General features: G+C 39.2%; 1 protein-coding gene across 1 annotated transcript; it reads left to right on the top strand.

Annotated features, from left to right (window-relative positions):
- Positions 1 to 25,319: 25,319 nt before the first annotated feature.
- On the top strand, positions 25,320 to 67,432 carry TMEM123 (transmembrane protein 123). The gene is made up of 4 exons (XM_066371463.1): positions 25,320 to 25,647; positions 61,182 to 61,523; positions 62,662 to 62,815; positions 64,998 to 67,432. The coding sequence occupies exons 1-4, from the start codon at positions 25,548 to 25,550 to the stop codon at positions 65,020 to 65,022; spliced, it is 621 nt and encodes a 206-aa protein (XP_066227560.1). The 5' UTR covers positions 25,320 to 25,547; the 3' UTR covers positions 65,023 to 67,432.
- The last annotated feature ends 4,657 nt before the right edge of the window (positions 67,433 to 72,089 follow it).

Raw genomic sequence — 72,089 nt, 5'->3', positions numbered from 1 at the left:
TGCTCTCTATCATGGAGAGAATTTGGTTTTATTTATTTTTTCTCCCTCAGGTCTAAGCTCTAAGAGAATATTAAGTTTTTTGTCTTTAGCCTAGTACTTAATTGTGGAATAGTTGTAGATATTTATTTAGTTATTGTTACACTAACAATTCTAAAATTAAGGCTTTCAAAAAATCTTTGAGCCTAACTGTGGTGGCACAGTAAATAAAGCATCAACCTGGAATGCAGAGGTTGCTGGTTTGAAAACCTAGGCTTGCCTGGCCAAGTCATATATGAAAGTTGATGCTTTCTGTGACTCTCCCTTTCTCTTCCCTCTCTCCTCTCTCTAAAATTAATAAATAAAATCTGAAAAAAATCCTTGAAAGGCAATAAATATTCATTCAACTGGAAACTTCAGAAAGGTTGAAAGAATAAAGGAAATTAGATCACCTACAAAACTATAAACAAGAAAACTAACCATTAACCTTTCAGTGTGTTTTTCCTAGGCTTTTCTCTCCTAAGAATTGTTTTTTGTGTGTGTGGTTTTATTTTTGTTTGTTTTGGGAAGGGTGTTTTTGGTTTTTTTGGTTTTTGGTATACATGGTTGGAATTATAAGAATCTTTTTTTTTTCCCTGAAGTTGGAAACGAGGAGGCAGTCAGACAGACTCCCGCATGCGCCCAACCAGGATCCACCTGGCACGACCACCAGGGGGCAATGCTCTGCCCATCTTGGGGCGTCATTCTGCTGCAATCAGAGCCATTCTAGTGCCTGAGGCAGAGGCCACAGAGCCATCCTCAGCGCCTGGGCAAACTTTGCTCCAATGGAGCCTTGGCTGCAGGAGGGGAAGAGAGAGACAGAGAGGAAGGAGAGGGGGAAGGGGGAAGAAGCAGATGGGTGCTTCTCCTGTGTGCCCTGGCCGGAAATCGAAGCCAGGACTCCTGCACACCAGGCCGATGCTCTGCCACTGAGCCAACTGGCCAGGGCCAAATTATAAGAATCTTAGAGCTTAAGAAAATTATTACAATTTGGGGGCAGGGAAAGCTTAAGAAATAGTGTAAGGAAAATACCAATATTAAGTTCTTGCCTGACCAGGCGGTGGCGCAGTGGATAGAGCGTCGGACTAGGATGTGAAAGGACCCAGGTTCGAGACCCCGAGGTTGCCAGCTTGAGCGTGGGCTCATCTGGTTTGAGCAAAAAGCTCACCAGCTTGGAACTAAGGTCACTGGCTCGAGCGGGGGGGGGGGGGTGTTACTCAGTCTGCTGAAGGCCCGCGGTCATGGCACATATGAGAAAGCAATCAATGAACAACTATGGTGTCGCAACGAAAAACTGATGATTGATGCTTCTCATCTCTCTCCATTCCTGTCTGTCTGTCCCTGACTATCCCTCTATCTGACTCTCTCTCTGTCCTATAAAAAAATTAAAAAAAAAATATTAAGTTCTAGAAAAGCCCCTAACATAAGTTAGTGCTCCTTCCTACCAACTTACAGCCCACATGGTCTTTTCACATCCCTTTTGGTAGTATGTTATTATTTTTTTTTTAATTTAGTGAGAGGAGAGGAGGCAGAGACAGACTCCCACATGCACCTAAATCAGGATCCACCCGGCAAGCCCACTAGGGGGCGATATTCTGCCCATCTGGGGCCCTTGCTCAGTTCCAACCAAAGCCATATTTTAGCACCTGAGATGGAGGCCATGGAGACTCTGCAGGGGAGGAGAAGAGAGAGAGGGAGGACTGGAGAATCAGATGGGCACTTCTCCTGTGTGCCCTGACAGCAAATCAAACCCAGGACATCCATACACCTGGCAAATGCTCTACCACTGAGCCAACCAGCCAGGGCCCATGTGGTATTTTATTTATTACTCACCTGTAGCATGGAAATATTTGCTTATATAAGAGCTTCAGTGGCTTGGCCACATATTATATTATTTGCTTTCTTCCTCCATGCCTCATAGGTTGCTACAAACATAATAGGCACTTCGTAAAGAACTTCTGTATGATTTTTACTAGTTTCATATCATCTTTAGGGTAAACACTCCTCTGAGTCTCCATAAGGCGTAACCCAACTCAGGCACTGCAGGGTTGTCTGGGCAGGTCTTCACAGTCTAAAAAATTGACTCGGTAATCAAAGGTAATTTAAAAGTCATTCGCAGCCAGATTCCAAGATGGCAACATAGTAGGCAGATGTTACAACAGCTACCTCCCAGGACCAAATTGGATTACAACTTAATTTGAGAACAACTATCATAAAAAACCAACTTTGGATGAAACAAAGAGGACTCTATAACCAAGGATCACAAAAGAAGTCACACAGAGTCTGGTAGGAAGTGCGGAGATGTGGTGGGGGCTGCCCCACTCCCAGAAGTGAGGGGTGGTGAAGTGACCAGAGGGACTCTAACAGCAGGGAGAGGGACCCTGAGAGGTGGGGGGGGGGCTCAGCTCCAGGCCTGGAGCCCCAGTAACTGGAAGAGGCAACGAAACAGCATTGAGTGGTGAAAAGAGCAGGGTTTCTGTCTGAGGGTTGGGGGGAGTCAGCTCCAGAGAGGCAGACTAACTGTTAAGGAGCCCAAGCAGAAAATCACACTCATGGCCACTTGCCTGGGGCTCCAGGGGAGGGAGAGCTCAGAGGACCAGAGTTGCATAAGGAAAGTGTAAGTTGGAGGCACAGGGAGAGACACAGTGACAGTGACCGGAACAATTGCACTGAGTCATCCTCCAGGGCTAAAGTGGACATTTACATGGGAGAAGCAATCCTTTTGTCCTGCACCAGTCTGGGGAAAGGCAGCTGCCCCACCCCCGGAAATCTCTCCATATCCAGCCAGGGGAAAGGGTCCTTCTGAAAGGCAAAGCAGGGGGCAAATCAGTGACTCAGGTTTCCAATGAAACCTGCCCCCTCCACTGCTGAGAACATGCCCTGCCCCAGTGAGCTGGTGGGAAGGCCATACCTCTGGAACTCAGAGGTCATACCCACCACCCTGCTGGGCCCAGCAAGTAGCCAGCAGTTAGAGGCAGCAGAAAAAGAAACTCAGAGGAATTCAGACTTTCCTGCAGCTCACCTTGTTGGGGAGAAATAAAATTTGAATATTCAGCAGAGACTGAGGAATTAGGCCCTGGAGCAGGGGCCACATTCCCTGCACTGAGCTACTGCCCAAGAGACCCCTGAAGTAGAGGGTCCCACTAACATTGTATTCCCAACTTTAGCTGCCCTAACACAATAAGTTTGCAATCTGCACAGGGGTAGGTTAGATGAGGCCAGTCAGGCCCACACTACAGTCTTTCAGCAGAGGACTCTGGAAAGATGAGGCAGCTGAAACAAGAGGTGGAACAGCTAAAAAGCATAGGCAAATCTTTCAGAGCTTGCAGCTTGTACGGAGCTGCTGACAGCTCTAAGCAGGAGGAAGCTGATCCTTATAGACAGGTTGGCCCCTCCCATACAACCTAGGCACAGAAACCACCCACACAAACAGCAAAAAAAGCAGTAGCTGATGACAAATAGCCCACAGAAGATTACAAACAACAGATGAAGCCAACCCAAGAAGATCTAGAACCAGCACAACTGCTAACTGGAAGCAGACAACTTAAACCCTAGACTCAGCTAGGTATTCAAACAGCACATCCAAAGGAGGAGTCTATACACAGAAAAATGAGAAGACAGAGAAATGCAATCCAAATGAATCAACAAGAGAAATCCCCAGAAAAAGGAATGAGATGGAAGTAAGCAATTACTGGATGCAGCATTTAAAATAATTGTTTTTAGGATGCTCAAAGATCTTAGAGCAACAATGGATGTATATAATGAGCACCTAAATATAGAGATAGCAAGCATCAAAAAGGAAATTGAAATCATAAAAAAGAATCAGTCAGACATGACAAATATAATATCAGAAATTAAGACTACACTGGAAGAAATTAACAGCAGGCTGGATGAAGCAGAGAATCAAATCAGTGATTTAGAGGACAAGATAAATGAAAGCACAGAAGCAGAGCAGCAAAAAGAAAAGAGGATCAAAAAGTCTGAGAAAACTCTGAGAGCTCTGTGACAACATGAAGAGAAAACAACATCTGCATCATAGGGGTTCCAGAAGGAGAAGAGAAAGAACAAGGGATAGAGAACCTGATTGAAGAAATCATAGCTGAAAACCTCCCTAACTGATGAAGGAAAAAGTCATCCAAGTTCAAGAAGCACAGACAGTCCCATTAAAGAGGAACCCAAAGAGGCCTACACCAAGACACATCATAATTAAAATACCAAAATTAAGAGATAAAAAAAAGAACACTAAAAACTGCAAGAGAAAAGCAGTCAATTACCTACAGAGGAGTCCCCATAAGGATGACATCCAACTTTTCAACAGAAATACTTGAGGCCAGAAGGGAAAAGCAAGAAATATTCAAAGTGATGCAAAATAAGAGCTTACAACCAAGATTTTTTTATCCAGCAAGGTTATCATTTAAAATTGAAGGAGAGATAGACCAAGATAGCAGCAGAGTAGGCAGATGCACAGATTCCCAGGTCACGCCATCAAACTGGATTACAAATTAATTTAGGAACAGTCAGCATGAAAAACCAACTTCAGACTGAAAGAACAGGTCTCAAAAACCAAGGAGCAAGGAAAAAGCCACACCAAGCTTGGTAGGGAGTGCAGTGGCATGCTGGGGGCTCCTCTGCTTCCAAGAGCAAAGAGGAGGGGTGAGGCTGAGAGCCAGAAGGGCTCTCATTACAAAGAGAAGAGCAGGAAATATCGCTCACAGCCACTTGCCTGGGGACCTGGGAATGAGGTGGGTTGAGAGGACCGGCTTGTCTTCCAAAAGGAAAGGGGGGAGAGAGAGACAGACGGTGATGGGCAAAGGAATGCATGGGATGACCTGAGAAGCTGACTAATTCAATGCAGAGGCAGCCATAGCTGGGGGAGGGGATGATCCCTGCACACAGCACAAACCTAAAATGGTTCTGGGTGACCCACCTTCAGAAAGCTCTCCAGCTCCAATCAGCACAAAAAGACACAGCTGAAAACAGGAAGTGGGGAGGAGGGGCAGTAACTCAGGTCTCCATTGAGATCTGAGATACACCTTCCCCTACTGAAGCTGACAAAGCACTTCACCCCCAGAGAGAACCTGGCAGAGTCTAAGAGGTTACATCCACAGCATTCCTGGATACACTTTCAAATAAGCCCCCTGCTGAGATCAGTAAACAAGATTACCACTGAGTTAAGAAAACTGAGAAGGGCCCTGGCCGGTTGGCTCAGCGGTAGAGCGTCGGCTGGCGTGCAGGGGACCTGGGTTCGATTCCCGGCCAGGGCACATGGAGAAGCGCCCATTGGCTTCTCCACCCCCCCTCCTTCCTCTCTGTCTCTATCTTCCCCTCCTGCAGCCAAGGCTCCATTGGAGCAAAGATGGCCCGGGCGCTGGGGATGGCTCCTTGGCCTCTGCCCCAGGTGCTAGAGTGGCTCTAGTCACGGCAGAGCGACGCCCCGGAGGGGCAGAGCGTCACCCCTGGTGGACGTGCCGGGTGGATCCCGGTCAGGCGCATGCGGGAGTCTGTCTGACTGTCTCTCCCCATTTCCAGCTTCAGAAAAATACAAAAAAAAAAAAAACTGAGAAAAAAACAAATCAGGACTTCAAAGTGGCTCTACTAGGCAAGGAGACCACAACTGGAAACAGAGAAAAATGAGAAGGCAGAGAAGCATAAGTCATAAACTTCAACAAGATAAATCCTCAGAAAAAGTCTTGGATGAATCTGAAGTAATAAAATGACCGGATGCAGAGTATAAAATAATGATCATTAGGATGCTTAAGCATCTCAAAGCTACAATGGATGGACTTAATGAACATCTCAATAAAGAAGTAGTAAGCATCAAAAAGGACAGAAATCATAAAGAAGAACCAGACAGAAATGACAAACACAATATCAGAAATGAAGAATACACTAGAAGGAATTAAAAGCAGGCTGGATGAAGCAGAGAATTGAATCAGAGACTTAGAGGACAAGATAAGCAAAAGCAGAAAAGCAAAAATAAAAGAAGATTAAAAAGTCTGAGGAAACTCTAAGAGAGCTCTGTGACAACATGAAGAGAAACAATATCTATATAATAGGGGTCCCTGAAGGAGAAGAGAAAGAACCAGGACTAGAGAAGCTCTTTGAAAAAATTTTAGCTAAAAATTTCCCTAAATTGATGCAGGAAAGAGTCAAATAAGTTCAAGAAGCAGAGAGAACCCCATTTAAAAGAGCCCAAAGAGACCCACACCAAGACATATCATAATCAAAATACCAAAGTTAAGAGATAAAGAAAGAATATTAAAAGCTGTAAGAGAAAAACAGTCAATCATCTACAAAGGAACATTCATAAGGATGACATCTGACTTCTTAACAGAAACACTTGAGGCCGGAAGGGATTGGCAAGAAATATTCAAAGTAATGTACAACAAGAACTTACAACCAACACTGCTTTATCCAGCAAGACTATCGTTTAAAATTGAAGGAGAAATAAAAAGCTTCTCAGACAAAAAAACTCAAGGAATTAATTCATCACAACCAAACCAAGGCTTCAAGAAATGTTAAGGGGCCTGCTATAGACAGAACAAAGTGGGGGGGGGGGGAATAAATATATATATTAAAAGAGGAATATAGATTTAAATAAAAAGTGGCAATAAATAACTACATATCAATAATAACTTAAATGTAAATGGATTAAATGTTCCAATCAAAACACATAGGGTAGCTGAATGGATAAGAAAAGAAGACTTGTACATATGCAGTCTACAGGAGACCACCGAAAGACAAAAGATACACATAAACTGACAGTAAAAGGATGAAAAAACTATTTCATGCAAATGGAAATGAAAAAAAAGCTTAGGTAGCAATACTTATATCTGACAAAATAGACTTTAATACAAAGGCTATATTAAGGGATAAGAAGGTCACTACATAATGATAAAGAAAGCAGTCAAATAGGAAGAAATAACCATTATAAATATCTATGCACCTACTATAGGAGCACCTAAATATACAAAACAGATTTTGATGGACATAAAGGGAAGGATCAACAGCAATACTATAATAGTAGGGGATTTCAATACCCCACTAACATCAATGGATAGATCCTCAAGAAAGAAAATGGAAAAAGAAAAAGCAGAATTAAAAGACACACTAGATCAAATGGATTTAATAGATATCTTCAGAACCTTTCAACCTAAAGCAGAAGAATATACATTCCTTTCAAGTGCACATGGTACATTCTCTAGTATAGACCACATATTAGGACACAAAACGAGTCTCATAAAATTTAAGAAGATTGAAACTATATCAAGCATCTTCTGTAACCAGAATGGCATGAAACTAGAAATCAACTACAATAGAAAAACTCACACATTTGGAATACTATAATATATACTATATATTGTATAATGTATACTATATATTGTATGATGTATATAATGTATACAATATATAGTATATATTGAGTGTTTACAATAAAGAAACACTCAAACACTGAAAACTGAACAGCATGTTATTAAATAACGAATGGATCAACAATGAGATCAAGGAAGAAATAAAAAATTTCCTTGAAACAAATGAAAATGAGCATACAACAACTCAAAATCTGTGGGACAAAGCAAAAGCAGTCCTGAGAGGGAAGATCATAGCATTACAGGCAAACCATAAAAAGCTAGAAAAAACTCATATAAACAACTTAATCTTGCAATTAAAAGAACTAGAAAAAGAACAGCAAGTAAAGCCTAGAGAAAGTAGAAGGAAGGAAATAATAAAGATTAAAGTGGAAATAAATGACATAGAGACTAAAAAAAATACAGAGGATCAATAAAACCAAGAGCTGGTTCTTTGAAAAACTAAACAAGATCAATGAACCTTTAGCCAAGCTCACCAAGAAAAAATGAGAAAGGACAAATAAATAAAATTAGAAATGAGGGTGGAGAAGTAACAATGAACACAACAGAAATACAAAGGATTGTAAGAAAATACTATGAAGAAATACATGCCAAAAAAAATAGACAACCTAGATGAAATGGACAAATTTCTTGAAAGATATAATCTTTCAAAAATCAATCTGGAAGAATCAGAAAACCTAAATAGACCAATTACAACAAATGAAATTGAAACAGTTATCAAAACACTCCCAACAAACAAAAGCCCTGGGCCAGATGGCTTCACAGGCAAATTCTACCAAATATTCAAAAAAGAAACTAACTCCTATCCTTCTCAAGCTATTTCAAAATATTCAAGAAGAAGGAAAAAAATTCAAGAGGAGGTAAACTTTCAAGCTCCTTTTATGAGGCGAGCATAATTCTGATTCCAAAACCAGGCAAAGACAACACAAAGAAAGAAAAGGCCAATATCTCTGATGAATTTAGATACTAAAATTTTCAACAAAGTATTAGCAAACAGGATCCAGCAACACATGAAAAAAATCATACATCATGATCAAGTGGGATTTATTCTGGAGAGGCAAAACTGGTACAATATTCACAAATCAATCAATATGATTCATCACATAAACAAAAGGAAAGACATAAACTAAATAATAATATCAATAGATACAAAAAATTCGATAAAATTCAGCACCCACTTATGATCAAAACTCTCAGCAAAGTGGGAATACAGGGAACATACCTCAACATGATAAAGGCCATCTATGACAGGCCCACAACCAACATCATACTCAATGGGCAAAAGTTAAATGCAATCCCCTTAAGATCAGGAACAAGGCAGGGTTGCCCCTTTTATCACTCTTATTCAACATAGTTCTGGAATTCCTAGCCACAGCAATCAGACAACAAGAAGAAATAAAAGGAATCCAAATTGGAAAAGAAGAAGTAAAGCTATCATTATTTGCTGATGATATGATACTGTACATAGAAAACCCTAAAGTCTCAGTCAAAAAACTACTGGACCTGATAAATGAATTTAGCAATGTGGCAGGTTATAAAATTAATACTCAGAAATCAGGCATTTTTATATACCAACAATGATCTGTCTGAAAGAGAAATTAAGAAAACAATCCCCTTCACTATTGCAACAGAAAAAATAAAATACCTAGGAGTAAATTTAACCAAGGAGGTTAAAGACCTGTACTCAGAAAATTATAAAACATTGAAAAAAGAAATCAAGGAAGATACAAACAAGTGGAAGCATATACCATGTTCATGGCTAGGAAGAAAAAACATCATTAAAATGTTCATATTACCCAAAGCAATTTATAAATTCAATGCAATTCCTATTAAAATACCAATGACATACTTCAAAGATATAGAACAAATATCCCAAAAATTCATATGGAACCAAAAAAGAACACGAATAGCCTCAGCAATCTTGAAAAAGAAGAATAAAGTGGGTGGTATCACACTTCCTGATATCAAGTTATACTACAAGGCCATTGTATTCAAAACAACTTGGTACTGGCATAAGAACAGGCATATAGATCAATGGAACAGAACAGAAAACCCAGAAATAAACCCGCACCTTTATAAACAATTGATATTTGACAAGGGTGGTAATAGCATACATACAATGGAGTAAAGACAGTCTCTTTTGACAAATGATGTTGGGAAAATGGGACAGCTACCTGCAAAGAAATGAAACTAGACCACCAACTTACACCATTCACAAAAATAAACTTAAAATGGATAAAAGACTTAAGCGTAAGTCCTGAAACCATAAGCATCCTAGAGGAACACATAAGCAATAAGCTCTCCGACATCACTCGCAGCAATATATTTGCTGATTTATCTCCACATGCAGGAAAAATAATGGACAGTATAGACAAATGGGACTATATCAAACTAAAAAAGTTTTGCACAGCTAAAGACAATATGAACAAAATAAAAAGGCAAACCACACAATGGGAGAATATATTCAATAATACATCTGATAAGGGGTTAATAACCAAAATTTATAAAGAACTTGTAAAACTCAACACCAGGAAGATAAACAATCCAATCAAAAAATGGCAAAAGAAATGAATAGACACTTCTCCAAAGAGGACCTACAGATGGCCAATAGGCATATAAAAAAAAATGCTCAAGCCCTGGCCGGTTGGCTCAGCGGTAGAGCGTCGGCCTGGCGTGCAGGGGACCCGGGTCCGATTCCCGGCCAGGGCACATAGGAGAAGTGCCCATTTGCTTCTCCACCCCCCCTCCTTCCTCTCTGTCTCTCTGTTCCCCTCCCGCAGCCAAGGCTCCATTGGAACAAAGATGGCCTGGGCACTGGGGATGGTTCCTTGGCCTCTGCCCCAGGCGCTAGAGTGGCTCTGGTCGCGGCAGAGCGACGCCCCGGAGGGGCAGAGCATCGCCCCCTGGTGGGCAGAGCATCGCCCCTGGTGGGTGTGCCAGGTGGATCCCGGTTGGGTGCATGTGGGAGTCTGTCTGACTGTCTCTCCCCGTTTCCAGCTTCAGAAAAATACAAAAAAAAAAATGCTCAACATCACTAATCACTAGAGAAATGCAAATTAAAACCACAATGAATTATCACATCACACCAGTCAGAATAGAACTAGTCAACAGAACAATACAGAATAAGTACTGGCAAGGATGCGGAGAAAAGGGAACCCTCCTGCACTGCTGGTAGGAATGCAGATTGGTGCAGCCACTGTGGAAAACAGTATGGAGATTCCTCAAAAAATTAAAAATGGAACTGCTTTTTGATCCAGCCATCCCACTTTTAGGAATATAATCCAAGAACACCAGATCAATGATTCAAAAGGAGAAATGCACCCCCGTGTTTATGGTAGCATTATTTACAATAGCCATGATATGGAAACAGCCCAAGTGTCCATCAGTGGACAGGTAGATTTAAAAGCAGTGGTACATATATGCAATGGAATACTATTGGGCCATGAAAAAGAAGGAAATATTACATTTTGCGACAACATGGATGGACCTGGAAACTTTTATGTTAAGTGAAATAAGCCAAGCAGAAAAAAAAATATCATATGACCTCACTCATTTGAGGCATCCAACAAACAATATGCACTGAAGAGCGGAATGGAGACAGAGGTGGGATCAAAGGATCCAGAAGGAAAGCAGACCGAGATAAAGGTGATGATAGAGTAGAGTGATAGGATGGGATGAGAGCAAAAAAGCAAATCCTGTAGGGAAGGGTGAGGGCGTTATAGGGATGGGGGTAGGGAGGATGTACTGGGGAATACAGGGGAGGGGAGGATATATTCGGGGGGACACTAGAATCTATGTAAACCCAATAAATTAATTTAAAAAATTGAAAGAGAAATAAAAAGCTTCCCAGACCAAAAAAAAAAAAAAATCCCCAAAAATAAAGAAATTCATTATAGCTAAACCAATGTTGCAAGAAATGTTAAGGGGCCTGCTGTAAACAGAGCAAAGAAAAGAAAAATAAATCTAGAAAAGGGGATCTTAGATTTAAAGAATAAAATGGCAATAAACAACTACATATCAATAATAACCTTAAGTTTACATGGATTAAATGCTCCAATCAAAAAACATAGAGTAGCTGAATGGATAAGAAAACATGATCTGTTCATATGCTGCCTACAAGAGTCTCACCTCAGAACAAAAGATACACATAGACTGAGAGTGAAGGAATGGAAAAAAGTATTTCATTCAAACAAAAAAGAAAAGAAAGCTGGGGTAGCAATACTTATATCTGACAAAATAGACTTTAATACAAAGGCTATAGTAAGGGTTAAAGAAGGTCACTACATAATGATAAAGGAAGCAATCCAACAGGAAGATATAACCACTAGAAATATCTATGCACCTAATATAACAGCACCTGAATATATAAAGCTGATTTTGATAGACATAAAGGGTGAGATCAGCAGCAATACTATATTAACAGGGGATTTTAATACCCCACTAACCTCAATGGATAGATCATCAAAACAGAAAATTAACAAAAAAAAACCCAGCAGCCTTAAATGACACATTAGATCAACTGGATTTAATAAATACCTTCAGAACCTTTCATTCTAACGCAGCAGAATATATATTCTTTTTCAAGTGCTCATGGTACATTCTCTAGGGTAGACCACATGTTAGGACACAAAATGAGTCTCAATAAATTTAAGAAGACTGAAATCATACCAAGCATCTTCTCTGATCACAATGCCATGAAACTAGAAATCAACTACAATAGAAAAACTGAAAAACATGCAAACACTTGGAGACTAAATAACATGTTATTAAATAATAAATGGGTTAACAAGAAGATCAAGGAAGAAATAAAAAATTTTCTTGAAACAAATGAAAATGAACATACAACAACTCAAAATTTATGGGACACAGCAAAAGCAGTCCTGATTGGGAAGTTCACAGCATTACAGGCATACCTTAAGAAGCAAGAAAATGCTCACATAACATAAACAACTTAACCCGGCATTGAAAAGAACTACAAAAAGAACAGCAAGTAAAGCCCAGAGGTAGTAGAAGGAAGGAAATAATAAAGATCAGAGTAGAAATAAATGACATGGAGGCTAAAAAAACAATACAGAAGATCAATGAAACCAAGAGCTGGTTTTTTTAAAGGGTAAACATGATTGATGAACCTTTAAGCAGACTCACCAAGAAAAAAAGAGAGACGACTCAAATAAATAAAACTAAAAATAAGAGTGGAACAGTAACAACTGACAACAGCAGAAATAAAAAAGATTGTAAGAAAATACTATGAAGAACTGCATACCAAAAAATTGTACAACCTAGGTGAAATGGACAAATTCCTTGAAACATATATTCTTTCAAAAATCAACCTGGAAGATTCAGAAAACCAAACAGACTGATTACAACAAATGAGATTGAAATAGTTATCAAAAAACTCCAGACAAATAAAAGTCCTGGGCCAGACAGCTTCACAAGTGAATTTTACCAAATATTCAAAGCACACTAACTCCTATCCTTCTCAAGCTATTTCAAAAAATTCAAGAGGAGGAAAGACTTCCAAGTTCCTTTTATGAGGCAAGCATAATTCTGATTCCAAAACCAGGCAAACTATAGGCCTATAACCCTGATGAACTTAGATGCTAAAATTCTCAACAAAATACTAGCAAATCAGATCCAACAATACATGAAAAAAATCATACATCTTGATCAAGTGGGATTTATTCTGGGGAAGCAAGGCTGGTACAATATTCACAAATCAATCAATGTGATTAACACATAAACAAAAGGAAGGACAAAAACCACATGATAATAACAATAGATGCAAAAAAGGATTGGATAAAATCCAGCACCCATTTATGATCAAAACTCTCAGCAAAGTGGGAATATAGGAAATATACATCAACATGATAAAGGCCATCTATGACAGGCCCACAGCCAACATCATACTCAATAGGCAAAAGTTAAATGCAATCCCCTTAAGATCAGGAACAAGGCAGGGGTGCTCCCTTTCACCACTCTATTCAACATAGTTCTGGAAGTCCTAGCCCAGCAATCAGACAACAAGAAGAAATAAAAGGAATACAGATTGGAAAAGAAGAAGAAAAATTATCATTATTTGCCAATGACATGATACTGTACATAGATAACCCTAAAGTCTCAGTCATAAAACTACTGGACCTGATAAATGAATTTAGCAATGTGGCAGGATATAAAATCAATATTCAGGAATCAGTGGCATTTTTATACACCAACTATGAACAGTCTGAAAGAGAAATTAAAGTAACAATCCCCTTCACTACTGCAACAAAAAATATAAAGTACCTAGAAGTCAATTTAACCAAGGAGGTAAAAGACTTGTACTTGGAAAATTATAAAACAATAATAAAAGAAATCAAGGAAGATACAAACAAGTGGAAGCATATATCGTGTTCATGGATAGGAAAAATAAACATCATTAAAATCTCTATATTACACAAAGCAATTTAAAAATTCAATGCAATTCCTATTAAAAAATCAATGACATATTTCAAAGATATAGAACAAATATTCCAAACATTTATATGGAATCAAAAAGGAACACAAATAGCCTCAGCAACCTTGAAAATGAAGAATAAAGTTGGAGGTATCACACTTCCTGATTCCAAGTTATACTACAAGGCCATTGTACTCAAAACAGCTTGGTACTGGTATAAGAACAAACATATAGATCAATGAAACAGAACAGAAAACCCAGAAATAAACCCACACCTTTATGGTAAATTGATATTTGACAAAGGAGGTAAGAGCATACAATGGAGTAAAGATCGTCTCTTTAACAAATGGTGTTGGGAAAATTGGACAAGTATGTGCAAAAAATGAAAGTAGACCACCAACTTACACCATTCACAAAAATAAACTTAAAATGGATAAAAGACTTAAATGTAAGCCATGAAACCATAAACATCTTGGAAGATATCATAGGCAGTAAGCTCTCCAACATCTCTCGCAGCATTATATTTGCTAATTTATTTCCAAGGGCAAGTGAAATAAAGGACAGATGAACAAATGGGACTATATCAAACTATAAAGCTTTTGCACAGCTAAAGACACTATGAACAGAATAAAAAGATAAACCACAAAATGGGAGAACATATTCGACAATACATCTGATATGGGGTTAATAACCAAAATTTATAAAGAACTTGTAAAACTTAACATCAGGAAGGTAAACAATCCAATCAAAATATGGGCAGAAGAACTGAATAGACACTTCTCCAAAGAGGACATACAGATGTCCAATAGGCATATAAAAAAATATTCAATATTACTAATCATCAGAGAAATGCAAATTAAAACCACAATGAGAACCTCACATTGAAAACCTCAAATTAAAACCTCACACCTGTCAGAATGGTGTTCATTAGCAAATCAATACACATTAAATGCTGTTGAGGGTGTGGAGAAAAGGGAACCTTCCTGCACTGCTGGTGGTGGGAATGCAGACTGGTACAGCCACTGTGGAGAATAGTATGGAGTTTCATCAAAAAATTAAAAATGGATCTGCCGTTTGAGCCAGCTATCCCTCTTTTAGGAATATATCCTAAAAATACCAAATCACTGATTCTAAAGAAGACATGCATCCCCATGTTTATGGCAGCACTGTTTACAATAGCCAAGATTTGGAAACAGTCCAAGTGCCCATCAGTGGATGAGTGGATTAAAAAGCGGTGCTACATATACACAATAAAATACTACATGGCCGTAAAAAAAGGAAATCTTACCTTTTTTGACAACATGGATGAATCTGAAGACTATTATGCTAAGTGAAATAAGCCAGGCAGAGAAAGAAAAATATCATATGACCTCACTCATATGAGTAATCTAATGAACAGTGCTAACTAAGGAATGGAATAGAGGCAGATGCGGTGTCAAAGGGAACAGAGGGAATGGGGAAGAGAGGGTGGGATCAGAGAGAAGAAAGGGATTAGTGAAATTATGTATACATAACACAGAGACAAAGTAAGCAGGACAGCAAATCCTGGAAGGAAAGGGGGAGGACGTTGAGGGAAGCGGGCAAAGGGGTGATCAAGGGGAACACAGGGGTGCGGGGAGAAGGAGATATATTCGATGGGTCACTTGAATCTATGTAAACACAATAAATTAAAACCAATTAAAAATAAATAAAAATAATTTGCATCTTTATTTTCATTACTTGAAGAATATGAAAGGAAATTCAACTTGTAGTCCATTACAGCACTTCTTAAAATACCCCATTCTTTTCACTTCAATATGTCTCAGGTCTGCAGCTGACTCAATGCTCCAGTATCAAAATCATCACCAAAAATTCTCCCTAAACTTTGTTCTATAGTTCTCAATTTTGCTTTTTGTCCACTTCTCTTGCTTTTGCTTCTGTAGTCCTTTTTCCTTCCAGCCAATAAATTGCAGCCCTTCACATCATTTTGGCATTCATTCTTATTTCTTCAGCTCACTCCCTCTCTCCTCAGTCTCTGATTCCGCATCATTTTCATTGATGAATGATGAATGCTAAATTGACACACTTAGCACCTCTCTTGGAAGGAGATACAGGAGTTAAGACTGAAGGGCGAAGGAAAGATAGAAGGTAGGAGAAATCACAAATGTTTATAATGCATGGTTCTTTCTTTTGTTCTCATTACATGATAAAATTCTCTTGTGGTTGGGCTACATGGAAGGTCTTTCAGAAAAAAATATATGTGACAAGTTGTAAAGATGAAAGAATGAAATGTTCTTTCAGGAAGGAAACCACTGCCTCTCCACTCTCTCCTCTTTAAGGTGTCACCTTGAAGACATAATAGACCTGATATACATGGTCTGACCTTTTGACCTCTCAAAATCATGGGTATTCTGCCCCTTGAAACTGTACACGTTTAATTCTAGATTTAGCTCAGACATCTCTCATGGTTATAATAAGACAATCACAAGACACATCCTCTTGTCTCTTATAGAGACAAGTTTTCATTTATGACTTCTACCTTCTTGTATAAATTTGGGTGAAAACCTCTCCAGACTTTGTCACTTTTTTTGTTATCTTGCATGCATGTTATCACTGATAATGCTTACCCAATATTAAAATTATGTTCTTTCTCTCTTCTGTATTGGTACAAACAGAACTTTTGTTGGAGTCTTTCTGCTTTATGTCCCTACACTAGGATTGTCCTTCAAAGTCCATTTAAATACCTCTCCTCCCTCAGTCCATTTAAATACAGAAAGTGAACTACTGCTGGGTGACAGTAGACTTAGGTAACACCTAGTCCCGCTTAGTGAATCCTCTTGGCCCATGTAGGTTCCTACAGATGATTATTGAAAGTTTTTGTTCTACTTTGGCTATCTCTGGATGCCTTCTTGGTAGAGGCTGCTGGAAGAGTCTCAGAAATGACAGAGAACAGTGGGACAGAATTCAAAATGTGTGTGAGTACCCCAGGAGATGGGATGTGGAGCTACCACTCACCCAGTTACTCAAGGCATAGACCTAGGAGTCAGCCTTCATTTCCCTTTCCTTCAGCTATCACATCCAACTGGCTGCACATTCAATCTATATCCCAAATCCATTCACTTCTTCCATTTCACTACTTCTACCTTAGTTCAAGCCACCTTACAACAGCCTACTAATTGGACTCCTTGTTTCTATTCTTGTTCCTCTCTATAGCCACTAGTGTAATCTTTTAAAAATATTGTATACAAATCATAACATGCCACTCGCCAACTCTTGAATAGCTTTCAGTCATACTTAAATTAAAATCAAAACTCCCCACCTGAAAAGCCCTAAACCTCATTTTGTAGTTCACTGCCTTTATTGACTAAGCCTCAGCCACATTGGCTTTCTTTCTGTTCCTCCAATAAACCGAGCTTGGTTGAAATGTACTTTCCCCTGGTTTTTACATGGCTCCTTTTTAAATTTTATTTATTTATTTTTAAGACCGAGAAAGAGAGAGAGAGAGAGAGAGAGAGAGAGAGAGGAGAGTGGGGGGGAGAGAGTGAGAAACATCAACTCATAGTTGCTTCACTTTAGAAATTCATTGATTGCTTAGCATACATGACTTGGGGAGGAGACTCAAGCTGAGCCAGTAACCCCTTGCTCAAGCCAACAACCTTGGGCTCAAGCCAGCAACTTTGGGAACATATTAATCATTCCATGCTCAAGCTAAGGATCCCACACTCAAGCTGAAGAGCCCACACTCAAGTCAGTGACCATGCAGTTTTGAACCAGGGACCTCAGCATTTCAGTTCGACACTCTATTCACTGCAACATCACTGGTCAAGCTACATGGCTCCTTTTAAGGACTCAGTCTAATTGTTACCTTTTTAGAGAGGACTTTCCTGACTAGTTATGCTAAAGTAACCCCTCAGTTTTTCTCCATTACATTGCTGTTTTCTCCATAAAACACTTCTTTATTATTTATTTATTTATTTTTAGCAAGAGAGAGAGACGGGAAGGAAGGAAGGAAGGAAGGAAGGAAAGAAGGAAGGAAGGAAGGAAGAAAGGAAAGGAAAGGAAAGGAAAGGAAAGGAAAGGAAAGGAAAGGAAAGGAAAGGAAAGGAAAGGAAAGGAAAGGAAAGATTCAAGCATCAATTCTTCATTGCGCATCTTAATTGTTCATTGATTGCTTTTTTTTAAGTGAGAGGTGGGGAGGCAGAGACAGACTCTTACATGCGCCCAGACCAGGATCCACCCGCCAAGCCCACTACGGGGTGAGGCTCTGCCCATCTGGAGCCACTGCTCCATTGCTCAGCAACTGAGCCTTTTTAGTACCCGGGGCCAACTTGCTCAAACTGTTTAAGCCATGGCTGCAGAAGAGGGAGAGGGGGTGGGGGCAAAGCAGATGGTAGCTTCTCCTGTATGCCCTGACTAGGAATCAAACCCAGGACATCCACATGCTGGACTGATGCTTTACCACTGAGCCAACAAGCCAGGGCCTGATTACTTTCTCATATGTACCTTGACTGGGGGTTCCAGCAGAGCAACTGACCCCTTGCTCAAGCCAATGACCTTTGGGCTCAAGCCAGCAATCATGGAGGTCATGTCTATGAGTCCACACTCAAGCCAGTGACCCCACTCTCAAGCTGGTGAGCCCACGTTCAAGCCGGCGACTTTGGGGTTTCCAACCTGGGTCCTCAGCATCCCAGGCCAACATTCTATCCACTGCATCACCTCCTGGTCAGGCTACAAAACACTTATTTCTAATTATTTTATGTGTATGTGTGCATTTTCAATTGCTCAAAATTTTACTGAATGAATAAATGATAAGCCCTACCTCTTCATTTCCTAGATAGAAGAAATACTGAATAGTAAGCCCTGGCTGGTGGTGCATTGAATAGAGTGTCCTCCCAGAGCGCCGAGGTCACCAGCTCAATCCCAGGGCTGCCAGTTCCAGCCCTGGTCAAGGCACATATGAGAAACAATCAGTGGCACAACTAAATGGAACAATGAGTTGTGCTCCTCTCTCTCTCTCTCTGCCTCCCTTACTTTCTCTCAGGAGAAAGAAAAAGAAAGAAAGAGAGAGAAAGAAAGAAAAGAAACAACAGTAAACAACATTCTGAGAACTTTATTTCAGATTATATTTTAACTTCCTCACAATAGCTATTTTATCTTTTTTCAGTTTGTCTATCATGATTAGCAATAAAACTCTTTCTATAGAAAGTACAATGTTCTGGAACAGCTAGGAAAAATGGCCTGGGCACTTGCAACTTAGTTATATGAAGGCTTGAAGAAATACCATAACAGCAAAGGATGGGATCAGTGGCAATGACTTTGAACAGGAAAGGAAGTAGGCTGAATCTTTTTGTTTCTCCTACAGAAAAGAAACTAAAAGTCAAAGCAGGAACTGATAAACAAGCTGGGACTTAACAATGGAAAGGCCCATGGAGCTGCCCTATGCCCACCCCCAAAGCCTCTGAACTCATATCCCATCTTAATGTCCTGTAGCAGAACATACTGCAAAAACTCATACGGAAAACTCACCATCACTACCTCTCTCCCAAGCAGATCCTTCAGATTCAAGCACAGCTTCTCACTCCCTTTTTGAGAAGTTATTCCTTAAAAACTTTACCCAGAACCCTTTCTTCTCTGACCTCTTTGTTTCAAGAGAAAAATCCAGTTGTTGTAGGACTTCATTGTTCTGTTTATTTTTGTTTGTTTATCCTTCACAATTACTTGTTTTATTTTTACTTTTGCTCTTGTCTTTTTTTTTTTTTTACTAAATATTTGGTTTTTGTATAAATAAAGGTCATAACGACCATACCATTGACAAATTATATGTTATAATACAGCAGTTAAACTTGTGAGTCTACAACAGAAGTTGTTGGTTAAAACAGGAAACAAAATTGAAAAGATTATTATTGAGGAAAGCCCCAAAAGTCTAAATTAAGGATTGATTCTGATGAACTGACATGTAGCCTTATCTAAATTCTTAAGAGCTTTAATAAAAAAAAAAATTTACATACACGGGCAAAGCAGCTGCTTCCTGTGGTGGCAGGCTGGGCAAAATCCACACCCCTCCCAGAACAGGATCCCTTTTTATAAGGGGTTAATAGCATAAAAGGGGTAATAGCAAAACCATATTTTGGGTAGTTACATAGCCCACCAGAAAGAGCAATGCATTTTTAAGTTAAAAGATAACATCAGGCAGATATTACACTCTATACATTCATTAACCTCCTTGCTGGGACATGAAGTTTATCTTTGGGTGGCAGCATTCTGGCTTTCTGAGCAGTCAGCCCAGTGTGAGGTTGCAGAGAGTCACAGAGAGCACTCACTGAAAGCGCCACACTTCCCAGATGCCTTTGCTGCTGGAGCCATATTGCATCTCTATAGTGAGTTCCCCTACAATCATGTTAAAACAAAACTACTGGGACTAATGAGACTAATAGTTCATAATTGTAAGCAGCAAAAAAATGTATTCACTCAGCTCCTGAGTATGTCAAGTTTTACAGTACACATTTAAAATGATTTCTTTCATCAACACCATAAATTCAAACTGTCAGCTGTTTATGCATTTTGCAAGTTACACTGATTGAATGCTAATATGAGAATGAAGGTCAGAACATTTCCCAAGTTGAAGTTTACTTTTGCTTTTGTCTTTTTTTTTTTGTATTTTTCCGTAGTGAGAAGTGGGTGGGGGGGCAGGCAGACAGACTCCCTCATGCGCACAACCAGGATCCACCCAGCATGCCCACCAGGGGGCAATACTCGGTTCCTCTGGGGCATTGCTCCATTGCAATCGGAGCCATTCTAGAGCCTGAGGCAGAGGCCAACTTTGCTCCAATGAAGCCTTGGCTGTGGGAGGGGAAGACAGAGATAGAGAGAAAAGAGAGGGGCGCTTCTCCTGTGTGCCCTGGCCAGGAATCGAACCCAGGACTTCCACATGTCAGGTCGATGCTCTACTGCTAAGCCAACCAGCCAGGGCCTTGTGTTTGTCTTAATATGAGAATCCTATATAGCATTCAACACAAAATAGATACCCCATAAAATTTTTTGGCTTAATTAAATAGATTCACACTCTGAGGGGAAAACCAAGAAGTAAAAACTAAAAGGAGAGAGAAGTAGGTGCAAGCAAAACAGGGAATCTAGCAGATAGGGGAAAGGAAGCAGAAGTTGGAAGAAGGATTGGGAAGAAACCCAATAAATCAACTTCCATTGATAAGACATAATCACAGTTTATAACACATTGTCAATCTGCTAAAATGAAACTTGACAGGAAATTGGCAGAAACAGGTAAATGGCTACAGGCCAACTTAAACTCTTTTGCTAAATATTTCCATTGTCTTGCCTTATTTGCAGCTACCTCACAGGCTCAAAATCAGGCAGATTATGATTCATTCTTCATGCAAATATTGATTTATCAACGGACTGATTTATAAACAGCTGTGAACATCAAGCCAGATGAGCCTTCCTCTGTCACTTCTTGCTTTTTAAATGAATAAAAATTTACTATAGGATATAAGTGTGTTTCAGTGGGAAAACATAAAATCTCTGTATCTTTTGTACAGTCACAACAGAAGCAGCTTCTGCCATGCTTCTCTAGAAATCAACTCACTTTTAAAACACTCACTGGGGGCCTGTCATTTTATGAGGCAGGTAGATCTGTATTACTCACTGCTATTTCCCAGCAACTAGCATAATATTTGGTACGTTTTGTGTGTTTAATAAATTTTTGGATATTGACTGATTGAATGAATGAATGAATGAATGAATCATGATTCCAACCTCTGGCCTACTCTCAGGTGACCTTAAGTTAAAGACACAAACATATGGGAAAGACAAGATGGATGAAAAAAAAAGAACATCATTAAGGCAGTAGGATACCAGAGTTTTGCTGTTCTGTTTATCTCCATCCAAAATTTATAGAAAATGCATTCTATATGATGGGAAATATGTTAGACCCTTAAATACAAACATGAAGACACAGCCCCGGACTCAAATGTGTGTGTTTCCATGGTCACATCTGAACATCTACCACACTCTACTTGTAAGTATCTATGTATCTGTCTTGCCACTAGACAGGGAGCTCTGTGAGGACATTGTCCACCACATAGTAAGCACTCAATAAATAATTGGTAAATCACATAATGGAAACTGAAGCCTCCTTGGGGGGAGAGACATAATCAGCTGTATAATGTCAGGATCTTGTGAGAAAGAAAAGCTGACTCTTGCTGGTGTAGTAGAAAAGGAATATGTTGAGATACAGGATAGTTCCAAGAATTGTTGGAGGGAGAATCATGACTAAAGCTAAGCCTCCAAGAATAATGCAAGAACAAAAACATTGCAGAACTAGTCCAGTGAAGAAACTGTCTGCATCAGCAACTCCATCTTGCAACCACAGAGAAACTGATGGTGCTACCAACAATGCCAGCCACCTCGGCTGCTGTTCATTTTAGCAAAACTAGAAGTGCCATACAGAGCCTGGTTGGTCATACCTGAATTTGTTTTACATGAATGAGCCTAACTGGCAGATCCTCAGTCACATTGTTATGCCCAACTGCAAGGGAGGCTAGGGATTTGAGTTGCAAATAAAGAAAAGCTATTAAGATATGATGGTTATCCATAAATATGACAGATGTCCACTGCCCCATAGCAATATGTGATAGGAGCTAAAGCTAGAGTTATGAATTCAGGCATAAACTCTTGTTCTCATCCTTGCAGGGATATAAACACACAATATATAAATGTCTTATAAACATATAACGAGCATAATGATGGATAGCACTAGATGCTACAAAGACAAAGAAAGCTGTGAGGTAGTATATTTAAGATAAGCTTTTTTGAGATGAGCAGACACCTACATGATTCAAGCAAGCAGCAAACACAAAGGCTCTGGGATGGCCACTGATTAGCAGCCCAGGATCATATCACATAGGCCCTTGCAGGCTATGAAGACACAGACCCAGGCTTTGGACTCAGAAAGGTAGCAGGGAAATGACATGATCTGACATTTGTAGAAGGATCACACTGGCTGCTGTGTGAAAAACAGATTAGAGGGAAAGAAAGTAGAAGCAAGGAGATCAAACTGATCTAAGTATGGGCAGAAGGATTAAAGCACCAAAATCTGTCCAGATGGCTGGGGAGAAGGCCATATAAGAAGGGAATCTTTTTTTTTTTTTCTTTTTTTTACAGAGACAGAGAGTGAGACAGAGAGAGGGATAGACAGGGACAGACAGACAGGAACGGAGAGAGATGAGAAACATCAATCATTAGTTTTTCATTGCACATTGCAATACCTTAATTGTTCATTGATTGCTTTCTCATATGTGCCTTGACTGCGGGCCTTCAGCAGACCGAGTAACCCCTTGCTGGAGCCAGCGACCTTGTGTTCAAGCTGGTGGGCTTTTTTTTTTTTTTTTTTTTCTCAAACCAGATGAGCCCGCGCTCAAGCTGGCGACCTCGGGATCTCGAACCTGTGTCCTCTGCATCCCAGTCCGACGCTCTATCCACTGTGCCACCACCTGGTCAGTCTAAGAAGGGAATCTTGAGAGATGAAATAAAATGGCCCAGGAGAAGAGGTCAGAAGGCACCTGGAGCAAAGATATGGGGGGGGGGGGCATAGAAGGCCCTGGTGTATTAGCAGAACTTTGAGTAGCTGGTGAGGTCATAGAGAGGGGTCCAGTCACAAGGATGGAAAGATAGGGGAAAGCTGGACTGCCAAGGGCTTCCATGCTGGTTTCTTTAACATTTTATGTCACCAAAGTAACATGTTGCTGTAGCAATGGGTACAGAGCCTGAGATAAAACGGGGGCTAGATTTCTCCCCAGGGAGACCAGACTTCTCACAAGAGATTCTAAGAGGGCGGAAAGGGTTCTTTGCCCTTTTTGCCTCTCCTCAGACTACATGACCAACCCAGTTCTGTGCTATTACTATCAAAGCAAAGCTGGACACACCACACATATGTGAGGTACAGAAACTGGACAGCAGAGAAGAGTTAAGTGCTTCTCCATCAAGGTCAGTCCCAGCAGAAATTGTCAAGTAAACATTTTGTCTTCCATACTTCCTCATTTCACTTCTGCAGTCATCTCACATTCCACCTCAGATTCCCAGACAGGTATGCACTGAACCATAAAGGAAGTATTAGATGGGGGTTGGCAAAGAGAATGGAAGGGAAGAACGGCATTTCGGAAGGAGAGAACAACATATGCAAATACCAAGAATCAGAAAGCACCGTTGTGCATGGGCAGCTAAACCAAGGCTGGAGAGACTGGTTGAGCCTGGATTGTGAAATGCTTGGACAAAGAGGTAAGCAGTCACCAGACCAATTTATTCCTAAACCAGATTCCCAATTAAATAGAGTAATCAAAAGTTAAATGCGCAGTGCTTGCTTTTTGCCCATGGTGGATGCACGGTAGTATTTACAGGTTTGCTTGAACCAACTGATGGAAATCTATAAATTTAGGACAGATTGTCCAAGTTAATCTCTATGAGGAATCTCCTATTGATAGATTTACCTGAGATCAGAAAGTACTATTTCTCACAACACATTTTTGAGTATTTAAATGCAATGTGGCCTTTATTTCACAAAATCTAGATCAGATGCCAAAGACCTGCAACATTTAGAGCTTTGCAGGTGGGGAATTCCCCATGATTTTAAGTGCCCTGGATCCTTCTGTCCTCCATCTCAGCTGAGGGTTTCCCACCCAAATCAAGATTCAGTCTTAGTCTTTCTCCTGCATCAGCCACGAGTTGCTACAGGTCACGTCACAGTTCTTAAGCGGAAACAAGATGGATGCAGATGTCAGAAGCATTGCAAGTCAAGACAGGTGAATAGAATGGGCTCCAGGCGCTTAAGGCCTTAGCCAGAAACTATTCAAAACACGTTATTCTATCTGAACTGGATCAGCAAACACCAAAGGAGAAAAGAGATTAGGTTAGATTGTGCAACCTCAGCTTTGGTGGCTACACTTGCCTGTGAAAAGCTACCAACTCTTCCGTTCCACTCTATCCTGCCCATTCCACTAACCTTTTTGTATAGAATGTATCTTTACCCAGGGAACCCGTGGAAGAGAATGAGGTACAATTTGGGGTATAGAGATCGTGGACTTTTATATATGAATTTACGCAAGTAATTTGTCGATCATCGCCGACTCCCTTCCCCACCCAAATTAGGCTGGGTCAAGAAAGGAAAGCGCTGACGCCCCAGGACCCCTCCGAGGGAATCCCATCCACTCTTGAGTTTCTTCCCCGCTTCGCTGCCCTCGCCTTCAACTTTCCCCACTCGCTCTTCGCCGCCCTCACCCCGGCGCACCACCCGAAAGCTACATCCTTCCGGGCCCAGCGAAGCCCGGCGTGCTCAGCATCCGGAGAGGCAACGTTGCTCGCTTTTACTGGAGAAAACAAAACTGCCATTTCAGAAGAGACAGGAAACTACTCGAGCGTTCTGGGCAGTCAGGCGCACATCATTGGGGAGGCCTGGGGAAGAGTGGGGCGCCGAGTCGCAAGCCCCGCCCCCGCACGCCGGCCCCGCCCCGCCCCGCGCCGCCGGCCCCTGCCCGGTCCCACTGCCAGGCTCGGCGTGCGACGCTCGCTCAGGCCCGCTCCCGCGCCCGGCGTGGTCGTTGCGGGGCAGGTAGTGGGAGGGGAGGCGTGCGCGGCGCGAGGGGACCCGGAGCAGCCTCGGTGTGCAGCGCAGCCGCTCTCGCTAGCGCCTCCATCACCTCGGTTGCGGACCCACGAGGCCGCCGTGTCCTGCCCTGAGAACAATGGGACTCGGCGCGCGAGGTAGCTGGGCCATGTTCATCGTGGGGGCGCTGCTGGTGCTGGCGATACTGAGGGTCGCCGTGGACGGTGAAGACTCGGCGGGTAAGTGGCTGCGGGGGTCGCCAGGCCGCGTCCTAGAGGAGGCGCGCTACTCAGCGGTAGTTTCCAAGTCGGGATCTGGTTGGGAGGAAAGTTTTGTGCCTTATGCCGAACGCACGGGGACATCCTGGAGGCATCTGGAGGGCGCTGGGGGAAACTGAGGCTCCGACCGGTCGCGCACTTGTCCCGGGTCCGCCTACTGATGATCGTCTGGCCCTTCCCCGCGGCTTTCCCGCCGGCGGCACCGCGAACCTGGAGGAGTGCCTCAACCTGTTGCTCCAGCCTCAGGACGGGCCTGCGGCGGAGGGCTCCAGTTAGTTTCAGCCTTTCTCGGGAGTTCAGTCAATTGTTCCAGCCTTACTCTTTCTTTATCTAACGCTTCCTTTTGCACACAAGAGTAGGTGAACTGAAAATATGTCTACCAGTTCCTGCGGAAACGTGTCTACCCGTTCGGTGGGGAACGTTTCGGGAGTCTCCCCAGCGTTTTACCGTCTAATTGTGTAGTAACAGAAAGACGATTTACAGTCTCAAGGTTCCCACACGCTTCAGGTTAAGATTTTGGGGCTAATGAGACTGGTTGGGAGCTTTTGGGAAAGGCTTATGCCCCCGTGGAAAGGGTGCCTCCTGCTCCTCGTGTGCCGTAAACCAGCAGGGGCGCGTATCAGCTGTGCGGCCATATCACACCACGGCTGATGATCGTCGGGAGCCCACGACGTCGTCAGTAAGGTCAAAAAATAATTTTGACTTTTCTTGAGGAAATGGGGTTTTCCTTTAGGTGCTTGGTCCTTTGGGGATTTTAAAACGCCCTGTTTGGATGAGGCCAGGAAATTGGGATTTGCTGTGCAAATTACATTTTACTTGTAAACTATTTTAGAAGTCAGGGTTATGGTCAGTAAACTAGGATAAGGTGCTTTAAAGAACTCCGGTCTTTAATGGATTTATATTCTATCCACCTGCTGTATATATAGCCTTAGATTCGTTTTATGCAGATTAAGAGGGCATTTTGAAACTGGCTTTGCAGCTCTAATTTTGAGATTATTTAAGAAAAGGGTCAGTATTCATGTTCATCATATTTTCAGTATTATGACATTCTGTAAAAGTGAACAATCTGGAATGAAACAGTATATCTTGGTGCTAATTTGATACCAATATTTATATTTCTTACTTTGTGAGAGCAAACCTTTTAATTGTTTCTCTGATGGGCTACCAGTTAGAGAAATTGAATGTCCTTGCTTTTTTTCCTATTGCCATCATAACAGATTTTTTTGCCCTATTTTAATATTTACTGCTTGTTCTGCTTATTATTTAACGTCTCACTAGAGGTTAGTACTATATATTTGGAAAAATTGGGATGAATTCCCTACCATATGAAAAAGCCTTTTTACATGAACTAGTTCAACCATCATTAACTGGAATCCATTTCTACAGACAATAATGTCACCTTGAAACTAAGGTAAAGGAAGACAATATAGAGGATTTCTCCAAAAAGCAAGCAGACATTGTCCTAGTCTTCATATACAGTCTACTCTGTACAGATTTTTGTAAATGTTTTTCCTAGGTGCCTCACACTATGCTAATTGAGGTTCATACTACATCCCATCAAATCCTCACAGTATCATCCCCATTTTATAGATGTAACTGAGACGTAGAAGTTACCTAACTTCTTCTAAGTAAAACAGCCAGTACATGTTTGATTTCAAAGACCAGAATCCAAACTCTTGGTTAGCCATTTTGCCACATTAGTTGGTATTGGCTCTTCAAGCAGATAATGCTTAAATCCACAATACAGCCATTGCACAGACTATTGTGGGAGAAGATAAAAACATTATTGAAATTCTTCTTTTAAAATATCCTTCACAGTCTGTTGCATAGTTTCATAAATATTCTTGGAGGAATGGGGGGGAGAGTATGAACAAGTTAGCAAACAGGATAGATTATGGTAGTGCAATGAACGACATAAGGGAGGGGAGGAGGGAGAGGCTATTACTGAGGACTCTGGCAAGTGACAGAAATCTACTTTGAACAACCTTAGGGGAAGGAAGGGACTTGATTGACTCGTTAATGGAAAAGTCCAGGGATTAAGGTGGCTTCCAAAATGCTGTATTTAAGAGTTCAAATAGGTAGCCAGGAAATGGAGATTTCATCTCTTTTGATTAGATCTGTCAAATCTCAGGCAAGCCATAGTTAAACTATTCTCAGACAGCTGAGAATTGGGGAGGTGTTGGGGGGACAGGACACTCCAAATAAAAGGGACTTTCTAAAGTGAGTCACAGGCTTTGAAAGCCACTATAATAGGTACCCAATTAGGATATGGAATAAATCCATAGTGAGTTTATGCCACTTCATGAATTTAACTTTTTTTTTTTTCCATTTAGTGCTTTATTCAATTAAATATTTGGTATATCAAGTAAGGCATGAGTTAGCCTTCTTGATTTAATGTTGTCCATGACATTGTCTCTTATGACACAGAAACAGTGTGCCTACCCACAGCAGGTACTTTATACTTGTTCATTGAAAAAAGGAGAAAAATTGGTAAAGCTGGAAAGATTCTTCTTTCTCAAGCAAAAATATTTTTAAAAATAGGTTACCAGAAAATTAATCCTCATAAGAGTGACAATAGCCAGAACACACAAAAAGGAGATTCTTGCAAGAATCCAGACAAATGAATAGGGCATGTGATAGTGGAGATGGATTCACATGATAGGGATGGATTCTAGATCTATTCAGAGGGTAGAACTGGAGTCACTTACTAATGGATTGGATGGTGGAGTGAGGAACAGGGAGGAATCAAAGGATGGCCTTGTGGTTTAGGGTTTGAACATCTGTTAATGCACCAGCTGAGAAGACTGGGGAGAGCAGGTTTATAGTAGAAAATCAACAGTTCCATTTTGGCACACATGCGTACAGGCTTTGGAATTAAACAGCCTGGTCCAAATCCAGACTCTGTCACTTACTAGCTAGGTGGCCTTCTCCAGGCTTCAGTTCCTGTCACTACAAAACAATATTCCTATCTCAGACTTGTCGGGAGGTCAGATAAGCGAATTTAAGTTACATGCTCCCCAGCAGAGTTGGCGTGTATTGAGCTTTTCATAACCCTGGAATTTGTTTGATACCTACTGTAGATATAGCTGGATAGTCTACTGACCTTGATCTTTTTCATGTTTAATCTGCACACCTGATCCTTTTATAGATTATAATTCCATTAAAAGGAAGGAATTTGCACATGCAGTAAAACATAGGTCCTTTAAACTTTATTGCTTACCTTTCTTTATACTCTGAGAGTTATCTGTGGAGGTTGGCTATCTTTGTGAAAAGTATACAATAATATACTTGCTCTCTTCCCATGTGGTATATATATTTACTCTTCTGTTGTACTAAGACCCAGGGTGAATAAACCAACTGAAAAATTGCTTAGCTGGGCTATAGAGTTCTTCTAAACCTTTTCCAAATCTTTAAGGTGAAAGTGAACAATTATGAGTTATACTGAAAAGGCTTCCAGTTAAAAGTGAATTTATCTTCTCTACATTGTATGAAGTTAGGGATGTTGGTGGCAAGACCTAGGGTAGTGATCGACAAACCGCGGCTCACAAGCCACATGCGGCTTTTTGGCTCCTTGAGTGTGGCTCTTCCACAAAATACCACTTGCGGGCACTACCTCGATAAGGAATGTACCTACCTATATAGTTTAAGTTTTAAAAATTTGGCTCTCAGAAGAAATTTCAATCGTTGTACTGTTGATATTTGACTCTGTTGACTAATGAGTTTGCCGACCACTGACTAGGGACACCTATGAATAGAAAGGGCCCCTAGGCTTGATCTGTGGTGGTGCAGTGGATAAAGCATTGACCTGGAACGCTGAGACTGCCAGTTCAAAACCCTGGGCTTGCCTAGTCAAGACATATATGAGAAGCAAGTATGAGTTGATGCCTCCCCGTCCTCTCCCTGCCTTTCTCTCTCTTGCCCCTCTCTCTAAAATCAATAAATAAAATCTAAAAGGGGGGCTAGCCTGACCTGTGGTGGTGCAGTGGGTCAAGCATCCACCTGGAACGCTGAGGCAGCAGGTTCAAAACCCTGGGCTTGCCCGGTCAGGGCACATATGGGAGTTGATACTTCCTGCTCCTCCCCACCCCCTCTCTCTGTCTCCTCTAAAATGAAAAATAAATTTTTAAAAATTTTTTAAAGGGAGCAGGGCTAGCATAATGGTTCACTCCATTGAGAAGAGCAGGGTTATAGTAGCAGAAATCAGTTTCTCTCTCATCAGTCACTATGTCCTCGTGGGTGAAAAACTTTGGCAAAGTTGTTATATAATTAGTCAGTGCCTGGCACATAGTAAGTACTACATGTTTGTTACATAAACTGTATGTTTTCTTCATGAAAAACCAATACTACAGTTCCAGATTTACTGACAGTGTGTTTCATAGCAACAATGGCAAAAGAGGAAGTTAGAACTAATATGAAATAATCTACCCTGCTCACAGCACCATCACAATATATTGCCAGTCTTCTTAGTTAAATATTAAATGTCTGTTCTTCTGTCTGGAATATGTAAAGTAATGTCATACAGGGAAGTACATGAAAGCTGGTATACTGACATGTTTTAATGATCATTTATTTGTCAATCCCTAAATCCTACCTCAAGGGCTGCCTTTAGTAGAAATCAATAAGTGATAGTCTACTGGGTGAATAGTCTGTCTCAGTCTAGCAAAGATGTGAATGAATTCTAAACACTGAAAGCATATTATGATTTCATACTGTGTTTTGAGTCACATATTTAGGTATGAAGGTTTTTGCACTCTGCCTGTAGATATGAAATGTAAACATGCAGTAAGTCTCCTGGTCTTGCTGGTGAAACAAGTCACTTTAATCTGGTCAGGCTTAATTTTAATTTGCCTTGGCAGACTTAAGTAGACCCTGTTTACATTTCAACCATCAAAACTCACCCAGCCCTGGCCAGTTGGCTCAGTGGTAGAGCGTTGGCCCAGCGTGTGGATGTCCCGGGTTTGATTCCCGGTCAGGGCACACAGGAGAGGTGTCCATTTTCTCCACCCCTTCCCCCCTCACTTTTTTCTCTCTCTGCTCCCCTCCTGCAGCCATGGCTCAATTATAGCAACTTGACCTCGGGCCCTGAGGATGGCTCCATGGCCTTGGCCTTAGGAGCTAAAAAATGGCTCTGGTTTCAACGGAGCAACGCTCCAGATGGACAGAGAGAGCATCGGCCCTTAGTGGGCTTGCCAGGTGGATCCCGTAGGGGCACATGCGGGAGTCTGTCTCAGCCTCCCCTCCTCTCCCTAAAAAACAAAACAAAACACCCCCTTGCCTGAGTCTCACTTCTCTTTTGAAACTGTTGTTGAGACATTTTCCCTTTGCTTTTAGTTTGGTACTAATAAATTTCTTCCTTAGAATTCTGAGTTCACTAGCATGGAAAGATATAGGAACCAGGTTGATGTTGTAAATATCACAGGTTAATCATCATGGCGTATCTCTCCCCCCCCCCCCCATTGATTTGAGAGAGAGGAAGAGAAAGAGAGGGAGAGAAGCATTAATTTGTTCCACTTGGTTGTGCACCTATTGCTTGCCTCTCTTACATGCCCTGATTGGGGCTCAAACTAGTGCCCTTGAGATGGAGCCAGCAACCCCGGGATTGAACCATGACCTGGGTGCTCCAGGAGGATTCTCTGTCCACTACACTACCAGCCAGGACCAGGGTGTGTTTCTTGTAAATATTTAGGTTATTTTTTTTTATTATCCTTATTCTTCAGAGTTGACTGAGGTAGAAACTAGAAAAAAGGTACATGAATCCTACCACTAGGCCCATTTTCTCACATTAATTCAGTAAATATTTTTTGAGTGTCTCTAATGTGCTGACATGTTCTAGATACTGAGGATACAAAGTGGACCAAGCCCTCTGGCTTCTTGAAGTTTGTTTGGAGGGGGGGTTGTTATTTTATTTTGTTTTTATATATAACATAATATTTATAATCTTTTTTTTTTTCTTTTTAGTGACAGAGAGAGAGGGACAGACAAGCAGGAAGGGAGAGAGATGAGAAGCATCAATTCCTTGTTGCGGCACCTTTGTTGTTCATTGATTGCTTTTTCATATGTGCCTTGACTGAGGGGGGGGGGTACTCCAGCAGAATGAGCTCCCCTTGCTCAAGCCAGGGACCCTTGGGCTAAAGCTAGTGACCATGAGGTCGTGTCTGTGACCCCACACTGAAGCTGAATGAGCGTGTGTGCACTCAAGCTGGCAACCTGGGTCTTCTGCATCCCGGCCAGTGTTCCATCCATGGCTCCACCACCTGATCAGGCTATAAAAGTCTTTTTTTTTCTTTTTTTGTATTTTTCTGAAGTGAGAAGCAAGGAAGCAGAGAAATAGACTCCTGCATGCATCTGACCGGGATCCACGCGGCAAGTCCATTAGGGGACAATGCTCTGCCCATCTGAAGTGTTGCTCCATTGCAACTGAAGCCATTCTAGCACCTGAGGCAGAGACCATGGAGCCATCCTTAGAGCCTGGGCCACCTTTGCTCCAATGGAGCCTTGGCTGCGGGAGGGGAAGAGAGAGAGAGAAAGGGAGGGTAAAGGGTGGAGAAGCAGATGGGCACTTCTCCTTGTGTGCCCTGGCCAGGAATTGAACTCAGGATTTCCACACACCAGGCCGACACTCTACCGCTGAGCTAACTGGCCAGGACCTATAATAGTCATTTTTAAGTGTAAAATTCAGTGGCATTAGGTACATTCACACTATTATGCAGCTTTTGGAGTTTCGGTTTTCATGGATATCACAGCACTCCACATGGTTCATATTCTTAGTTTACCTCTGTGCTTCTCATTATCTAGGTCTTTTTCATACTGGTTGCTGGCTGAACAAAGTCAGGATATACTTTTATTTTAGTTTTAGTAGTTCTGCAGAAAAATTTTTATTGGGGGGAAGACTAGATAGATTACCAAGTGTAATAATGATCATTGTTGGGCAATGTGGGAGGGTTTTCTTAAAATATTTTATTAAATTTTTAGGTGTCTCTTCCTGTTGACTTTTATTAAGTCTAATTCTGTACTGCTGAACATCCTGAAACTGTGGTATGGCCTTACACTTTTCAGCCAAGATACACCACTGCTGACATTAGCTGTGAACAAGTTTTAAAGATCAACGCAGTACTTTGAGAACAGCTCCGGAGTCAGTGGGATGATTTCAAATGCCCTTTCCAGTGCAGGGAAATTTATTGAGCAAAAAAGAAAACACTGCCTCCATTTTTTCCCCCTAAAGAGACCAGATAATATAGATATTATAAATAATTCTTACTGTTCCATATGTAACACTTCTCATAACTGTTATATTTCTCTTATCCTTTTTGAAAACCCTTATGTAACATGTTGAGTTTTTATAGGACATGATGCTTAATATTGTCTTTTTTAGTAACATGGCTGCTTCTAATTGTTGAAACATTGTCTTTTTGAACATACTGTTTACCAATTTATTGGGTATTATTTGTTTAGCCCTATTTATTTGACACCAATCCCAAAAGGATAGCATCTTTGTCAAACTCCTGTATGATGTGTATTCCAGGAAAAAGTGGAGACTGCTAGCGATATTACTGACCACATCAGGTGCCTGTCACTTTTTTAAGGCGCACCACATTGAGTTCAATAAACCTTTTCTTGAATAAAATATTTTGTATGTTTTTTAGTCTCCATCTAAGTTCCTTGACAGTGGCGTCTATGATTTGTTCATCCTAGCCCCTCACTCTTGCCGGGTACATAGCAGATATGCACACATGTTGGTTGAACTGAATTAGAGAACCAAACACATATTTTGTAATTGCTGACTTAACAAGGAACCATTGTATACATTTTGCAGACCTGACTGGTCCATGCTCTACTTTTATTCATTATGATAGCTGAGGTATTTTTGTTTCTTTCTCTATGTTTTAGTGTTAGATAAATATTTGAGGTCAAAGAAACAGGAATTAAGGTTACTTCCCAATTGTACCACTGAATTATATGTAATGGTTCTTTTATTTTTCAAATGCCCTAATCGGTATTTGATGACAGTCTTACTTTTTGACATTCTCTTCTGCAGGAACATGTTGATGTTTTCAGATTATGGAGAAAATAATTTTTTGTTTCATGTGTAGTTAGAGGGTTTATAGTTTAGGGTTTGTCAAAGGATGAATTTATTCTTTGTCGTGCAAGGAAGACACATACTTAGATGATTTTTAGTAACAAGAGTTTGGGCAAGGATACAAGGGAATGTGACATGGTTCAGGATGGACAGCAGGTCTCATCACGAGCCAGAACAACAGCTCACTCATTCAGGATACAGCCTTCTGATTTACTTAGCTCTGATACTTCCCTAAAAAGAAGTATCTGAGGGGTTCAGAGTACTGCCATCCAGTTTGAAGCTCCTTTCTTGGGTGTGATTTGTCCCAAGCCAGTTTCAAAGCAGTTGATCTCCCTCAGTGTTCCATCTGTACATGATTGCCTTTGGCTTGGTAACCCATCTTAGCTTCAGATACTTGGGCTGCTCATGTATGGTTGGTTTTCTCCATAGGCATGGTAGGACCAGAGCAAATTTAAGCAGATGAATGTGAGTTGGCCTTAGCTTTCTGCAGAGGGTGCAGTAGAAATTTGGGAACAGCTTATTTAGATAATTCTGTCTTTCAGTTCTTTCAAGTGGAAAGAATTCATCATATAATTTATATAATTCATCAATTATATGAATAATTTTATATTCCATACTGTCTTATTCTACTTCTTTTGGGTAAAATGTTTTGTGTATGAAAGAAATATTAGACGGAAACTTCCTGCTACTTTGTAAGCTGCTATAACACAGGAGCCAGTTAGCCTGACAGGTTGCTTTAGATGCAGATGGTGACAGAGATAGAGAGAGATAGATAAACAGAAGGACATTGAGATATTGATATTTGTTTTGTTTTTCTATTGATTTAAATTTATTGTGTTTACATAGATTCAAGTGTCCCACCAAATACATCCCCCACCCCCGTGTTCCCCTCAACATCCCCCTTGGTCCCCTCCCCTCAGTGCCCTCCCCCTTCGCTCCAGGATTTGCTTTTCTGCTCTCTATAACCCTGTGTTATGTGTATATAATTTCACCAATCTCTTTCCCTTCTCTGATCCCATCCTCTCATCCCCTTTCCCTCTGGTACCTTTGATCCCACCTCTGTCTCTATTCCGTTCCTCAGTTCATATTGTTCATGGAATTCCATGAGTGAGGTCATATGATATTTTTCTTTCTCTGCCTGGCTTATTTCACTTAACTTATATAATAGTTTCCAGGTCCATCCATGTTGTCACAAAAGGTAAGATTTCCTTTTTCATGGCCCCATAGTATTCCATTGTGTATATATACCACTGCTTTTTAATCCACTCGTCCACTGATGGACACTTGGGGCTGTTTCCAGATCTTGGCTATTGTAAACAATGCTGCCATAAACATGGGGGTGCATTTCTTCTTTTGAAACAGTGCTATGGTGTTCTTGGGATATATTCCTAAAAATGCGATGGCCAGGTCAAAAGGTAGTTCCATTTTTAATTTTTTTAGGACTCTCCATACTGTTTTCCACAGTGGCTGCACCAGTCTGCATTCCCCCCAGAAGTGCAGGAGGGTTCCCTTTTCTCCACATCCTCACCAGCACCTATCATGTGTTGTTTTGTTAATGAGCGCCATTCTGACTGGTATGAGGTGATATCTCATTGTGGTTTTAATTTGCATTTCTCTAATGATTAGTGATGCTGAACATTTTTTCATCTGCCTATTGGCCATCTGTATAATACTTGTTTTTAACTAGAGATTTGATACAGGAAAGAAGCTTCCCTAACTACTATGAAGAATTTGCTTGTACTTAACTACTTCAGCTCCTCAAAGACTTTATTATGTTCAACTCATGTTTTTGAGACTGCTGTGAAAGTTGCTGGTAAATTTTTACATCATGAGATGTTGTTTCAAGGAATGTGGAGTAGGAATATCATGCAGTATTATGTCTCTTATTTAGTGAACAGGTTTTCTGCCCACTCTGATAGTCACTGTTTTAGGCATAGGCATGTAGCAGTAAGTGAGACGGATAAGTCCCTGCTCTCGTGAAGTTTATATCCAGGTGGGGAGATAAGAGACTATTGGGGGTGCAACAACTAAAGAAGATGCTTTGGGATTGTGATTTAAAAAAAATAAACATGATTATATATATTTGATTATATTATAACATATATTATATATATAAACATGTGGTAGAGAATTGCTGGAGAAGGGCTTTTTCTGATTTGTGGTAGGAACGACCTCTCTGAGGTGGGACATCTGAGCTGCAACCTGACTCACAGGAAAGAGCCAGCCCTGGAGATACTGGAAGGAAGAGCATTGCAGGCAGAGGAATGATTGAAACTGGACTGAGCCTCTTGTGTCCGAGGAGCTCAGGCACAGAATAAGACACTGGCTATTGTGCAGTGATGGGTCTATACTGCAGTTAAGCTATTACATATAGGAAATTAGGAAACACATACAGTATTTAAGATATAAGATTTATATTTTGAAACATCAGAAACATAGTACAATAGGCTCCAGAAGAGAAGGCTGGAAATTGGATTCTGGCATCTTCATTGACTTCTGTGGGTCTCTTTTTTTTTTTCTTTGACTTCTGTGGGTCTCTTTTTTTTTTTTCTTTATTGGATGAGGAATGTAGCTCTGAAAGCATTAAAGTGCTGTAGCGATTCTAAGCCACTATGTACCTGCATACTCTCTGCATTCCCAGGCCAGCAGGTGTAATAACACGGGACTGCCCTGGTTTTTCCTTCCTGAAGCATACCTCGATTATAAAGTTGTTATTATTAGCCCGGTGAAATGCTTCCAAGTCAGACCAAGAACTGCTGCTGCTTGCCTGACCAGGCGGTGGCGCAGTGGATAAAGCGTCGAACTGGGATGCAGAGGACCCAGGTTCGAGACCCCGAGGTCGCCAACTTGAGCTCGGGTTCATCTGATTTGAGCAAAAGCTCACCAGCTTGAACCCAAGGTCGCTGGGTCCAACAAGGGGTTACTCGATCTGCTGAAGGCCCGAGGTCAAGGCACATATGAGAAAGCAATCAATGAACAACTAAGGTGCTGCAGTGCGCAATGAAAAACTAATGATTGATGCTTCTCATCTCTCTCTATTCCTGTCTGTCTGTCCCTGTCTATCCCTCTCTCTGACTCACTCTCTGTCTCTGTAAAATAATAATAATAATAAATAAAGAACTGCTACTGTACTTTTTTATGGTGTGAACTATAAAAGAGAACATTTAATATTTTAAATCATTTTAAGGGTTAGAAGTATGGGGCTGAGTAACCAGCCTGTTGAATGAGTTCTGAGATAACCCAGGAAACTGTGAATGTTGGCTTGGGTTTGTGGGAGTGAGCAGGGAGAGGAGGTGAGAACCGGGGTAGGAGAGAGAAGCAATGTGGGAAATATGTGGCCTGAGAAAACATGCAAGAATCCCAGAAATACTGAAAAGTACAAACAGCAATAGAAATAAGAGAAAAAGAAAAGTTTGAAGCATTTTTAATGGTCTATTTTTATCAAAAACCGGCGAAACAAAAGATGGTGTGCTTGGTGAAACATAACCACTTGCTCCTGGTTCCTTTTTTCTTCGGTAAAGCCTGTGAAGGGAGCACATATTGGGTGCACAGTAGGTCCTTGTTGAATCTGCATTCCAGTTTGAGCAGGAGAATTAAGTCCCTCACCTGGGTTGAATACATGGCACTTCTTTTTTTATCTTTTCCATTAAATACTCCCTTTTCACAGAAGGCTGGCAGGCTAACTCTGGACTCCTGTGACTTCTTTCAGACTAAAATTCAGACTTACCTCATTATGTTGAGTAATACGTAAAGATTTCTAATGAGTAACTTTCCTACATTTATAAAGTTCTTGAAACCAACAACAAAACAAAAAGGTCGCCAACCAAATTGGAGATGATATTCACAAATAACATCTTTGATAAAGGGTTACTATCCAAAATATGTATATAAAGAACTCACAAGGCTCAGCAACAAATAAGCAAACAGTCCAACTATAAAACAGGGAGAGGACTTTACAGACACTTCTCCCACTAAGACGTACAAATGGCCAACAGATGTATGAAAAGATGCTCATCCATGCTAGCTATTAGAGAAATGCAAATCAAAACTACCTCCTGTTAGATTGGCTCTTATCAACAAGACAGGTAATAACAAGTGTTAGAGAGGCTGTGGAGACAAAGGAACCTTCATTCACTGCTGGTGGGAATGTAAACTGGTACAATCACTACAGAAGAAAGTATGGTGGTACCTCAAAAAATTAAGAATAGAACTGCCATATAACCCAGCAATCCCTCTACTGGGTATATACCCCCAAAACTCAAAAACATTCCTACGTAAAGACACATACACCCCGACGTTTATCGCAGAATTATTCACGGTGGCCAAGGAATGGAAGCAATCAAAGCGTCCCTCGATAGAAGATTGGATAAAGAAGATGTGCTACATATATGCAATGGAATACTACTCAGCCATAAGAAATTATATTGCCATTTATGACAACATGGATGGACCTTGCGAGCATTATACTAAGTGAAATAAGTAAATCCAAAAAATATAAGAACTATATGACTTCACACATAGGTGGGATAGAAAACTGAGACTCATGGATATATATAAAACTAAAGTGGTTACGGGGGGAGGAGTACATGGGGGGACAAATACACGGTGACTGAAAATGATTGGACTTTGAGTGATAGGCACACAGTCAATAGTTCATATGACATGGAGATGTTCACCTAAAACCAATTTACTCTTATTGATCACTGTCACCCCATTACATTTAATTTCTAAAAAAAGGTTCTTAAGAGACTTGGATGTACTGGTTAGAGTTAACCAGTTATTGGTATCAGATGTTAACTTTTTGGCTATCCATTTTTTTTGCTTGTCTGTGTGTTTTTTAATGTGTAGTTTTGCTTAAAATTTATTATAAAATAAAACTAATGCATGTACATGACAAAAAAAAACAGTCTAAACAGTATGTATGTGAAAATATAACATGCATAATACCAGTCTTTCTTTGTCCATTGAGCTCCACCAGCCCTTTTTCCAAATGTACATTAACAGTGAAAAGCCAGACGCCTTATTTTCACCTGAAGATCTGCTGTTGTATTTCTTATCTTACTTGGTGGAACAACCATTCATACAGTGTCTCAAGCCAGGAATGGTTACCAGTTTCACATACATCCTTCCAAAAAATAATATAACATAACCCATATATAGTATGTATGCTTTTTATTAACATAAATGGATAATGCTAAGCACTGTTCTCTACATAGTTTCACACCCGCTTCTTCTGAATGGCTGCGTGGTACTCCACAGTACAGATGGCATAGCTCATTCACCCAGTTCCCTGTTGGTGGACATTTAGGTTATTTGCAGTCTTTCTGTTTCAAGCAGTGCTACAGTAAGCATCCTTCCTGGTCAGTCTTGGTATGATTCTGCAAGGGCACCTTTGGTGCTCTTTTCTAGTAGTGTCACTGATGTATATATTTTAACTGGTGACATATTGCTAAATTTTCTTCTAAGAACTTGATGCCACTTTACTCCCACTAGCAGTACTAAAAGGGCTTGTTTCCTATAGCCTTGTCAGTGCTGGGTAATGCCAAACATTTTAATATTTGCCAATCAGATATTAATAAAGTCTCACTGTTTTGATTTACATTCCTTTATATATGAATTACTTTAAGAATATTTTTATACAGATTGTAGGGGTTTTTTAAAAAAAAATTTATTGTGTTGACATGGTTTCAAGTGTCCCACTCAATAAAAAACTCTCTACACACCGCATCATGCCACCCATGCCCCATGCAAAGTCTTTCACCCTTGTTTCTCCCTCCCCCCCCCCCCCATGGCTACCCTGTTGTCTGTATGTATGTGTTATGCATGTATGATTTTGGCTAATCCTTTCTTCTTCTTTCCTGTCCCCTCTTCCCACTTCCCTCTGACACCTGTCCATCTGTTCCCTGTGACCCTGCCTCTGTTTCTATGTTCTCAGTTTATTGTGTTCATTAGGTTCCACATATAAGTGAGATCATATGTCTTTCTCTGCCTGGCATATTGCACTTCACATAATAATCTCCAGGTCCATCCGTGCTGTCACAAAAGGTAAGGTTTCCTTCTTTTTTAGTAAAATGAACTTGCATGTCTTCCCTCCTCTTGAAATTTTTGGAATAGTTTGAGAAGGATGGGTGTTGGTTCTTTTCTGAATGTTGGGTAAACTTCGCCTTTGAAATCATCCGGCCCAGGACTTTTGTTTGCTGGAAGTTTTTTGATAACTGTTTTAATTTCATTTGTTATCATCAGTCTGCTCAGGTTTTCTGATTCTTCCCATTTCAGTTTTGGAAGATTGTATATTTCTAGGAATTTATCCATTTTGCCCAGGTTGTCCTTTTATTTATTTATTTATTTATTTATTTATTTTAGTATATACTGTACTTCTTCATAGTGTTTTCTTATAAATCTTTTATTTCTATGAGGTCAGTTGTTATTTCTATTTTGTTTCTAATTTTATTTATTTGGGTCCTCTCTTTTTTTCATGATGAGTCTGGCTAAAGGTTCATCAATCTTGCTTACCTTTTCAAAGAACCAGTTCTTGGTTTTGTTGATCTTTTTGTTCATATTTTTTTTTGCCTCTATGTCATTTCTGCTCTGATCTTTATTATTTTCTTCCTTCTACTTCCTCTGGACTTAGTTCTTTTTCTAGTTCTTTTAGGTGAAAGGTTAGATTGTTTGAAGTTTTTCTTGCTTCTTGGGGTATGCATGTAATGGTATGAACTTCCCTCTTAGGACTACTTTTGCTGTGTCCCATAGATTTGAGGTTGTTACATGTTCATTTTCATTTGTTTCAAGAAAATTTTTTATTTCTTCCTTGATCTTGTTGTTAACCCATTTGTTATTTAATAACATGCTATTTAGCCTCTAAATGTTTGAATGTTTTTCAGTTTTTCTATTGTAGTTAATTTCTAGTTTCATGCCATTGTGGTCAGAGAAGATGCTTGATATGATTTCAATCTTCTTAAATTTATTGAGACTCGTTTTGTGTCCTAATATGTGGTCTATCCTAGAGAATCTACCGTGTGCACTTGAAAAGAATGTATATTCTGCTTTAGAGTTTTTAATTTTTTTACACAGCTTTATTGAGATATAATTCACGTACCATCCCATTCACTTCTTTCAAATGTACAATTCAGTACTTTTTAGTATATTCACAGATATGTGCAACCACAGTTAATTATAGTAATTGTCATTACTTCAAAAAATAACCCAGTGTCCCTTAGCTATATCCCTTATTCCCTACCTGGCCCCCAACCTTCAACCGTAAGCAGCACTAATCGATGTTGTGTCTCTACAGATTTTCTTATTCTGGACTTTCATATGAATTGAGTCATGTAATGTGTTGTCTTTTGTGACTGGCTCCTTCCTCTTACTGTTTTCAAGGTTCGTCCAAGCTGTAGCTTGTATCAGTGCTTCATTCCCTTTTGTGTCTGAATAATATTCTATTGTGTGCATATACTACATTTGGTTATCCACTCATCATTGAAAGACATTTGGTTGTTTCTTCCTCTTGGCTATTATAAGTAATGCTGCTGTAAACATTGACATGGAGGTTTTGTTTTAGAGATGGCTTCTTTCTTTAAACCTCATGAACCAACTTGTAGCTTCAAACTTTTCCTCTGCAGCTTCCTCACCTGTCTCAGCCTTCACAGACCTGGAGAGAGTTAGGGTGATGCTCTGGATTAGGCTTGGCTTGAGCGAATGTTGTGGCTGGTTTGATTTTCTTTTTTTTTCTTTTCTTATTTTATTTATTCATTTTAGAGAGGAGAGAGAAAGGGAGAGAGGGGAGAGAGAGGAGAGAGAGACAGAGAGAGAAGGTGGGGAGGAGCTGGAAGCATCAACTCCCATATGTGCCTTGACCAGGCAAGCCCAGGGTTTCGAACCAGCGACCTCAGCATTTCCAGGTCGACACTTTATCCACTGCGCCACCACAGGTCAGGCTGGTTTGATTTTCTATCCAGACCACTAAAACTTGGTTCATATCAGGAATAAGACTATTTCACTTATCATTTCTGCGTTCACTGGAATAGAACTGTAATTTCCTTCAAGAACGTTTCTTTTGCCTGACCAAGTAGTGCACAGTGGATAGAGCATCAGACTGGGACCCAGTTTTGAAACCCCAAGGTCGCCAGCTTGAGCACAGGGTCACTGGCTTGAGCAGCTTCATTCTGCTGTAGCCACCTGGTCAAGGCACATATGAGAAAGCAACCAATAAACAACTAAAATATGCAACGACGAATTGATGCTTCTCATCTCTCTCCCTTCCTTCCTGTCTGTCCTTCGGGCGCACATGCGCTCTCTTTCTCTCTCTCTCTCTCTCTCTCTCTCTCTCTCACTAAAAAAAAAAAAAAAAAGAATTTGTCCTTTGTATTCACAACTTGCCTGTTTGGTGAAAAAGGCCTAGATATTGGCCTGCCTCAGTTTTTGACATGCCTTCCTCAGTAAGCTTAATCATATCTAGTTTTTTTTAATTTTTTTAAATTAATTAATTAATTTTTTTAGAGAGGAGAGGGAGAGACAGAGAGAGAGAGAGAGAGAGAGAAAAGAGACAGAGAGAGAGAAGGGGGGAGGAGCTGGAAGCATCAACTCCCATATGTACCTTGACCAGGCAAGCCCAGGGTTTTGAACCAGCAACCTCAGCATTTCCAGGTCGACGCTTTATCCACTGTGCCACCACAGGTCAGGCCATATCTAGTTTTTTATTTAAAGTAACATTCCTACTACAATAGAATATTCAACTAGTGATATATATGCCCAGACCACAAAATTTTATCTAACTGGCTATTCGGTTAATAAAAATTTTGTGTCTGAGCACATAAATCAGTTAACTTTGTCTGCTCACAAAAATTGGGGATCGGGGAATGTGCAGATACTCTAGTACTTTCAGCTTTTTGTATACTGCATCTTCACCAATGAAATAAAAGTTGGTTTTGGCCCTGGCCGGTTGGCTCAGCGGTAGAGCGTCGGCCTGGCGGGCAGGGGACCCGGTTCGATTCCCGGCCAGGGCACATAGAAGAAGCGCCCATTTGCTTCTCCACGCCCCCCCCCCCCCCTTCCTCTCTGTTTCTCTCTTCCCCTCCCGCAGCCAAGGCTCCATTGGAGCAAAAATGGCCCGGGCGCTGGGGATGGCTCCTTGGCCTCTGCCCCAGGCGCTAGAGTGGCTCTGGTCGCGACAGAGCGACGCCCCGGAGGGGCAGAGCATCGCCCCCTGGTGGGCGTACCGGGTGGATCCCGGTCGGGCGCATGCGGGAGTCTGTCTGACTGTCTCTCCCCGTTTCCAGCTTCAGAAAAATACAAAAAAAAAAAAAAGTTGGTTTTGCATCTCATTTGCATAATCGAACAACTTTTTGACTTGTTTGCTTTTAATGTTTTTGTTTAATAAAAAAACAAATGCTGCTTTTTTTATCACTTCATATTTATTTTGAAATATCCCCTAATTTTTGTGAGCAATGTAGTTGGAATGTCACCAAATGAAATACAAGTTTTCTAATTCTGAATGTATTAGCCAGTCATGGATTTTGATTAATAAGTAAGGGATAAAACACCCTTTTTTAAACATTAAGCCACATGCTTATTCAATCTTTACATTTTAGTAAGTATTGAATAAATCTAAACTGTTAAACTGTTAAACATCAACAAAAGGCATACCAAAATCCTTGCATACCTTATTTCATTGTAAACTTTCTCGATTTTTCTATTATGAAGTCAAAGACAATATTTATAACTTCCTCAAGATAGCTAAAACTTATGTAGGAACCTCATTACATAGAGACAAATTATGGTAAAGAAATTGATTCTAGGTGATTTTTCCACTCAAGACAAGGGTTTTAATTTAGAAAATGTTTTTGTTTTACTTTTAAAATGTCTTCTTATACCGGCTTTATAAATCTACCAATTAGTCACAAAGCAGTTGACTCAGGCAAAGTAAGTTCCTATGGAAATTCAGGGCCTACACACAGGGAGATAATTCTGCTTGACTTTTACACTAGTTAGAAAGAGGTAACTATAAGTGTTCCCGTAGATCAGTGAAAATTGATTATAGATAATTGATAGCAGAGATTTCTTTTAATTTTTGCAGGAAAAGCATAAACATTAATTAATATGTTAAAGTATGGATAAAGAAAGAATGAAAAATAAAGCATACAACTGATTCTAGCCCGCAGAATTTTGTGAAGACTGACTGAGGTAAACCATATAGTGTTGGAATGCTTACTAGCTTACTAAATACCTTTTAGCTATTATAGTTTTTAAAAATTGTTGGCTCCTATTTTGACTGATTTGCATTTTCACCAGCCTTCCTTTCTCTTATATAGTTAGAGGGAAAGGAATTATGATATAACCTTAACATCTTTATGCCTTAGTTTCCTTCCAGCACTACTTTATAGGGTGTGTAAGGATAAAGTGAGATTGTATGTTAAGTACTTAGAACAGTGCCTGGCACATACTAAGTGCTATGTACCTGTTAACTATTACTGTTAATAGTGATCCAGATGCAGTGGTGAAGAGTGGAGAAGTCAGAGTTCTACTAAGTCACTATAGTTACTGAGACTCAAAGCTACAAAAATCCTGCTGATCTTCCTGTCAAAGTTTAGTGATGAGTCTGCATTGTAAGCCTCTGGTGTTCCTTTGGTATATTCATTCAACAAATGTTTGTTTTGAACCTAATGTATTTTGGGAGTGTGCCAGGTACTGTGGGAGCTACAGAGAGTTAACAGGACATAGGTTGTGCTCTTAGGATGCTTAGCATTTAATTGAAAAGGTAATAAAAAATAATAAAAGACCAATATGATTATTATAGTAATAAAAGTGCAAAAAATGTGAGCACTCAAAAGGGAGAGAATACTTTTGATTGGAAAAATCTTAGAGGAAATAGCACGAACTAGGTCTGAGTGGGTGTAACATTCAGACGAGGAGTGAGGAAAAACACATCATTGGAGACACAACATGAAGAAAGGTGTGAGGGAAGGAAATGGTCTGAAAAAATGGCCCAGGCCAGGCGGCTCAGTGGTTAAAGCATCATCCTGGTACATCCAGGCTGTAGGTTCGATTCCCCATCAGGGTACGTATGAGAAGCAATCAATGAGTGCATAACAAAATAAAATGGAACTAAAGTGAAACAACGAATTGATGTTCTCTTTCTTTCTCTCTCCTCCCACCTCTCTTTTTCCCTCCCTCCCTCCCTCCCTCTCTCTCTCTCTCTCTCTCTCTCTCTCAAATCAATGGAAAGTTTTTTTTAAAATAAAGAAAAAAGGCTCAGAACAATCTTTATTTGCACGTTTACCCTTGTAAAATGATGGTGGTGATGGTAGTAACTGTGGTAACCACTTGTTGAACGTAATGCTGTTGCAAGCATCATACAGGTTTTCCCCCTTGCTACCGAATTCCACAAACTAAATGAGTTATTGTTTTAGAAAATTGTATAGGTAGAAAGTGACTTTGTAACTGTTTAAGCACAGGAGTGGTTGACCCTGCCTTTCTTTCTAATATACCTGGCTGCTTCTTCAGAAATTCAGGTGATCCGTTGACAGATAAAGAAACATGTATGTTATTATCTGGGGAACAAAATTGATGCAAATTAGAATTTTCTACATTCCCACTACTACATTTTCAACAAAGATTTTCTGTTTCCCAGAAGCCCCTGATAAGAACATGTGTTTCTCTTGCAGAGACTGTTTCTGCAAAGGTTGCTTCTGGGCAGCCTCCAGTCCTGCGGAGCTGGGTGGCACGGGAGGGACACTCACTCATGAGAGGACCTGTATCTATGAGCATGACCCTCTCTCCATGTCAGATAAAGGGTATTACCTACCTAATCAAGTTTGAACTTCTAGAATGGAATTCAGGATGCTTTGTTCCCGGATCCACTTACTCCCTGGGTTTGTCTCCAAATCAGTAAAATAGCACTAAAAATACTTCCATATGCCTCAAGTTTATTATGGAATGAAATAAAATTCTTTACGTGGGATATTTGATAAACTGTTTACTGCTATATAAATGTTGTTTTTATAATTATGGTCTTGTGAACAGTTACATCCTTAGACTTCTAGATAAATAAGCGTCTTTGTTTCTACACTTGAGTGGATTCAGATGACTTATTTTAATTTCTCCTTTTTCTGACAGACTCAACTGTCATGTCTTTGTAATGCCATTATGCCTCCTTCTAATAGCCCACTCCTCCTTTGGTTTTCTGTTTTTATTCAGCAGTCAGCTAGGAAACTACATAATAGAACGTGTTAGCAATGTGTCTAAAATTAAAGTATATTTTTTTCTTTTACAAAGGGTGAGAGATTTTATAAAATATTTATTGGTTTAAAATTCTTTTGTATTTTTCCAATCTTTATAGGCTTTAAAAAATTGTAGAAGTTAATAATGCATGTACTTAATCCTTCAAGCAATGCAAAAGCATATAAAATAAAAAGAGAATCTTGTCCCTTCCCCCCTCCCCTTTCCCTTTCCAATAGCTCCCTAGATATAATCACTGTTTGCTGGTATGAATATACAAAACAAGCATGTACGTAATGTTCTGCAAGTTGAGCTTTTGACTGAACTGTGAAATACTGATCTTTTTGTGTTAGTATTTATTGGTTATTGCTACATAGAACCCCAGAACTTTATTATATTTATTATCTCACAGTTCCTGTGGGTGAGGGGTTAAGTAGTGCTGGATACTTAGCAGGGGTCAGATTTGAGGTTGCAATTATGAAGGCCTAAGTGGGGCTGAAGGACTCACTTCTTGAGGTGAACCAGCTCATAGGCTGGTTGTTGATAGGCCTCACTTCCTCTCCTTATATAGGATAGGGCTGCTTGAGTATCTTCAGTATGGTGGAAGGCTTCCCCAAGAGTGAGCAATCCTAGAGATTCCCAGATCCTAGAGAGAGCCAGATCTTTTTATGACCCAATTTCAGAAGTCACATAGCATCACTTCTACCATATTCTTTGTTAAAAGCAACACTTGGAAGTTAGGGGCACATACAAGGGAAGTGGAATTAGGCTTCTCCTTTTTGAGGGAGAGATATCAAAGCATCTGGACATTTTTTTGTTTGTTTGTTTGTTTGTTTGGGGGTTTTTTGTATTTTTTTTTCCTGAAGTCGGAAACCGGGAAGCAGTCAGACTCCCGCATGCACCCGACCGGGATCCACCCGGCATGCCCACCAGGGGGCAATGCTCTGCCCATCTGGGGCATTGCTCTGTTGCATCCAGAGCCATTCTAGTGCCTGAGGCAGAGGCCACAGAGCCATCCTCAGTGCCTGGGCCAACTTTGCTCCAATGGAGTCTTGCCTGCAGGAGGGGAAGAGAGAGACAGAGAGGAAGGAGAGAAGGAGGGGTGGAGAAGCAGATGGGTGCTTCTCCTGTGTGCCCTGGCCGGGAATCGAACCCGGGACTCCTGCACGCCAGGCCAACGCTCTACCACTGAGCCAACCAGCCAGGGCCTGTGGACATATTTTAAAACATTCACAGGTTGTATAGCTCTGTCTGATTCATTTCTGTGTTCCTGTTATGTTTTATAAAATGGATGTACCATAATATCTTTTACCGTGTTCACATTGGTGAATATTGTTACTATTCTAAACAGTGCTGCAGTGAACACACACACACATATATATACCTTTACCAACTAGGATTTAGCTAGATTCCTAGAAATGGGATTATTGGGTCAGTAGTTATTGGTTTTTTGAGTAAAGGCCCAAGAGGATAGATCTCTCTTATAACTACAGAGGCTGAATGTATAGAAACATGTTTTGGCAAAGCTCAGGATGGTGGTTGTTGGGCAGATAAGTTTGTAAACTGTAAGTTTATGCTCACTTTATTAAAGATAGCCGCTGCTCATGTGATAATGTTCTCACATGATATGGCTGATTGCCTTCTTGCTTGGGAAGGGGCTTGGTTATGCTAATGTGTGCTGGATGAAGGGGTTGTCCTGGGGAAAAGTTTTAAAAGGAGGAGCTAGGAGGCCATGCTGAGGAGAGACCACATTGTTGTAGGGAGGAGATCATGTTGTAGCAGGGCAGGGAGGCCCCGTGGAAGAGCCAGCCAAAATGGAGGCATGCAGAGGGGACTGAACGAGGCCTTTGATTCTAGCAAAATGGAAGAAAGTCAGTGGCTTTGGGAGCCCTGAATGGAAAGGGAAGTGTTTTCCCACTGTGTGTATTTTCTCTCCTGCTGGTTGCGAGCAGGAATAAAGGAAAATGGCCCACCAGTTCTCGGCTCTGTTGTTTCCCTACAGTCTGCCCAGATCAAATTGAACCTGCAAAAGCCAGGCAGCTGTGATGGTGGCCGCGGCTACTGGCTTTACAGTGGTTCTGACAGAACTGTACTTAAGGAGGGGTCTTTTGGGGATTTTGTAACTGGTGAAGTTTTATTTCTTAGTCATGATGGTGAGAACACAGATGCTTGTATTATTCTTTGTACCTTTTGTAAGTCTTCAGTATTACTTAGTAAAAAATACTAGGCTCAATTTTTAAATTTAAATTTTTAAAAATCTAATCAGCTCTTATTTTAGCTTCAGCTTTTGGGGTATTTATACATTTGTTCATTGAAGGTGATTTTAGTGCAGTGAAGATAGTGATAAAGTTAGTACTTGAAGTGAATACACAGGCTCTGAAATTCAGGGGGATTTTCCTCAAGAACATTGAGCAGACCACTGGAAAAATCACCAGGCTCAGAGGAGTTATGTTAAGGTCTGCTCACAACCCTATCTGATAGTAAGCAATTGAGGGCATTTACTTAACCTCTGAGTCAGTTTTCCTATCTGTAAGTTGCAGGAAGCAAACTTGGTACCATTTTTAGCATTTAAGCACAAATAAGTGTTTTTAATGAATTATAAGTTTGCATTTTTCTTTCATTGTGCAAGAAAAAATGTTCAGTGTTAAATATTATATTTTCTAATGTCTTTACACAATGAATTAAAATTATTTACTAGTAGATACTAAACTGTACAGTTATCTATAGGGATTTCTTTTTGCTGACATTTGAGGAGACCCGTTTTTGCTGACTGAATATCTCTGTTGTGGTGGTTTGAGCTTTTAATGACCAAATTCTTACGTGGCAGCTGCACATTGCACATGCTTATTCTTCATGTTTAGGCCATAAATCTTCTGAAACTGAGTGACAGCACCACCTGCACAGCCTTTTGAGGTTGTAAATATAGTTCTAATAATGCTATTTCAAAGTATTTCAGATCTATTTTCTCACACATTTTAGCCCTGCTGGGACAATGAGATTTTTCAGGGGATGAGAAGTTGATACTGTTTAATGTGTGTTTTACAATGCAGACAGGCAAGTAGTGTTTTCTGTATGTAGGTTTGTAGAACATGAAACATTAAGAGTATTTGTAACCTACCCACTGAGGCTTACTAAATACTTAAGAATAATTCTGATAATGTTTATGTTGTTACATTTTCTCCCTAAAACCCATTACTAGCTTGTTCTTAGCAACATGTTGAAGGTCAACAGCAGGACAATGACATAATCATTCACTCATCCCATCCAAAACTTTTTAGCTTGATGGCACTACTTTTGTGACTTAACATAGTGATTAAGAAAAGCGACTCAGGCCCAGCCGGTTGGCTCATTGTTAGAGTGTGGCCTGGCCATGTGGATGTCCCGGCTTTGATTCTCTGTCAGAGCACACAGGAGAAATGACCCATCTGTTTTTCCACCCCTCCCCCTCTTCTCTCTCTCTCTCTCTCTCTCTCTCTCTCTCTTTCTCTTTCTCTTCCTCTTTCTCTTCCTTTTCCCCTTCTATAGCCAAGGCATGATTGGTTCGAATGTATTGGTCCTGGCACTGAAGATGGCTCCATGGAGCCTCCGCAGGAGGCGCTAAAAATAGCTTGGTTGCTCACATGGCCCCAAATGGGCAGAGAGAGATAAGCCCCAGATGGGGGTTATTGGCCGGATTCTAGTCTCTGGGCCCTGTGGGAGTCTGTCTCTCTATCTTCCCTCCTCTTAACTTTACAAAGAAGAAAAAAGGAGGGGGGCGGAGTAATGACTCTTGAGCCAAACTGCCTAGGTTCAGATCTTGGCTTTTCCTCTTACTAGTTTTTGCTCAAGTTATTCTCCATGCCTCAGTGTCATCTGTAAAATGGGGATGACCAAAACATCTGCCTCCTAACTTTCTAGTTTGATCTAGTTCCATTTGTGTATACTTTCTTTTCTTGCCTTTGCCCAAGAAGACCTATCCAGAAAGAAATTGCTAACACTGATCAATGTCAGAGAGTATTTTGCCTATATTTTTTTCTAGGAGTTTCATGATTTCAGGTCTTATATTTAATCTTTAATCCATTTTGTTTTTCTTTTTGTATGCTGTGTAAGAAAGTAATCTATTTTCACTTTTTTGCATGTATCTGTCCAGTTTTCCCAGCACCACTTATTGACGAGACTGTCTTTACCCCATGGTGTGTGTGTATGTGTGTATAAATCTCCTTGCCTACTTTGTCGCAGAATAATTGACCTTATAAGTGAGGATTTATTTCTGGGCTTTTTATTCTGTTCCATCCATCTATATATCTGTTTCAGTATATTTATTTTTATGCCAGTACTATACGTTTTCATTATTGTAGCTTTTACAATAGTATAATTTAAAATCAGTGTGATAATACCTACTTTGTTCTTTCTCAAGGTTTCTTTGGCTATTCAGGGTCTTTTGTGATTCTATATAAAATTTAGGATTAGTTCTAGTTCTGAGAAGAATGCCATTGGTATTTTGATAGGGATTGCATTTAACCTGTATATTGCTTTAGGTAGTAAAACATTTTAATAATATTAATCTTTCCAATCCATGAGCATGGTATATCCTTCCATTATTTGTATCCTCTTCTATTTTTCTTAGTGTTTTACAGTTTTCAGATTACAGGTCTTTCACCTCTTTGGTCAAATTTATTCCTAGGTATTTTTTTATATATATACAATGATAAATGGGATTTTTTAAAAATTTCTCATCAGTCATTATTAGTGTATAGAAAGGCAACATATTTCTGTGTATTGATTTTTGTATCCTTCGACTTTACTGAATTCATTTATTCTAATAGCTTTTTGATGGAATCTTTTAAGGTTGTCTATATCTAGCATCATGTCATCTGCAAGTAGTTTTACATCTTTCCAATTCAGATATCTTTTTTTCTTGTTTAATTGCTGTGGCTAAGACTTACTATATGTTGAATAGAAGTGGTAACAGTAGGACCCTGGCCGGTTGGCTCAGTGGTAGGGCATTAGCCCACCATGTGGATGTCCTGGGTTCAATTCCCAGTCAGGACACACAGGAGAAGTACTCATCTGCTTCTTCCCCTTCCCTCTCTGATTCCTCTTTCTATCCCTCTTGCAGCCATGGCTCAGTTGGAGCGAGTTGGCCCTGGGCACTGAGGATGGCTCCCTGGCCTCCACTTGGAGCAATGGAGCAATGGCCCCAGATGGGCTGAGCATCGCCCTCTAGTGGGCTTGCCAGGTGGATCCCGGTTGGGGTGCATATAGGAGTCTGTCTCTGCCTCCTCTCCTCTCTTTTGTTTGTTAGTAGGTTTATACTAGTAATTGGTCCAGTTACATTTGTATTTCTTCATGAATCAGTCTTGCAAGCTTGTATATTTCTAGAAACTTATTCTCTTCAGTTATCCAATTTGTTTGTGTTCATCATAGTCTCTTAGGATCCTTTGTATTTCTGTGGTATCGGTTGTAATATTTCTTTCATTTTTTATTTTATTTATTTAAGTAATCTCTTTTTTCTTGGTGAATTTAGCTAAAAGTTTGTTGATTTTGTTTTTATTGATATTTTTTTTTCTCTTTTCTTTTTAGTCTATTTCTGCTCTGATCTTTATTTCCTTACTCCCTGCTTTGAACTTAGTTGGTTTTTAGTCATTATTAAAATATTTCTTGTTTCTTGAAGTAGGCATTTATTGTTATGAACTTCCCTTGTAGAACTGCTTTCCTGCATCCCATAATATTTGGTATATTCTATTTTTGTTTGTTTCAACACTGTTCAGTTGCATGTTGTTTAATCTCCACATATTGGTAAATTTTTTAGTTTTCTTCTTATAATTAATTTGTAATTTCATAACACGTATACAGAAATAATGCTAGGTATTATTTTTAATCTTCTTAAATTTGTTAAGACTTGTTTTGCGACCTAATATATGCTCTATTCTAGTGAATGTTTCATGTATACTTGAGAAGAATGTGTATTTTGTTACTTTTGTATGAAATGTTCTGATTTTTTTAATTGATTTTTCTTCCTGGATGATCTATCCATCAATGCAAGTGGGATATTACCCTTACTGATAACAACATTGCTATTTTTCTCTTTAGTCTTGTTAATACTTTATATATTTAGATGCTCCTATGTTGGGTGCATAAATATATAAAAATGTTATATCCTTTTGTTAGCTTGACCCCTTTATTATGATGTAATGCTCATCTTTGTCCCTTACTACAGGTTTTTTAAATTGAATTTATTGGAGTGACATTGGTTAGCATACATGTTTCAGGTGCCCAATTCTATAGCACAGGGGTCAGGAACCTTTTTGGCTGAGAGAGCCATGAACACCATATATTTTAAAATGTAATTCCGTGAGAGCCATACAACAACCCGTGTACCTTATGCATTATCCAATAAAAATTTGGTGTTGTCCTGGAGGACAGCTGTGATTGGCTCCAGCCACCTGTAATCATGAACATGAGTGGTAGGAAATGAATGGATTATAATACATGAGAATGTTTTATATTTTTAACATTAATTTTTTTATTAAAGATTTGTCTGCGAGCTAGATGCAGCCATCAAAAGAACCACATCTGGCTCATGAGCCATAGGTTCCCAACCCCTGCTCTAGCACATATCTGTACTCTGTATTGTGTCAAGTCAGGTTCTTGTCCATCACCATTTATCCCCTGTATACCCTCCTCTACCACTTATTATAATTTTTGTTTTAAAGTCTATTTTGTCTGATACAATTTTAGCTACCCTAGCTTTCTTTTGGTGCCCATATACATGGACTGGCATCCTCTTTTTAGTCTGTGTGTATCCTTACTTTTTTTTTTTTTTTTGTATTTTTCTGAAGTGAGAAGCAGGAAAGCAGAGAGAGAGACTCCCGCATGCACCCAACCAGAATCCACCCGGTATGCCCACTAGGGCATTGCTCCATTGCAACCAGAGCCATTCTAGCACCTGAGGTGGAGGCCATGAATCCGTCCTCAGTGTCTGAGCCAACTTTGCTCCAATGGAGCCTTGGCTGTGGGAGGGGAAGAGAGAGATAGAAAGTAGAGGGGGAAGGGTGGAGAAGCAGATGGGTGCTTCTCCTGTGTGCCTTGGCCAGGAATCGAACCCAGGATTCTTCCACACACTAAGCCGACACTCTACCGCTGAACTAGCCGGCCAGGGCTTGTCCTTACATTTGAAATGAATTTCTTGTATTTAAGCTGAAATGAGTTTCTTGTATTATAGACGGCTCTTTCTTTTTTTTTTTTTTTTTTTTTTTAGCCCATTCATCTGTTCTTTGATGGGAAAATTTAGTTCATTTACATTTAATGTATATAATTATTGATAGGTATGGACTTACTGCCATTTTGTTAATTGTTTTATAGGTCCTCTATTCCTTTTTTATGTTCATTTTTTTGGTAAAGTCTTGATAACTTTAATGATTTGCTGAGATCCCTTTATCTTTTATCTACTGTAGGTTTTTGCTTTTGGTTACCATGAGATTTACGTATAACAACCTATGTTTAAACAAACTGTGTCAAGTTGATTAACAAGTTAAGTTTGAATGCATTTTTGCTCTCCTTCACCTTCATGTTTTACTTTTGATTTTACATGTATATCATTTAACTTTTATAATCCTCAACTACTTACTATATTTATACTGTAACTAGTTTTTTTAACCTTCATACTAGCTTTATAAGTGATGAAACCACCACCTTTACAACATTACATTTCTGAATTTTAACTTTACCAGTGAAATTTATTCTTTCATATGTTTTTCTCTTACTAATTAGCACCTTTTCATTTAAGTTTAAAGAAGTCTCAGAACATTTCATGTAAGGCCAGTCTAGTGGTGATGAACTCCTTTAGCTTTTGCTTTTCTGGAAAATTTTTTATCTCTCCATTAATTCTGAACAACTTTGCCAGATAGGGTATTCTTGGTTGGACGTTTTTCTTTTAGCCCTTCAAATATACCATGCCATTTCTTTCTGGCCAGCAAAGTTTTTGCTGAAAAATCTTACAGTCTTACTGTGGGTAAAGAGGATTTGGGAGAGACTTATACGTAACAAGTTGTTCTTCTCTTGCTGCTTTTAAGTTTCTATCCTTGTCTGTAACTTTTGACACATTAATGACAGTATGTCTGTGTGGATCTCTCTGGATTCATATTGTTTGGAACTCTCAGGGCTTTCTCTATCTGGATGTCTGTTCTTCTCCAGATTAAGGAAGTTTTTAGCCATTATTTCTTCCAATAAATTTTCTACCCCTTTCGCTCTTTTTTTTTTTTTTTTTTTTTTTTTTTGAGGCCCCTTTGATGCAAATGTTAGTCCAGCTAGTTTTTGAGGGTTTTTTCCCCAGAGGAAATTTTACCATATGTGGCTCTAAATTTGGTGTATCAATGGAAGCAGGTCACTTTAGGATTTCCCACATTGCCATCTGGAACCAGAACCACTCATCACCCATCACCTTTTTTCTGATTAGCAATTTTATCATATAACTTCTATAATTTTATTTTCAATAGTTTTTAACCTTTCTGTAGCTTATATTTAAGATATATCGCTTGTAAACAGTTCATGGGTTGTTGTTTTTAATCCAGTCTGAAAATATTTGTCTTTTTAAGTGACCTGTATAGTCCATTTCATGTAACTTTATTATAATTTCTAGACCTGGCCTAAAACATTAATGGAATTTTACAAGGCTGAGAATGTTTGGGAAATATTTCAGGCAGAGGAAATAGTATAAAAAAGGAACATAAAGATAGAATTGAACTTTATACCAGGATGAAAGTGTGAGTAGTTAGGTTTGCTTGGGCAAACGGAAGTGGCAGAAGATGAGGCAGCAGAGGAGACTTGGGCCTTTCTGTCATGGTGAAGAATTTAGATACCTTTCGGTCTTCCCTCTAATTCCTTACACAGTCTGGAACACATGCTAGAAATAGTCAAATTTTCCAGAACTGTGCCTGACACTTTTGTAGAGCAAAATAAAAATCGAACATGCAGTTCTTGGGATTAATAACCAGCTAATTCCATTGAAAAGATAAAACAAGACATACTAACTTTTGATGGTAATAATGATAGAGTTAAGAGTTCAGAAAAATTAAAAATAAGTCTTCAATGAAAAGGGAGGTACCTAGGAAGGAGGTGAAATTGGAAATGCCTCTGCTATACCATATTGTAATGTTATTGTTCCCTTGCCTTTCTTCCTAGCCCATCCATGAATTCCTTCAGGTAAGGATTACATCTTTTGTTATGTCTTCAGAGCTTCCTAGCATAGTTCTTGCAGTAGAGTAGGTACTAAACAAGTGTTTGGAGGAGTTGAATTGCTGGTTTTTGAGTAGTAAGAAGCCAGGTTGACTGGAGTGTGTTGGGAAGAATAGCAGAGAGAGTGAATTCTGTTGCATGGAGAGTGAGAATTGCCAGGTAAGGCTTGGAAGTTTTTGAGCAGGAAGACAGGGAAAATAATATCAGTCTTGCCTGATGCTCTTGTGAGTATGATTCATGCTCTTTTTGTAATTACCCAGGGCTAATTGTGGTGTGGAATAGAATGGATAAAACCTATGGCAAAAGTGTAACAAAGCCTGGACATTGTCTACATAGCCCCAGCCAACTCCGGCCTTGTCTTTTGGCAATCTGACAGCCTTGAAAACCTGCTGCTTTTCTGACCCTCTCTGCTCAGCTACTTTATTCCATACAGCTGTGGGAACAAACAGGATCACCCACCAGACTGAATTTCCTTTCACAGATCTGGTCTGTGTCTCACAGTTGTTAGTTCTCACTATCCTTAAGGCAGATAATTTCTTTGACTGAAAATACCTCTTTCAGTTCTTCCTAGAGTAAACAAACATTCTGTTTATATTAAGATTTATATAGAACAAATAATAGTGTAACTAAAATGTGGAAATAAATAGTTTGCAGATATACTGTAACTTATTTAAAGCATGCTAGTTATTTTTCTGTGTTCATAGAGATAGTTATTTTTCCTTTGGGGAATATTTTTTAATTTATAAACTTAGTAACCTGTAAAATATATATTTGATTTTTAGAAAATGGACAGTTCTTTATGATGATACCTTTCTTTTAAGTTTAGTTTTCTTATTAGGTTCTTTTTTTTTTTTTAATCTAGATTTTTAAATTCTGTGGATTTTTGGTCCTCGGGTAATTTGAATTCAGAAGAATTTTTGGAATGAGTCTATTGACATTGTGCAGTGGCCTGTTTGCTTTCTAAATAGCAAGTATTTCAGGGATTCCACTGATATTTAGTTTTTCTATAGGGAAGAAGTTCTTAGTGTTTAAAAATATTCTCAGAGCCACACACATGACTAGTTATTTGCTCCAGATGCGACTACTGTTCTTAGAATTACGGACCCCTCAAAATAACTGGCAGCAGTAATTTCTGATCCATGTCTTAAATAGCTCAGTATCTTTGACAACTATAATAGGAAATGAAAAGCTCTATAATGCCATGTTTAAATAACTGAAAAAAAATTAAATTGGTTGTGTATTTGATGTCCTGTTGAAAACAAAATGTCATCCTTAAGTTTGAAATATTTAGGTTCAAGGGGAAAATGGCACTTAGATATTTTTGGACACAAGTTATAGGGCTAAAGAAAGTTATTCCAGCACAGCAGAGTTACACAAAGGCAGTTGGAATAAAGGCAGACTTTGAAAGTATAAGTGCTTTTACTTGGTACTAGAAAGAAAACAGGCTGCTTTATAGTCTCCTAGGCCTTGCTATAATATGGTGGCCACCGGTATAACTAGAAAATGTCCTGGGCATCACTTTTTTCTTTTTGGATTTTTACATCAATAGACTGAAAATACCCCCCATAGCATCCTCTTCTATATGATGTTATTCACATGGCAGTGATGATAATCATGGAAATAGGAGATCTGACCATGCCTACTCTTCAGCCTTCTGTGGGTAACTTTACAGTGTCATTCTGTAGGGGAGACATATTTAACAAAACTAATGCTAAAACAAAGAATAAGCATTCATTGTGCTTGTCCTTTGTAGCAGGCACTGTACTGAGTGCTCAACATAAATAATCTCAGTTAATTCTTCCAAATACACTGCTCACAAAAATTAGGGAATCGAGGAATGTGCAGATACTCCAGTACTTTCATCCTTTTGTACAGTGCATTTTCACCAGTGAAATAAAAATTGGTTTTGCATCTCATTTGCATAATTGAACAACCTTCTTTGACTTGTCATTTGCTTTTCTGATGCCTTGTTTAATAAAAAATCAAATGCTTCTTTTTTTCATCTCTTCATATTCATTTTGAAATATCCCTTAATTTTTGTGAGCAGTATATGTGATACCTCTTTTTATAGATAAGGAGAAGGAAGGTGAATCTCAGTTAAGTACCTAAGGTCACCCAGCTGAGCTGATCGAGAACTTGAGCTTGTGCTCACCATGCCTGGAAAACATCAGCAGCATTTGATAAAGAGAAGAGCTCAATAAATGGGAACTCTGATTCTACCATAGAAAAATATGCACAGAGAAGGATAGGTCTCTTACCACAAAACAAAAATGAGAGCTGATGGGACTGCTTTGAGAATTTTTATAGTGGTGACAAACATCCCTGATATCCATGTATACATTCTTTATCTTGTTCCTCTTTTCCTCCTGGACTCCGCAGCTCTGGGAGGGTAGTGCACAGATTCTGTTATCACAACCTGTTCATTTTCCTGTGATCATGTTAGTTGAAGCCAGGAGTTAAAATTGAGAAATTCTCTAACTGGAACCTATGGATGATTTCGAGTTTTATTCAGTCAAGTTTGGAGAGTGATTTGACAGATATTGACTGACTTAATTCATCTCACAGTGATTAGTTTCAAAGCTCTGTGAAAGGAACCAGCTCAGCAAAACTAGTGAGTGCACTGCCGAGAGACACATTTTGTTAGAAATGAAAAAACTGTGAACCTGAGTGTATCAGTTTCCTAGTGCTGCCATAACAAAGGGCCACAAGCTGGGTGGCATAAAGCAGTGGTCCCCAACCTTTTTTGGGCCACGGACTGGTTTAATGTCAGAAAATATTTTCACGGACCAGCCTTTAGGGTGGGACGGATAAATGTATCACGTGACCGAGTCAAGCGTCAAGAGGGAGTCTTAGACGGATGTAACAGAGGGAATCTGGTCATTTTTTAAAATAAAACATCGTTCAGACTTAAATATAAATAAAACGGAAATAATGTAAGTTATTTATTCTTTATCTACAGACCAGTACCAAATGGCCCGGGGGTTGGGGCCACTGGCTTAAAGAACAGAAATGTGTTGTCTCCGAGTTCTGGAGGCTCGAGTCCGAGGGTGGCTTTCCTCCTGAGGGCTGTGAGAACGTGTTCCATGCCCCTGCCTAGTTCTGGTGGCTTTTGGAATCATTGCCCAGCCTCTGCCTTCATCTTCACATGGTGTTCTTCCTGTGTGTGTATCCACCTCCAGATTTCCCCAATTTACAAGGACACCATTTACTTAACTCCCATTTCCCCATTTATAAGGACCATTCTAATGACATCTTTTTAACTTGATTACTTGGTAAAGATCCTATCTCCAAATAAGGTCATAACTTAAGGTTAAGACTTAAGCATACGAGTTTGAGGGGACACAGTTCAACCCAAAATATGAAGCATCAACAACTGTGTGTTGTACACACCCTTTTGCTGGCATCTCTACCCTCCCGCCCACACCAGCTGAGGAATTAGTATCCACTTTATGCATTGAGTTGTATGTAGCAGCATGCCTCTCCTTTCCAGCATAATACCAAAATAATAAAACTCCACAATGATTCATAGTTGGAATTTCTTTTTTCTTCCAGCCTGGGCCTGCTTCAGGATTGGAAGTCTTCAGTGAGAAAGTTGACATTATTGACTTCCTTCCTTGTTATGCCTTTTTCTCCTTCACTTCTGCTGGTTTTTACCCTTATAGGATTAGGCGTAAAGGGATTTAAGAAAGCCAGTTGAGTGAACGCTGGGATGTTTTCATCTGGCATTGGTGCCTTCAGGGTGGCAGATGTGGGTCTCTTGGGCAGATTGCTGGGAGATCCCTCACTGGGGCCTCACCCTCTGGCTCCCTGTCCTGCTGACCTCTGCGGAGCTCTCTCCAGAGGCTGTCTTTTAGAGCAACCCATGGGACCTGGTTTGGTTCATGGGAAACGGCACTTTCGCTGTCAGTGGAAATAGTCTGCCCCCAGTCAGCCCTTTAAACTCTCCTGACAGGTGGCGACAGTTCAGCCAGGCCGTCTCTCCTTTTAGGCTTGCTTTTCAGCGCTATCCCTTCAAGCCCAGGAGAATCTGGTCCTGCTCTTGAGGTGGTTCCCTTGAAGCCTTCCCAGCCTGGTTTGAAATGAGGGGTAGCGCTGTCCTTGCTTTCTCCGTGGGCAGAGGTGGTTGTGGACACAGCATAGTGACACTCTGAGTAACTTACCCTCGTCTGGCCTTTACAACTTGTTTTGTTTTTTACTACTTTTTTATTTTATCGAGATATAATTGGTATAACATTAGTTCAGGTATACAACGTAATGATTTGGTATTTTGCAAAATGATCAGCCACTGTAAGTTTAGTTAACCCCCATCACCATACACAGTTATAGATTTGTTTTTCCTTGTGGTGACAAGGTGTAAGATCTACTCTTAGCAACTTTCAAATATACAATTTAGTATCATGAACTATATCCACCATCTGTATATTACATCCCTGCTTTCCCTTGACTTACTTTATAACTGGAGTTCGTGCCTGTTGACCCCCTCACCCAGATGCTCATCCCCTCTGCCCCAGGGCCTTTACAGCCTCTGCTTCTCAGAGGTGGAGGAGACTGAATGGCAAAGACAGATAGGACCTAACCCTTTGCGAGTCCTGGGTGGTCTCTTCTGCAGATACCTGTGCAGGTGCTAACTCTGTCACCCCCTGGAAGGACCGGTCAGGAACTGAACAGGCAGGGGAAGATACCAGACTCGGTGATGGCATGGCATCATTTTTAGAGCGGCACAATCACTTAATTACAGAGAAGGGACTAGGGAATGCTGGATGTGAGTTCTGACCTTTAGGAGAGAATACTTACATTGAAGTTTAACATTTAATCATGAAACACAGTTAAATACAAAACTTACTTGCCTGTTTTGTCAATTTGTAGACATTTTCAGCTGCTTGTTTCTTTAATGCATTTGGATTTTCTTAGTGAACTAACTTGTAATCATTCCCTGCCTCTGCCCATGTGACTCTGTATAGTATCTCTGAAGAATTTCTTACTTTGGCAGGGGAAGGGAATGGGCTGTGTGGGAGTTGAATCCAAAAGCAGCATTGCGTTCATTGTTTTACTATGTAAAGATCATTCTGTTCTAAAGATATGACATAAACACAATAGAGACCCAAAGTTAAGAAAATGTAATAGGAATTTGAAACATGCAGCTACTGCTTATCCTCAGCATTCCTTGGAAGGATGTGGCAGAGAAACATTAAACTTTTAATTTTAAAAACCCTTATAGGTATTAAGTTTTTCATCTATTCATCCATTCAAATAATATTTGTGACAAGAAGTATGGCAAGATGTTCAGACAGAAATGGTTAAGCCTGACCAGGCAGTGGCACAGAGGATAGAATGTCGGATGGGATGCAGAGGACCTAGGTTCGAAACCCTGAGGTCGCCGGCTTGAGCACGGTCTCATCTGGCTTGAGAGTGGGCTCACCAGCTTGAGTGCGGGGTCACTGGCTTGAACGTGGGATCATAGACATGACTCCATGGTCGCTAGCTTGAGCCCAAAGGTCACTGGCTTGAAGCCCAAGGTTGCTGGCTTGAGCAAGAGGTCACTCGGTCTGCTGTAGCCCCCCAGTGAAGGCACATGTCAGAAAGCAATCAGTGAACAACTAAGGAGCTGCAGCAAAGAGCCACAACAAAGAATTGATGCTTCTCATCTCTCCCTTCCTGTCTGTCCCTCTCTCTGTCTCTCTCTCTCTCTGTCCCTGTCACCAAAAAGAAAAAAAAGTTAAGATGCCCCTGTTTTGAAGGAACTCAATCCCTTGGGTTTTATTTTTTTTCATATCTTCCCAAAAACTTTAAATGTAGGCTTGGTTGCTATTATTTTACTAGTTTGAGGTATTTTATTGCTGTATATTGCGAAGAACTAGTGGACTAAGTATCTTTCATACTGCTGTATTTTTTAGACCTCTTTATGTGCGACCATGACAGTCACAGTGAAGGAGAATCCTAATTTCCCTGAGTCAAAGCTACAGTTTTAATATTTTTGATATTCTTGCAGGGAGCACCACGCTTGTGCCTGTCAGCCCTAGAAATGAATCCAACAGCACTGTGAAACCATCTACAACTTCAGTTTCCTCAGTAACTGTCACCGCTTCGAGATCCACAGCAAAACCATCAACTCCAGGTTCTTCAGTCATAAAAAATATCACAGTCACCACTTTGAAACCCATAGCAACTTCTCGAGTGACAACACCACGGATCTCAACAAATGCGACTTCCACCACCTTAAAGTCTACACCCAAAATAACAACTGTTTCACAGAACACATCCCAGATATCAACATCCACTACGGCCACAACCCACAATAGTTCGGTGACATCTGTTTCTTCACCAGTAACTAGTATGTATTTAAAACGATCTATTTTTCTGTGCTGAAAATAGTTGTTAATTCAGATGCCACATTTAGGTCATCATTCCAGTCTTCAAAAGTAAATACGGAAATTTAGGCAATGACTTTCTATTTAAATAAATCAGTTGTAGAGATCAGGAAAAGAGTTGACTGACCTAGTGTTCTTGTCTCTTTCTTTAAAAAATGGATTTCCAACTTCATTGTACCAAATAATGACTGTATAAGACCCATCTATGACTATGTAATTGATCCTAACAGGGGATTTTATTTGAAGGTTTGAAATTTTTTCATATATTTAACAATATCTCATTGTAGGAAGGAATTTGGCAGGTTCAATCTACACGATTTCCAAGTCAATATTTTGGTGAATTTTGGTTTTAATTAATTGTGCCCTAGAGATATTTTAAAGTGGTGTTAGATATAATCACATACCATATCAGAGTCTCAGCGCTCTTTGTTTTTTTGCATTTTAAAAAATGTAATGCCTGTGAATTCAGAAACCTTAAGATTCTCCTTTTAAGTTATCCAGAGTTGAAGGTCTTTTTAAAAGCTAGTCATTACATTCATCAGAACAAATAACAGATTTTATGGTGTCTTTTTTAATGTGTTTATATATTTTACTCTGTCTTGTTTATTTATTACTACAGTCCATATATTGAAATCAACTCTAATGTCTCAGGGGCTCTTGCCATGATTAAAACCAAAATAGTTTATATTTCTAATTTATTTAAAAGGAGAAATGTCAAACATTTATTCAGATTGGATCCAGTTGCAAGATTATGGCTATGTTGCCCGGACCTATTTTATTAAGGCATAAAGATTCATAAGAAAGAAAAATCCCCCAAGTCTTGCTGCCTCTGAAGTTTTGGTAAACTGTGCAAGTCCAGCACCATCAAACACCTTGAGATCTTGGGATTGCAGACACTAGGGTTTTTTCATTAAAGCGATGTGTTAGATCACTGAAGAAAACTAGAGGCCAGGCCAGTTGCTAGACACACTGGAGGGCAAGTTTCTAGGCTTTGAGACCCCTTTATTCCTAATTCAGTGTTCATTTATATAGAGATTCAGAAAGTTTTAGTTTATCACAATGTTTTTAAAAGCACTAACGCCTGTTTTGTTTTTCTTCTAGTCACAGCAACTATAAATTCTAAAGAAAATAAAGGCTCAAAATTTGAAATTGGCAGTTTTGTTGGTGGTATTGCATTAACACTGGGAATTTTGTCTATTCTTTACATTGGATGCAAAATGTACTATTCAAGAAGAGGCATTCAGTATAGAACCATGTGAGTTTTGATTGCCCAGGACTTTTAAAAATCTTATTATTTCTGTATTTCTTTATTTAAATCCCATGACAAAATACCAGATTCGTAGAGGTAGTGTTCATCTCATAGAGGAGTAATTCATAGATTTATGGGTTATATTCCCAAATCCTCTGTGCCCAAAGTAAATTGTTCATGTATAGTTTCTTATAATTATTTACAAACAAAAATGGATATATATATATGCCTCTTAAAAAGTTTGTATTTTATTAATGTCGTGCTTTTTTTTTTTTTTTTTTACCAGAGACCCAAGCTAAGCCAACCCTTTTTACTTGCTTATAGTTCTAATCATAGGAAATAACATAATCAGGTTTCATGTGCCTATTGATCTAGCATGTCTTGTGTTTGTTAGTAAGCACCACTAAGAACATCCTTGGTAAAAACATGATTTTTGCTTTCAGTGACAAAGGCAAAGTAACTTAGATTCTTCTGACAGCCACATTTTCCCTGATTTACTATCTCAAATGAGTTAGTATAATATACGTTATCATTTTATCTATAGTAAAAATATTTTTTAGATGAGCTTTATTAACAACTCTTGATCACCAAACCATGTTTATCCTTCATATAGTTTTTCAGGTCTTCTAATTTTTGGAGGTATTATCTCTATCATCTCCCATCTTTGTTACACCAACGAAGTCCTTTGGGATTTTTCTTTTGAGTACCAAGTCATTCTTTTTTATGTTAATGTATATAAATACTATAGAATAGAGGGTCATTTTCCAAAATTTGTTCTTTTTAAGTTGTTGTAAACATATACATCCCACACAGATTTTCTGCATAAGAAACATTTGGGAAATATTGCTTGAGCATTAAAATTTGCAATAATTTTTAAAATCAGTTTGTGTTTCTACAGATATTTACCATCTGTTTTCTTGGTAAATTTAAGCAGTTAAACAGAAACCACATTTTGATTATAGTAAATTAAATGCCACTTACTTTTATATAATATCAATATTTATTGATATAGTTGAGGCTATAAAATAGTGAAAGCAATTAAATTAAAATGTGTGGTTTTCCTTTTAAACTGCCTTAACTACAAAGTATGCCATTTTAGCCTTGTGGGCTAATTTTACTCAAGTATACATGACCACATAATGCTGCATGCCCTGTGGGGTAAGTCAAAGCCCAGAATCCCCATTACTGTGAGGGAACTCTTGGCAGAAACAGAATTTGACTCTAAAAGGAGTGTTATTTTCATGCAGGAACCAGTAGATGGTGAAATACCATATTTAAATGAGTCTAAGAACATATTTTTGGTTTTTATCCACATTTTAACACCTCTAAAATTAGGATATAGCTTATGGAATGAGAAAGCATGGTGTTTTTGTGTAACTGACTTTTTTTTTTTTTAGTGCTATGTAAAAAAACAAATAGTGCATTTCAAAGCCAGTAGTTCCTTTGAAGTTATAAAATGGCATTCTATAAGTAAGGACTTAATTTTGCCCCATTAAAGAAACTGTTGCTTTCTATGTCCAGTAACAATGAGCATTTCCAGTTTTCATTTATTGGATAATAAGTAATTCAAATACTGATTAAAATTTTAGCTCCTATGTTTCTTAGAGTTGCATGGAGAGAGACAGTGCAGTGCAATAGCTAAGATGTGGGGTTTGCAGAAGACAGACTTAGTTTTGAGTCTGATTAACTACAGATTAGGAGGGTGCCTTCTCATGCTTATATAAGTGAGGCAGCATAGTACACAGTGGTCTAAACAAGAGTTCACAGGCTTGCTTACCTTCTCATCCTCTGCAAAATGGGATAATGAAGACAGTGCCCTCTGCATAGGGTTACTGTGATGATTAGGTGAGTTATGAATGGAAAGTCTGTAGTATAACATCTGACACATAGTAAATGCTCAAGACATGCTTGCTTTCTTTTTAAAGAGGGTTATAATAGGTAACTGGTGAAAAGTCACACAGCCATAAGCAGAGCAGAGATTTAAGTTTGGGTTTGTGTTACACCCTAAACTGCTATTTAAATCCTTAACCACTACAGTGTACTGGGTACTTTTAAGAAATTTTACACAAAGGAATCACAATTTTGATTCTGAGACTTGATATTATTTGTTACTTTACTTTAGAATATGAATATGTAAGTACTTTTGATACAAATAAAAACAGTAATTTTAACTTTTGCTTTATTACAGTGATGAACATGATGCCATCATTTAAGAAAATCTAAGGACCAATGGAAAGAAGAGTGATGCAACCCAATAGATTGGTTTAAGACAATATTCTCCTTTTGAAAATCGTATAAACAGGCCATGCATATAATGTACAATATATTATATAAATATGTAAAGATTCCTCATGATTACTAAAAGTTTTAGGGTTTGTTTTGGATTTTTAATGAACATTTGGAGCACACAGTTGATTCAATGTTATATTCACTTACAGAAAATATATTAGTAAGACGAGTTCAGTCTCATTTTCTTGTGGCATTGGTCACAAATGGAAGACATTATCACTGAAGGGCATCTGGGCATATAATTAAGGGGCTTGTCACAGCACTCAAGATGCTGATTGTCTTCATTGTTCAGACAAAGAACTTCAGTACTACTCAGAGATGGATATGGCCTAATTAATACCACACAGCAGAATTTTATGAGTAAAACTGGTCTTAAGCATAATTTTACTTTAAATGTCTCTTTGGAAAGCATAACTATTTTCTATGTTTTAAAGCTTAGTACTTGGTTTAGAAACAGAATGCATACCTCCCAGCCCCCCAGCCCCAATCAAAAGCAGAAACAATACCAGGTCTTAGTCCTGTTCAGGAGCCTATATTTTTACTAATAACTTTTTTTCAAACTTTCAATAACAGTTGATATAATTATTTTTCCCCTCTGTAATGTCAGTAAATTGCAATGTTTAACATGATGGTGTTTTAAAGACTTAGTTGTTAGTATTAAATAAGACGTTAGATTATTTGCTACTGTAAGAATATTGTCACCACTGGAAATTGCTTTTATTTCTTATTTAGCTATTATATGTTTAGTGAGTATTTTTGAGAGCTGTAGAACTGCTTCAATATATAGAAATGTTTAATGCACCATAAAGACACCTAACTTAAAAAAAAAAACCCTCATGATTTCCAAAACAGGCCTTTAGTACTCTGTTCAGTCAGAACTGTAGGTTAATGCTCTGTTTATCAAGCCAAAAGCTGTGGAGTGCCCCTCAAGCTACTTAACCTAGAAGATGCAAATTAACTGCATTTTTCTGCACTATCGATTTTACTCAGAAGTTTGGGGAAACAGCATTTTATACTAAAACACCAGTGTATTTTGGAATAAAGTCTTACGAAGTTTTAAGATGGAAATTCTTTAGTTGAGTATTCTTCCCACCACTCTCCCTTGCTGAGAGGAGGCACTTTCAGATGTATTGTTAATGGAGAAGAAAAGCATAGAACTGTAGGGGCAGCAAGCAGTGTAGCCAACATTTTGGAGTGTTTTCAGTTTTATAGTTTATATTTCAGCACTCAAAACTCAGGGTCAGGTTTTGACAAAAGAAGTATTTAGTCATACTACGATAGTGTTTCTACCTTAGATTAGTCAAAGTAAATCATACCAATTTCTAATAGTCTAAAAATGAGCTAAGATGTCCTAATAACCTTGCACCTACATCTTCTAGGAATTAAATATAATTTTTGTGATCAGCTTTTGGTTTATGGAGAATAGCATATATCAAGAATTTTTTTTGATAAAAGGATCATTTCTACTCACTGTTCATTTTGGCCAGTTATGTGATGAATGTAGATGATAAAAATGATAAAACATGTAGAGGATGTACGTGACACATGCAGTGTGGAGGAACTATTGTGATACACATGTGTTTACATTAGTTTGAAAAAAAGATGTGGGCTGCTAAGTTGTATGTAACTTAGCCATAATTGGTCTTTTATGGTAATGGGAGCCTTTTGTCCCCCATTTAAGTTGTTTTGTGCCCTGCATTCTTGATATCCCAGTACTTCAAATCAGTTGAAATTTGTAGACAGGGCTGAAATTTTCTTGAGTACTTTCTTTAGCACTTTGAAGATATAAAACCACCTTTTAAGTACTAAATGTCATTCTGTACCTTTAAAGTCCCCTGTGCTTTGGGTTTAAAATAATTTAGTTATGTCTTTTCTCTATACAGAAGTTGTATAGTTTGTTACTTTTAAATACTAGTACTTCAGTGCAGTCAGTGATTTTTTATTTTGTGCAAAAATTGAGAGAGAAGGAGATGCAAACCAATATTTGCTTTGGAGAACATTTCCTAGTTTTTTCCCTAATTTTATGTTTACTAAAAGCAAATGTTCAATTTTGTTTGCATTCTTTTAAGAATGTGTGTACTTGAAGATAAAAGCAATTCAGGTGTATATATTAGGCAGAATTCAGTCAATGATTTTTAAATTTTCTTGGATAATCCATAAATAATTCAAATATAGATAAATGAGAGTTGGCCATGTATTACAGTGATAATTTTGTATTTTTCACCAAAACATTTTTAAGTGAATTCCTCCTTTTTCTTTTTACTTTAATGACCAGCTTTGGATATTTCATTGTTACTAAGATCTATTTTTAGAATAAAATTGTGTTCACCAAGAGTTTCATGTGTTTGAATTTGCTTCATTTCATCAAAGTCAGGATAAATTAACAGAATAGAAAAAGCCCAAAATAAAAAGTCAGATTGTTGGGGCTAAACTGACGCGCAGGTGTGACTGTCTGGGTCATCAGTAGCAGCACCCGGAAACTTGATGGGAGTGGAAATTCCTGAGTCCCCCACGCCAGTCCTACTGAAACGCTCTGAGCTGGAGCCCAGCAATCAGTTTTAACCTTCTACCAGGTGATTCTGATAGACACCAAAGTTTGAGAAGCACTGCTCAAAAGAATTTTCATCTGAAGCCGCTTCCTTATTCTGGATAAATTTTTGAAATAGGTATATTTATAGTTGAAATAAACGACCTTTCCCAGCATAAATCAATTGCAAATGAATTAATTATAGTATTCAAGTATTTTAGTATTATTTTTTCTTTAAAATGACATAATTTAACTCTGGAAATAACAAATATTTGTTATGAGGTAATCACGGGGAAAGGGTACAGTCCTCCGGAAATCCTTTTTATGATAAAAAGTGCCCTGTTATAGTATTTGTACACAATTTTTACACCCCCATCAACTTTAGGCATAACGTGTCTTGCTTTTGACCCACTGGTATGGGAGTAGATGTAATAACACGTCTGTTCAGAAAAAGGTTTCAGCTAATTATTACTTTTTAATTAAAGTATGTTATGCATACAAAAAAAATGCTGAGAATGACATCACTAAGATGGCAACAAAGGTCGTTACTAACTTAGTTCCCCCTCAGGGGTGGCCACTCTCATCACTCCTATTCGACATAGTACTGAAAGTCCTCGCTAGAGCAGTCAGGCAAGAAGCAGAAATAAAGGTCATTAGAACTGGAAAGGAAGAAGTAAAATCATGACATGATTTTACATATAGAAGAAAATCCTAAAGATTCCATCAAAAAACTATTAGGTGTAATCAACAAATTCAGTAAAGTTGCAGGATACAAAAATAATATACAAAAAGCAGTAGCATTTCTATACCACACTAACAAATTATCTGAAAAAGAAAACAGTTCCATTTATAATACCTTCAAAAACAAAATGCACAGGAATGACGTAGGAGGTGAATGACCTATACTCTGAAAACTACAAGAGACTAATGAAAGAAGTCAAACAAGTGTATTACTTCATTTAATCCTGAGGAAAATTGTGTGGAGTGGAAATTCCCCACTCCTCCCTTTTAAAGTAGATGAAGAAAACGGGCTTGGAGGGTTGCTTTAAGAACTCATGCCACTTGGATCTGAAACCCCCACTCTTTACTATAAGGCACTGCCGTTGAAAATATATATAACTTTTCAGTTAAAAAGCATTCAGTCTTTCCCACAACCATAATTGTCAGGTAGATTTTTTTTAAGGGAGGAAACAGAGGTTCAGGGAGCTTAGGCAAATGGTGGTTTCATACAGCTGGTCACAGGGTTAAGATTCAAACCCAGCACCTCTTAATTCTAGAAGTGTTCCCAACCTTGATACCATTGACATTTTGAGCTGGGTAATTCTTTGATATGAGGGGCTTCCTGAGCATTACAGAATGTGTAGCAGCATCCCTGGCTTTTATTCGCAAATTCCAAGTTCATGGAGTGGAAAAATTAATTTTGTTGAAAATGTCAATACTACCAAAAGTTACCTAGAGACTCAATGCAATCCCTATCAAGATTCCATTGGGTGTTTTTTTTTCTTTTACAGAATTAAAGAAATGTAAAATTTGTGTGGAACCACAAAAAAAAAAATAGCTAAAGCAATCCTGAGAAAGAAGAACAAAGGAGGAGGCATCCCACTTCCTGATTTCAAGCTATAATACAAAGCTAGCTAGGGTTGCCAAAGGGTGGGGGTCAGGGGGAGAGAGAAAAATCAATTTAAATAAAAGCTATAGTAATCAGAGCAGTATGGTACTAGCATAAAAATAGACACAAAAACCCATGGAAAAGAATCAAGAGCCCAGAAATAAGCCAATGCCTATACCATCAGCTAATATTTGACAAATATTCTTGATGAAGAAAAGACAGTCTCTTCTGTAAATGATGTTGGGAAAATTCTATTTTACCATGTAGAAAAATTAGGGTCCTATCTTACATCACTCACAAAGATTAACACTAAATGGAATAAAGACTTAAATGTAAAACCAGAAACCATAAAACTTCCAGGGGAGAACAGGAAAATAACTCCTTGACAATGGGTCTTGGCAATGACTTATTGAATATGACACTTAAAGCTTGAGCAACAAAATCAAATCTAAGTAGTAGGACTACATTAAACTAAGAAATACACATCATAAAATAAACATTTGATAAAATACAAACTTTTTATGTGTACTCTGCTGTTACATGATCTTACAGATCATTAGTAGGGTGGTAATAAAGGGGAGAACACAATTTAATATCGATATAAATAGCTAACAACCAAGGTAAAAATTAGTTGGAGAGCTGAGGTTAAGTCCTGGAAGATTTATACTGTGAGTAGCAGTTACTAAGCATTGTGCCTTTTCCTGCACCAGCACCACACCCCCTCACACACCCATTCAGCCTAACCCTTTGCCTTCCCATCTAGGAAAAAGATAGGATTCTGCCTCAAAATGTATATAATTTCCAACTACTCAAAGGCCTTGCCTATTGTTACTATAAAACATCAAGAATTTTTAACCATTTCTTAACCAATTAAAGTGCCACCTCTAATGGAGAATTTTTCCATGCCTCCAAGGTTGCTCTCTTGTGTGTGCTGCTGCTGCTACTACTCCTGCTCCAAAGAGTTGAGTAAAGAACATGTTAGCAAAAGGCTTCTCAAAACATACCATCCTGTCTTTTTCTTGTGAGATCAGGCAGGAAATTTCTGGGAACCACATGCTCTACACCCAAAGGGTAAGAAAAAAAAACAGATGGAACACTTTCTAACTCATTCTTTATGGTTAGCATTCCCCTGATACCAAAGCCAGACAAACACACCACAAGAAAACTATAAACCAAGGTTATTTATGAATAAAAAAGGCAAAATTCCTCAACAAAATATTAGTAAACCAAACCCTGTAACATTAAAAGGATTATACACCAGACCAAATGGGATTTATCCCAAGAATGCAAGAATGGTTCATCATAACAAAAATCAATGTAATTATCACATTAATAAAGCAAACGGGTTGTGTGTGACCATCTTGATGCTGGAAATATATTTGACAGAGGAGAAACCAAAGAATGCAAGAAAGGAGAGCCTGCAATATACCTTCTGCTCAAGCCAGTGACCTCAGTGTTTAGTACTGAGGGAACGAGGGCAGACAGAAAAGTTTGAAAAATAACAAACCATAGCTATGGTCCTTACTTATTATCAGTTCCTTGAAATAAACTTGCAGTACCAGCAAGAATTAGTTCTAGTCAAGGACAGACACTCCAGCCTCCTCTCTCACTCCCTCCCCTCCTGGAGACATGAAAGCTAAAGCTGTAAAGGTATATAAGATGTAAGAAATCCAACTTTGGGGGCTCATGTCTTTGGTACTATCAGCCCCACGTGCTCTGCTGGCTATTAAAATCCTACTTCTTTCATCAAGTTGCCTGGGCATCTTTGTCCTCCTTTGATTCCTGCTATAACAGTATTCAACATCCTTTCATAACACTCAGACAACTAGAGATAGAAATGACTTCCCCGTCCTGGTAAATGGTATTTATTAAGAACAGAAAAAAACACATAGCTAATATACTCAGTAAAAGACAAAGCTAAGATCTAAGATCAGGCTCAGGACAAGGAAGCCCACTTTCATCACTGCTGTTCAACATTTGCTGAAAGTAAGAGCCAAAAAAATTAAGAGAAAAAGCATCAAACTGGGAAAGAAGTATAACTATATTTTCAGATGGCATCATCCTAATATAGAAATTCCCAACAAATAAAATCTAGAGCTAATAGATTCACAAAGTTGCAGGGTTCAAGTTCAACACAAAAATTAGTTGTGTTTCTATGTAACATCAATGCACAATCCAGAAGATTATATTTTTAAAAATCTCATGTACAACACCCAAAAGAATACCTAAGAACTATAACCAAGGAGGTGAAAGACTTGTGCACTGAAAACTACAAAGCACTGCTGAAATTTAAGACCCCACTAAATGGAAAAAAAATTCCTGTGCTCATGGATTGGAAGACTTAATATAAACACAGCAATACTACCCAAAGCAATTTACAGATTCAATGCAATCTTTATCAGAATCCCCCAAGTTTTATCCTCAAATTCATATGGAATCACAATGGGCCCCAAATAGCCAAAAAAATAAAACAATAAGAACAAAGTTGAAGGATCACACTTCCTAATTTAAAAACTTAGTAATCAAAACAATGTGTTATTATTGGCATAGGATAGACATAGAAACCAATGGAATTGAATTGACCACCAGGAATAAACCCATAATCTATGCCTCCCCCCCCTTTTGCTATGCACTGGAGGCCAAGTACCCAATTTTTTAAATTTTATTTTTAATCTAAAAAATAGTTGCCATTTTATTTTTGTGACCAGAGTACAAATATTGATTGACTTACGACCTATGCAATTTACGACCATTCGACTTTACGACCACAATTGCTAGCCACAACTGCTCCACATCTGGCAACACAAGCATTGCCCAGCTAGGTGTACAACAGTGCGGACCAGCTTCCGGAACCA

The sequence above is a fragment of the Saccopteryx leptura genome, chromosome 1 (genome assembly GCF_036850995.1).
Source record: "Saccopteryx leptura isolate mSacLep1 chromosome 1, mSacLep1_pri_phased_curated, whole genome shotgun sequence".
Classification (NCBI taxonomy): Eukaryota; Metazoa; Chordata; class Mammalia; order Chiroptera; family Emballonuridae; genus Saccopteryx; species Saccopteryx leptura.
The sequence above is the reverse complement of the archived record's forward strand: the minus strand, read 5'-3'. Positions and strand labels throughout refer to the sequence as shown.

Excerpts from the sequence above, each read along its gene's own strand:
- TMEM123 (XM_066371463.1), top strand. The coding sequence starts at position 25,548 with ATGGGACTCGGCGCGCGAGGTAGCTGGGCCATGTTCATCGTGGGGGCG. Across the intron at positions 25,648-61,181 it reads GGACGGTGAAGACTCGGCGG|GGAGCACCACGCTTGTGCCT; the intron begins GTAAGTGGCTGC and ends ATATTCTTGCAG. Across the intron at positions 62,816-64,997 it reads GGCATTCAGTATAGAACCAT|TGATGAACATGATGCCATCA; the intron begins GTGAGTTTTGAT and ends GCTTTATTACAG.